Here is a 72,089-nt window from a genome sequence, read left to right as displayed (position 1 = left end):
CACTAAATGAGGGAATAATATGTGTGAGGGTACCCCAGGAGAGTTCCAAATGTGTGTGGGTAGAATATATATCCCACGGGGTAAAATTGAAAAAAGTTTAAAAAAAATTTTTTTTGGACTTAGTCATTTTTCCGGCGTTTATCAGACTTTCAGATAGGGGAAATGTCAGTGAGCATTCCGATTTCAGTTCCAGAGCGAGTCGCCCAATGAGTTCTTGATATTTACTCGTTTTCAGCCAATTTTCTGGATTTTTGAAAATTTCACTTTTTTGTGAAATTATCCACTAAATGAGGGAATAATATGTGTGAGGGTAACCGAGGAGTGTTCCCAATGTGTGTGGGTAGAGTATATATCCCACGGGGTAAAATTGAAAAAAGTTTAAAAAATTTTTTTCTTGGACTAAGTCATTTTTCCGGCGTTTATCAGACTTTCAGATAGGGCAAATGTCAGTGAGCGTTCAGATTTCAGTTCCAGAGCGATTCGGCCAATCAGTCCTTGATATTCAGTCGTTTTCAGCCAATTTTCTGGATTTTTGAAAATTTCACTTTTTTGTGAAAATATCCACTAAATGAGGTAATAATATGTGTGAGGGTACCCCAGGAGAGTTCCAAATGTGTGTGGGTAGAATATATATCCCACGGGGTAAAATTGAAAAAGGTTGAAAAAAAATTTTTTTTGGACTTAGTCATTTTTCCGGCGTTTATCAGACTTTCAGATAGGGCAAATGTCAGAGAGCGTTCCAATTTCAGCTCCAGAGCGATTCGCCCAATGAGTCCTTGATATTTAGTCGTTTTCAGCGAATTTTCTGGATTTTTGAAAATTTCACTTTTTTGTGAAAATATCCACTAAATGAGGAAATAATATGTGTGAGGGTACCCCAGGAGAGTTCCAAATGTGTGTGGGTAGAATATATATCCCACGGGGTAAAATTGAAAAAAGTTTAAAAAAAATTTTTCTTGGACTTAGTCATTTTTCCGGCGTTTATCAGACTTTCAGATAGGGGAAATGTCAGTGAGCATTCCGATTTCAGTTCCAGAGCGATTCGCCCAATGAGTCCTTGATATTCAGTAGTTTTCAGCCAATTTTCTGGATTTTTGAAAATTTCACTTTTTTGTGAAAATATCCACTAAATGAGGTAATAATATGTGTGAGGGTAGCCCAGGAGAGTTCCAAATGTGTGTGGGTAGAATATATATCCCACGGGGTAAAATTGAAAAAGGTTGAAAAAAAATTTTTTTTGGACTTAGTCATTTTTCTGGCGTTTATCAGACTTTCAGATAGGGAAAATGTCAGTGAGCGTTCAGATTTCAGTTCCAGAGCGATTCGCCCTATGAGTCCTTGATATTTACTCGTTTTCAGCCAATTTTCTGGATTTTTGAAAATGTCACTTTTTTGTGAAATTATCCACTAAATGAGGGAATAATATGTGTGAGGGTAACCCAGGAGAGTTCCCAATGTGTGTGGGTAGAGTATATATCCCAAGGGGAAAAAATTGAAAAAAGTTTAAAAAATTTTTTTCTTGGACTAAGTCATTTTTCCGGCGTTTATCAGACTTTCAGATAGGGCAAATGTCAGTGAGAGTTCCGATTTCAGTTCCAGAGCGATTCACCCAATGAGTCCTTGATATTTAGTCGTTTTCAACCAATTTTCTGGATTTTTGAAAATTTCTCATTTTTGTAAAAATATCCACTAAATGAGGGAATAATATGTGTGAGAGTACCCCAGGAGAGTTCCAAATGTGTGTGGGTAGAATATATATCCCACGGGGGTAAAATTGAAAAAAGTTGAAAAAAAATTTTTTTTGGGACTTAGTCATTTTTCTGGCATTTATCAGACTTTCAGATAGGGGAAATGTCAGTGAGAGTTCAGATTTCAGTTCCAGAGCGATTCGGCCAATGAGTCCTTGATATTTAGTCGTTTTCAGCCAATTTTCTGGATTTTTGAAAATTTCACTTTTTTGTGAAAATATCCACTAAATGAGGGAATAATATGTGTGAGGGTACCCCAGGAGAGTTCCAAATGTGTGTGGGTAGAATATATATCACACGGGGGTAAAATTGAAAAAAGTTTAAAAAAATCTTTTTTTGGACTTAGTCATTTTTCCGGCGTTTATCTGACTTTCAGATAGGGGAAATGTCAGTGAGCATTCCGATTTCAGTTCCAGAGCGATTCGCCCAATTGAGTCCTTGATATTTAGTCGCTTTCAGCCAATTTTCTGCATTTTTGAAAATTTCACTTTTTTGTGAAAATATCCACTAAATGAGGGAATAATATGTGTGAGGGTACCCCAGGAGAGTTCCAAATGTGTGTGGGTAGAGTATATATCCCACGGGGGTAAAATTGAAAAAATTTAAAAAAAATTTTTTTTTGGACTTAGTCATTTTTCCGGCGTTTATCAGACTTTCAGATAGGGGAAATGTCAGTTAGCGTTCCGATTTCAGTTCCAGAGCGATTCGCCCAATGAGTCCTTGATATTTAGTCGTTTTCAGCCAATATTTTGGATTTTTGAAAATTTCACTTTGTTATGAAAATATCCACTAATTGAGGGAATAATATGTGTGAGGGTACCCCAGGAGAGTTCCAAATGTGTGTGGGTAGAATATATATCCCACGGGGGTAAAATTGAAAAAAGTTGAAAAATTTTTTTTTTTGGACTTAGTCATTTTTCCGGCGTTTATTAGACTTTCAGATAGGGGAAATGTCAGTGAGCGTTCCGATTTCAGTTCCAGAGCGATTCGCCCAATGAGTCCTTGATATTCAGTCGTTTTCAGCCAATTTTCTGGATTTTTGAAAATTTCACTTTTTTGTGAAAATATCCACTAAATGAGGGAATAATATGTGTGAGGGTACCCCAGGAGAGTTCCAAATGTGTGTGGGTAGAATATATATCACACGGGGGTAAAATTGAAAAAAGTTTAAAAAAAATTTTTTTTGGACTTAGTCATTTTTCCGGCGTTTATCAGACTTTAAGATAGGGCAAATGTCAGTGAGCGTTCCAATTTCAGCTAAATAGCGATTCGCCCAATGAGTCCTTGATATTTAGTCGTTTTCAGCCAATATTTTGGATTTTTGAAAATTTCACATTTTTGTAAAAATATCCACTAAATGAGGTAATAATATGTTTGAGGGTACCCCAGGAGAGTTCCCAATGTGTGTGGGTAGAATATATATTCCACAGGAGTAAAATTGAAAAAAGTAGAAAAATTTTTTTTTTTGGACTTAGTCATTTTTCCTGCGTTTATTAGACTTTCAGATAGGGGAAATGTCAGTGAGCGTTCCGATTTCAGCTCCAGAGCGAATCGCCCAATGAGTCCTTGATATTTAGTCGTTTTCAGCCAATTTTCTGGATTTTTGAAAATTTCACTTTTTTGTGAAAATATCCACTAAATGAGGGAATAATATGTGTGAGGGTACCCCAGGAGAGTTCCAAATGTGTGTGGGTAGAATATATATCACACGGGGGTAAAATTTAAAAAAGTTTAAAAAAATCTTTTTTTGGACTTAGTCATTTTTCCGGCGTTTATCAGACTTTCAGATAGGGCAAATGTCAGAGAGCGTTCCAATTTCAGCTCCAGAGCGAATCGCCCAATGAGTCCTTGATATTTAGTCGTTTTCATCCAATTTTCTGGATTTTTGAAAATTTCACTTTTTTGTGAAAATATCCACTAAATGAGGTAATAATATGTGTGAGGGTACCCCAGGAGAGTTCCAAATGTGTGTGGGTAGAATATATATCCCACGGGGTAAAATTGAAAAAAGTTTAAAAAAAAATTTTCTTGGACTTAGTCATTTTTCCGGCTTTTATCAGACTTTCAGATAGGGGAAATGTCAGTGAGCATTCCGATTTCAGTTCCAGAGCGAGTCGCCCAATGAGTCCTTGATATTTACTCGTTTTCAGCCAATTTTCTGGATTTTTGAAAATTTCACTTTTTTGTGAAATTATCCACTAAATGAGTGAATAATATGTGTGAAGGTAACCGAGGAGTGTTCCCAATGTGTGTGGGTAGAGTATATATCCCACGGGGTAAAATTGAAAAAAGTTTAAAAAAATTTTTTCTTGGACTAAGTCATTTTTCCGGCGTTTATCAGACTTTCAGATAGGGCAAATGTCAGTGAGCGTTCCGATTTCAGTTCCAGAGCGATTCACCCAATGAGTCCTTGATATTTAGTCGTTTTCAACCAATTTTCTGGATTTTTGAAAATTTCACTTTTTTGTGAAAATATCCACTAAATGAGGGAATAATATGTGTGAGGGTACCCCAGGAGAGTTCCAAATGTGTGTGGGTAGAATATATATCCCACGGGGTAAAATTGAAAATAGTTTAAAAAAAAATTTTCTTTGGACTTAGTCATTTTTCCGGCGTTTATCAGATTTTCAGACACGGCAAATGTCAGTGAGCGTTCCGATTTCAGTTCCAGAGCGATTCGCCCAATGAGTCCTTGATATTCAGTCGTTTTCAGCCAATTTTCTGGATTTTTGAAAATTTCACTTTTTTGTGAAAATATCCACTAAATGAGGGAATAATTTGTGTGAGGGTACCCCAGGAGAGTTCCCAATGTGTGTGGGTAGAATATATATTCCACGGGAGTAAAATTGAAAAAAATTGAAAAATTTTTTTTTTTGGACTTAGTCATTTTTCCGGCGTTTATTAGACTTTCAGATAGGGGAAATGTCAGTGAGCGTTCCGATTTCAGTTCCAGAGCGATTCGCCCAATGAGTCCTTGATATTCAGTCGTTTTCAGCCAATTTTCTGGATTTTTGAAAATTTCACTTTTTTGTGAAAATATCCACTAAATGAGGGAATAATATGTGTGAGGGTACCCCAGGAGAGTTCCAAATGTGTGTGGGTAGAATATATATCACACGGGGGTAAAATTGAAAAAAGTTTAAAAATAATTTTTTTTGGACTTAGTCATTTTTCCGGCGTTTATCAGACTTTCAGATAGGGCAAATGTCAGTGAGCGTTCCAATTTCAGCTAAATAGCGATTCGCCCAATGAGTCCTTGATATTTAGTCATTTTCAGCGAATTTTCTGGATTTTTGAAAATTTCACTTTTTTGTGAAAATATCCACTAAATGAGGGAATAATATGTGTGAGGGTACCCCAGGAGAGTTCCAAATGTGTGTGGGTAGAATATATATCACACGGGGGTAAAATTTAAAAAAGTTTAAAAAAATCTTTTTTTGGACTTAGTCATTTTTCCGGCGTTTATCAGACTTTCAGATAGGGCAAATGTCAGAGAGCGTTCCAATTTCAGCTCCAGAGCGAATCGCCCAATGAGTCCTTGATATTTAGTCGTTTTCATCCAATTTTCTGGATTTTTGAAAATTTCACTTTTTTGTGAAAATATCCACTAAATGAGGTAATAATATGTGTGAGGGTACCCCAGGAGAGTTCCAAATGTGTGTGGGTAGAATATATATCCCACGGGGTAAAATTGAAAAAAGTTTAAAAAAAAATTTTCTTGGACTTAGTCATTTTTCCGGCTTTTATCAGACTTTCAGATAGGGGAAATGTCAGTGAGCATTCCGATTTCAGTTCCAGAGCGAGTCGCCCAATGAGTCCTTGATATTTACTCGTTTTCAGCCAATTTTCTGGATTTTTGAAAATTTCACTTTTTTGTGAAATTATCCACTAAATGAGTGAATAATATGTGTGAGGGTAACCGAGGAGTGTTCCCAATGTGTGTGGGTAGAGTATATATCCCACGGGGTAAAATTGAAAAAAGTTTAAAAAAAATTTTTCTTGGACTAAGTCATTTTTCCGGCGTTTATCAGACTTTCAGATAGGGCAAATGTCAGTGAGCGTTCCGATTTCAGTTCCAGAGCGATTCACCCAATGAGTCCTTGATATTTAGTCGTTTTCAACCAATTTTCTGGATTTTTGAAAATTTCACTTTTTTGTGAAAATATCCACTAAATGAGGGAATAATATGTGTGAGGGTACCCCAGGAGAGTTCCAAATGTGTGTGGGTAGAATATATATCCCACGGGGTAAAATTGAAAATAGTTTAAAAAAAAATTTTCTTTGGACTTAGTCATTTTTCCGGCGTTTATCAGATTTTCAGTCACGGCAAATGTCAGTGAGCGTTCCGATTTCAGTTCCAGAGCGATTCGCCCAATGAGTCCTTGATATTCAGTCGTTTTCAGCCAATTTTCTGGATTTTTGAAAATTTCACTTTTTTGTGAAAATATTCACTAAATGAGGGAATAATTTGTGTGAGGGTACCCCAGGAGAGTTCCCAATGTGTGTGGGTAGAATATATATTCCACGGGAGTAAAATTGAAAAAAATTGAAAAATTTTTTTTTTTGGACTTAGTCATTTTTCCGGCGTTTATTAGACTTTCAGATAGGGGAAATGTCAGTGAGCGTTCCGATTTCAGTTCCAGAGCGATTCGCCCAATGAGTCCTTGATATTCAGTCGTTTTCAGCCAATTTTCTGGATTTTTGAAAATTTCACTTTTTTGTGAAAATATCCACTAAATGAGGGAATAATATGTGTGAGGGTACCCCAGGAGAGTTCCAAATGTGTGTGGGTAGAATATATATCACACGGGGGTAAAATTGAAAAAAGTTTAAAAATAATTTTTTTTGGACTTAGTCATTTTTCCGGCGTTTATCAGACTTTCAGATAGGGCAAATGTCAGTGAGCGTTCCAATTTCAGCTAAATAGCGATTCGCCCAATGAGTCCTTGATATTTAGTCATTTTCAGCGAATTTTCTGGATTTTTGAAAATTTCACTTTTTTGTGAAAATATCCACTAAATGAGGAAATAATATGTGTGAGGGTACCCCAGGACAGTTCCCAATGTGTGTGGGTAGAATATATATTCCACGGGAGTAAAATTGAAAAAAGTTGAAAAATTTTTTTTTTTGGACTTAGTCATTTTTCCGGCGTTTATTAGACTTTCAGATAGGGGAAATGTCAGTGAGCGTTCCGATTTCAGCTCCAGAGCGATTCGCCCAATGAGTCCTTGATATTTAGTCGTTTTCATCCAATTTTCTGGATTTTTGAAAATTTCACTTTTTTGTGAAAATATCCACTAAATGAGGGAATAATATGTGTGAGGGTAACCCAGGAGAGTTCCCAATGTGTGTGGGTAGAGTATATATCCCACGGGGTAAAATTGAAAAAAGTTTATAAAAATTTTTTTTTGGACTTAGTCATTTTTCCGGCGTTTATCAGACTTTCAGATAGGGCAAATGTCAGTGAGCGTTCCAATTTCAGCTCCAGAGCGATTCGCCCAATGAGTCGTTTAGTCGTTTTCAGCGAATTTTCTGGATTTTTGAAAATTTCACTTTTTTGTGAAAATATCCACTAAATGAGGGAATAATATGTGTGAGGGTACCCCAGGAGAGTTCCAAATGTGTGTGGGTAGAATATATATCCCATGGGGGTAAAATTGAAAAAATTTAAAAAAAAATTTTTTTTAGACTTAGTCATTTTTCCGGCGTTTATCAGACTTTCAGATAGGGCAAATGTCAGTGAGCGTTCCGATTTCAGCTCCAGAGCAATTCGCCCAATGAGTCCTTGATATTTAGTCGTTTTCAGCCAATATTTTGGATTTTTGAAAATTTCACATTTTTGTAAAAATATCCACTAAATGAGGTAATAATATGTTTGAGGGTACCCCAGGAGAGTTCCCAATGTGTGTGGGTAGAATATATATCCCACGGGGTAAAATTGAAAAAGGTTGAAAAAAAATTTTTTTTGGACTGTCATTTTTCTGGCGTTTATCAGACTTTCAGATAGGGAAAATGTCAGTGAGCGTTCAGATTTCAGTTCCAGAGCGATTCGCCCTATGAGTCCTTGATATTTACTCGTTTTCAGCCAATTTTCTGGATTTTTGAAAATTTCACTTTTTTGTGAAATTATCTACTAAATGAGGGAATAATATGTGTGAGGGTAACCCAGGAGAGTTCCCAATGTGTGTGGGTAGAGTATATATCCCACGGGGTAAAATTGAAAAAAGTTTAAAAATTTTTTTTCTTGGACTAAGTCATTTTTCCGGCGTTTATCAGACTTTCAGATAGGGCAAATGTCAGTGAGAGTTCCGATTTCAGTTCCAGAGCGATTCACCCAATGAGTCCTTGATATTTAGTCGTTTTCAACCAATTTTCTTGATTTTTGAAAATTTCTCATTTTTGTAAAAATATCCACTAAATGAGGGAATAATATGTGTGAGAGTACCCCAGGAGAGTTCCAAATGTGTGTGGGTAGAATATATATCCCACGGGGGTAAAATTGAAAAAAGTTGAAAAAAATTTTTTTTGGGACTTAGTCATTTTTCTGGCGTTTATCAGACTTTCAGATAGGGGAAATGTCAGTGAGAGTTCAGATTTCAGTTCCAGAGCGATTCGGCCAATGAGTCCTTGATATTTAGTCGTTTTCAGCCAATTTTCTGGATTTTTGAAAATTTCACTTTTTTGTGAAAATATCCACTAAATGAGGGAATAATATGTGTGAGGGTACCCCAGGAGAGTTCCAAATGTGTGTGGGTAGAATATATATCACACGGGGGTAAAATTGAAAAAAGTTTAAAAAAATCTTTTTTTGGACTTAGTCATTTTTCCGGCGTTTATCAGACTTTCAGATAGGGCAAATGTCAGAGAGCGTTCCAATTTCAGCTCCAGAGCGATTCGCCCAATGAGTCCTTGATATTTAGTCGTTTTCAGCCAATTTTCTGCATTTTTGAAAATTTCACTTTTTTGTGAAAATATCCACTAAATGAGGGAATAATATGTGTGAGGGTACCCCAGGAGAGTTCCAAATGTGTGTGGGTAGAGTATATATCCCACGGGGGTAAAATTTAAAAAATTTAAAAAAAATTTTTTTTTGGACTTAGTCATTTTTCCGGCGTTTATCAGACTTTCAGATAGGGGAAATGTCAGTGAGCGTTCCGAATTCAGCTCCAGAGCGATTCGCCCAATGAGTCCTTGATATTTAGTCGTTTTCAGCCAATATTTTGGATTTTTGAAAATTTCACTTTTTTATGAAAATATCCACTAATTGAGGGAATAATATGTGTGAGGGTACCCCAGGAGAGTTCCAAATGTGTGTGGGTAGAATATATATCCCACGGGGGTAAAATTGAAAAAAGTTGAAAAAAATTTTTTTTGGGACTTAGTCATTTTTCTGGCGTTTATCTGACTTTCAGATAGGGGAAATGTCAGTGAGCGTTCAGATTTCAGTTCCAGAGCGATTCGGCCAATGAGTCCTTGATATTTAGTCGTTTTCAGCCAATTTTCTGGATTTTTGAAAATTTCACTTTTTTGTGAAAATATCCACTAAATGAGGGAATAATATGTGTGAGGGTACCCCAGGAGAGTTCCAAATGTGTGTGGGTAGAATATATATCCCACGGGGTAAAATTGAAAATAGTTTAAAAAAAAATTTTCTTTGGACTTAGTCATTTTTCCGGCGTTTATCAGACTTTCAGATACGGCAAATGTCAGTGAGCGTTCCGATTTCAGTTCCAGAGCGATTCGCCCAATGAGTCCTTGATATTCATTCGTTTTCAGCCAATTTTCTGGATTTTTGAAAATTTCACTTTTTTGTGAAAATATCCACTAAATGAGGGAATAATTTGTGTGAGGGTACCCCAGGAGAGTTCCCAATGTGTGTGCGTAGAATATATATTCCACGGGAGTAAAATTGAAAAAAGTTGAAAAATTTTTTTTTTTGGACTTAGTCATTTTTCCGGCGTTTATTAGACTTTCAGATAGGGGAAATGTCAGTGAGCGTTCCGATTTCAGCTCCAGAGCGATTCGCCCAATGAGTCCTTGATATTTAGTCGTTTTCATCCAATTTTCTGGATTTTTGAAAATTTCACTTTTTTGTGAAAATATCCACTAAATGAGGGAATAATATGTGTGAGGGTACCCCAGGAGAGTTCCAAATGTGTGTGGGTAGAATATATATCCCACGGGGTAAAATTGAAAAAAGTTTAAAAAAAAATTTTCTTGGACTTAGTCATTTTTCCGGCTTTTATCAGACTTTCAGATAGGGGAAATGTCAGTGAGCATTCCGATTTCAGTTCCAGAGCGAGTCGCCCAATGAGTCCTTGATATTTACTCGTTTTCAGCCAATTTTCTGGATTTTTGAAAATTTCACTTTTTTGTGAAATTATCCACTAAATGAGTGAATAATATGTGTGAAGGTAACCGAGGAGTGTTCCCAATGTGTGTGGGTAGAGTATATATCCCACGGGGTAAAATTGAAAAAAGTTTAAAAAAATTTTTTCTTGGACTAAGTCATTTTTCCGGCGTTTATCAGACTTTCAGATAGGGCAAATGTCAGTGAGCGTTCCGATTTCAGTTCCAGAGCGATTCACCCAATGAGTCCTTGATATTTAGTCGTTTTCAACCAATTTTCTGGATTTTTGAAAATTTCACTTTTTTGTGAAAATATCCACTAAATGAGGGAATAATATGTGTGAGGGTACCCCAGGAGAGTTCCAAATGTGTGTGGGTAGAATATATATCCCACGGGGTAAAATTGAAAATAGTTTAAAAAAAAATTTTCTTTGGACTTAGTCATTTTTCCGGCGTTTATCAGATTTTCAGACACGGCAAATGTCAGTGAGCGTTCCGATTTCAGTTCCAGAGCGATTCGCCCAATGAGTCCTTGATATTCAGTCGTTTTCAGCCAATTTTCTGGATTTTTGAAAATTTCACTTTTTTGTGAAAATATCCACTAAATGAGGGAATAATTTGTGTGAGGGTACCCCAGGAGAGTTCCCAATGTGTGTGGGTAGAATATATATTCCACGGGAGTAAAATTGAAAAAAATTGAAAAATTTTTTTTTTTGGACTTAGTCATTTTTCCGGCGTTTATTAGACTTTCAGATAGGGGAAATGTCAGTGAGCGTTCCGATTTCAGTTCCAGAGCGATTCGCCCAATGAGTCCTTGATATTCAGTCGTTTTCAGCCAATTTTCTGGATTTTTGAAAATTTCACTTTTTTGTGAAAATATCCACTAAATGAGGGAATAATATGTGTGAGGGTACCCCAGGAGAGTTCCAAATGTGTGTGGGTAGAATATATATCACACGGGGGTAAAATTGAAAAAAGTTTAAAAATAATTTTTTTTGGACTTAGTCATTTTTCCGGCGTTTATCAGACTTTCAGATAGGGCAAATGTCAGTGAGCGTTCCAATTTCAGCTAAATAGCGATTCGCCCAATGAGTCCTTGATATTTAGTCATTTTCAGCGAATTTTCTGGATTTTTGAAAATTTCACTTTTTTGTGAAAATATCCACTAAATGAGGGAATAATATGTGTGAGGGTACCCCAGGAGAGTTCCAAATGTGTGTGGGTAGAATATATATCACACGGGGGTAAAATTTAAAAAAGTTTAAAAAAATCTTTTTTTGGACTTAGTCATTTTTCCGGCGTTTATCAGACTTTCAGATAGGGCAAATGTCAGAGAGCGTTCCAATTTCAGCTCCAGAGCGAATCGCCCAATGAGTCCTTGATATTTAGTCGTTTTCATCCAATTTTCTGGATTTTTGAAAATTTCACTTTTTTGTGAAAATATCCACTAAATGAGGTAATAATATGTGTGAGGGTACCCCAGGAGAGTTCCAAATGTGTGTGGGTAGAATATATATCCCACGGGGTAAAATTGAAAAAAGTTTAAAAAAAAATTTTCTTGGACTTAGTCATTTTTCCGGCTTTTATCAGACTTTCAGATAGGGGAAATGTCAGTGAGCATTCCGATTTCAGTTCCAGAGCGAGTCGCCCAATGAGTCCTTGATATTTACTCGTTTTCAGCCAATTTTCTGGATTTTTGAAAATTTCACTTTTTTGTGAAATTATCCACTAAATGAGTGAATAATATGTGTGAGGGTAACCGAGGAGTGTTCCCAATGTGTGTGGGTAGAGTATATATCCCACGGGGTAAAATTGAAAAAAGTTTAAAAAAAATTTTTCTTGGACTAAGTCATTTTTCCGGCGTTTATCAGACTTTCAGATAGGGCAAATGTCAGTGAGCGTTCCGATTTCAGTTCCAGAGCGATTCACCCAATGAGTCCTTGATATTTAGTCGTTTTCAACCAATTTTCTGGATTTTTGAAAATTTCACTTTTTTGTGAAAATATCCACTAAATGAGGGAATAATATGTGTGAGGGTACCCCAGGAGAGTTCCAAATGTGTGTGGGTAGAATATATATCCCACGGGGTAAAATTGAAAATAGTTTAAAAAAAAATTTTCTTTGGACTTAGTCATTTTTCCGGCGTTTATCAGATTTTCAGTCACGGCAAATGTCAGTGAGCGTTCCGATTTCAGTTCCAGAGCGATTCGCCCAATGAGTCCTTGATATTCAGTCGTTTTCAGCCAATTTTCTGGATTTTTGAAAATTTCACTTTTTTGTGAAAATATTCACTAAATGAGGGAATAATTTGTGTGAGGGTACCCCAGGAGAGTTCCCAATGTGTGTGGGTAGAATATATATTCCACGGGAGTAAAATTGAAAAAAATTGAAAAATTTTTTTTTTTGGACTTAGTCATTTTTCCGGCGTTTATTAGACTTTCAGATAGGGGAAATGTCAGTGAGCGTTCCGATTTCAGTTCCAGAGCGATTCGCCCAATGAGTCCTTGATATTCAGTCGTTTTCAGCCAATTTTCTGGATTTTTGAAAATTTCACTTTTTTGTGAAAATATCCACTAAATGAGGGAATAATATGTGTGAGGGTACCCCAGGAGAGTTCCAAATGTGTGTGGGTAGAATATATATCACACGGGGGTAAAATTGAAAAAAGTTTAAAAATAATTTTTTTTGGACTTAGTCATTTTTCCGGCGTTTATCAGACTTTCAGATAGGGCAAATGTCAGTGAGCGTTCCAATTTCAGCTAAATAGCGATTCGCCCAATGAGTCCTTGATATTTAGTCATTTTCAGCGAATTTTCTGGATTTTTGAAAATTTCACTTTTTTGTGAAACTATCCACTAAATGAGGAAATAATATGTGTGAGGGTACCCCAGGACAGTTCCCAATGTGTGTGGGTAGAATATATATTCCACGGGAGTAAAATTGAAAAAAGTTGAAAAATTTTTTTTTTTGGACTTAGTCATTTTTCCGGCGTTTATTAGACTTTCAGATAGGGGAAATGTCAGTGAGCGTTCCGATTTCAGCTCCAGAGCGATTCGCCCAATGAGTCCTTGATATTTAGTCGTTTTCATCCAATTTTCTGGATTTTTGAAAATTTCACTTTTTTGTGAAAATATCCACTAAATGAGGGAATAATATGTGTGAGGGTAACCCAGGAGAGTTCCCAATGTGTGTGGGTAGAGTATATATCCCACGGGGTAAAATTGAAAAAAGTTTAAAAAAATTTTTTTTTGGACTTAGTCATTTTTCCGGCGTTTATCAGACTTTCAGATAGGGCAAATGTCAGTGAGCGTTCCAATTTCAGCTCCAGAGCGATTCGCCCAATGAGTCGTTTAGTCGTTTTCAGCGAATTTTCTGGATTTTTGAAAATTTCACTTTTTTGTGAAAATATCCACTAAATGAGGGAATAATATGTGTGAGGGTACCCCAGGAGAGTTCCAAATGTGTGTGGGTAGAATATATATCCCATGGGGGTAAAATTGAAAAAATTTAAAAAAAAATTTTTTTTGGACTTAGTCATTTTTCCGGCGTTTATCAGACTTTCAGATAGGGCAAATGTCAGTGAGCGTTCCGATTTCAGCTCCAGAGCAATTCGCCCAATGAGTCCTTGATATTTAGTCGTTTTCAGCCAATATTTTGGATTTTTGAAAATTTCACATTTTTGTAAAAATATCCACTAAATGAGGTAATAATATGTTTGAGGGTACCCCAGGAGAGTTCCCAATGTGTGTGGGTAGAATATATATCCCACGGGGTAAAATTGAAAAAGGTTGAAAAAAAATTTTTTTTGGACTGTCATTTTTCTGGCGTTTATCAGACTTTCAGATAGGGAAAATGTCAGTGAGCGTTCAGATTTCAGTTCCAGAGCGATTCGCCCTATGAGTCCTTGATATTTACTCGTTTTCAGCCAATTTTCTGGATTTTTGAAAATTTCACTTTTTTGTGAAATTATCTACTAAATGAGGGAATAATATGTGTGAGGGTAACCCAGGAGAGTTCCCAATGTGTGTGGGTAGAGTATATATCCCACGGGGTAAAATTGAAAAAAGTTTAAAAATTTTTTTTCTTGGACTAAGTCATTTTTCCGGCGTTTATCAGACTTTCAGATAGGGCAAATGTCAGTGAGAGTTCCGATTTCAGTTCCAGAGCGATTCACCCAATGAGTCCTTGATATTTAGTCGTTTTCAACCAATTTTCTTGATTTTTGAAAATTTCTCATTTTTGTAAAAATATCCACTAAATGAGGGAATAATATGTGTGAGAGTACCCCAGGAGAGTTCCAAATGTGTGTGGGTAGAATATATATCCCACGGGGGTAAAATTGAAAAAAGTTGAAAAAAATTTTTTTTGGGACTTAGTCATTTTTCTGGCGTTTATCAGACTTTCAGATAGGGGAAATGTCAGTGAGAGTTCAGATTTCAGTTCCAGAGCGATTCGGCCAATGAGTCCTTGATATTTAGTCGTTTTCAGCCAATTTTCTGGATTTTTGAAAATTTCACTTTTTTGTGAAAATATCCACTAAATGAGGGAATAATATGTGTGAGGGTACCCCAGGAGAGTTCCAAATGTGTGTGGGTAGAATATATATCACACGGGGGTAAAATTGAAAAAAGTTTAAAAAAATCTTTTTTTGGACTTAGTCATTTTTCCGGCGTTTATCAGACTTTCAGATAGGGCAAATGTCAGAGAGCGTTCCAATTTCAGCTCCAGAGCGATTCGCCCAATGAGTCCTTGATATTTAGTCGTTTTCAGCCAATTTTCTGCATTTTTGAAAATTTCACTTTTTTGTGAAAATATCCACTAAATGAGGGAATAATATGTGTGAGGGTACCCCAGGAGAGTTCCAAATGTGTGTGGGTAGAGTATATATCCCACGGGGGTAAAATTTAAAAAATTTAAAAAAATTTTTTTTTTGGACTTAGTCATTTTTCCGGCGTTTATCAGACTTTCAGATAGGGGAAATGTCAGTGAGCGTTCCGAATTCAGCTCCAGAGCGATTCGCCCAATGAGTCCTTGATATTTAGTCGTTTTCAGCCAATATTTTGGATTTTTGAAAATTTCACTTTTTTATGAAAATATCCACTAATTGAGGGAATAATATGTGTGAGGGTACCCCAGGAGAGTTCCAAATGTGTGTGGGTAGAATATATATCCCACGGGGGTAAAATTGAAAAAAGTTGAAAAAAATTTTTTTTGGGACTTAGTCATTTTTCTGGCGTTTATCTGACTTTCAGATAGGGGAAATGTCAGTGAGCGTTCAGATTTCAGTTCCAGAGCGATTCGGCCAATGAGTCCTTGATATTTAGTCGTTTTCAGCCAATTTTCTGGATTTTTGAAAATTTCACTTTTTTGTGAAAATATCCACTAAATGAGGGAATAATATGTGTGAGGGTACCCCAGGAGAGTTCCAAATGTGTGTGGGTAGAATATATATCCCACGGGGTAAAATTGAAAATAGTTTAAAAAAAAATTTTCTTTGGACTTAGTCATTTTTCCGGCGTTTATCAGACTTTCAGATACGGCAAATGTCAGTGAGCGTTCCGATTTCAGTTCCAGAGCGATTCGCCCAATGAGTCCTTGATATTCATTCGTTTTCAGCCAATTTTCTGGATTTTTGAAAATTTCACTTTTTTGTGAAAATATCCACTAAATGAGGGAATAATTTGTGTGAGGGTACCCCAGGAGAGTTCCCAATGTGTGTGCGTAGAATATATATTCCACGGGAGTAAAATTGAAAAAAGTTGAAAAATTTTTTTTTTTGGACTTAGTCATTTTTCCGGCGTTTATTAGACTTTCAGATAGGGGAAATGTCAGTGAGCGTTCCGATTTCAGCTCCAGAGCGATTCGCCCAATGAGTCCTTGATATTTAGTCGTTTTCATCCAATTTTCTGGATTTTTGAAAATTTCACTTTTTTGTGAAAATATCCACTAAATGAGGGAATAATATGTGTGAGGGTACCCCAGGAGAGTTCCAAATGTGTGTGGGTAGAATATATATCCCACGGGGTAAAATTGAAAAAGGTTGAAAAAAAATTTTTTTTGGACTTAGTCATTTTTCTGGCGTTTATCAGACTTTCAGATAGGGAAAATGTCAGTGAGCGTTCCAATTTCAGCTACAGAGCGATTCGCCCAATGAGTCCTTGATATTTACTCGTTTTCAGCCAATTTTCTGGATTTTTGAAAATTTCACTTTTTTGTGAAATTATCTACTAAATGAGGGAATAATATGTGTGAGGGTAACCCAGGAGAGTTCCCAATGTGTGTGGGTAGAGTATATATCCCACGGGGTAAAATTGAAAAAAGTTTAAAAAATTTTTTTCTTGGACTAAGTCATTTTTCCGGCGTTTATCAGACTTTCAGATAGGGCAAATGTCAGTGAGAGTTCCGATTTCAGTTCCAGAGCGATTCACCCAATGAGTCCTTGATATTTAGTCGTTTTCAACCAATTTTCTTGATTTTTGAAAATTTCTCATTTTTGTAAAAATATCCACTAAATGAGGGAATAATATGTGTGAGAGTACCCCAGGAGAGTTCCAAATGTGTGTGGGTAGAATATATATCCCACGGGGGTAAAATTGAAAAAAGTTGAAAAAAAATTTTTTGGGGACTTAGTCATTTTTCTGGCGTTTATCAGACTTTCAGATAGGGGAAATTTCAGTGAGAGTTCAGATTTCAGTTCCAGAGCGATTCGGCCAATGAGTCCTTGATATTTAGTCGTTTTCAGCCAATTTTCTGGATTTTTGAAAATTTCACTTTTTTGTGAAAATATCCACTAAATGAGGGAATAATATGTGTGAGGGTACCCCAGGAGAGTTCCAAATGTGTGTGGGTAGAATATATATCACACGGGGGTAAAATTGAAAAAAGTTTAAAAAAATCTTTTTTTGGACTTAGTCATTTTTCCGGCGTTTATTAGACTTTCAGATAGGGGAAATGTCAGTGAGCGTTCCGATTTCAGCTCCAGAGCGATTCGCCCAATGAGTCCTTGATATTTAGTCGTTTTCATCCAATTTTCTGCATTTTTGAAAATTTCACTTTTTTGTGAAAATATCCACTAAATGAGGGAATAATATGTGTGAGGGTACCCCAGGAGAGTTCCAAATGTGTGTGGGTAGAATATATATCCCACGGGGTAAAATTGAAAAAGGTTGAAAAAAAATTTTTTTTTTACTTAGTCATTTTTCTGGCGTTTATCAGACTTTCAGATAGGGAAAATGTCAGTGAGCGTTCCAATTTCAGCTACAGAGCGATTCGCCCAATGAGTCCTTGATATTTACTCGTTTTCAGCCAATTTTCTGGATTTTTGAAAATTTCACTTTTTTGTGAAATTATCTACTAAATGAGGGAATAATATGTGTGAGGGTAACCCAGGAGAGTTCCCAATGTGTGTGGGTAGAGTATATATCCCACGGGGTAAAATTGAAAAAAGTTTAAAAAATTTTTTTCTTGGACTAAGTCATTTTTCCGGCGTTTATCAGACTTTCAGATAGGGCAAATGTCAGTGAGAGTTCCGATTTCAGTTCCAGAGCGATTCACCCAATGAGTCCTTGATATTTAGTCGTTTTCAACCAATTTTCTTGATTTTTGAAAATTTCTCATTTTTGTAAAAATATCCACTAAATGAGGGAATAATATGTGTGAGAGTACCCCAGGAGAGTTCCAAATGTGTGTGGGTAGAATATATATCCCACGGGGGTAAAATTGAAAAAAGTTGAAAAAAAATTTTTTGGGGACTTAGTCATTTTTCTGGCGTTTATCAGACTTTCAGATAGGGGAAATGTCAGTGAGAGTTCAGATTTCAGTTCCAGAGCGATTCGGCCAATGAGTCCTTGATATTTAGTCGTTTTCAGCCAATTTTCTGGATTTTTGAAAATTTCACTTTTTTGTGAAAATATCCACTAAATGAGGGAATAATATGTGTGAGGGTACCCCAGGAGAGTTCCAAATGTGTGTGGGTAGAATATATATCACACGGGGGTAAAATTGAAAAAAGTTTAAAAAAATCTTTTTTTGGACTTAGTCATTTTTCCGGCGTTTATCAGACTTTCAGATAGGGCAAATGTCAGAGAGCGTTCCAATTTCAGCTCCAGAGCGATTCGCCCAATGAGTCCTTGATATTTAGTCGTTTTCAGCCAATTTTCTGCATTTTTGAAAATTTCACTTTTTTGTGAAAATATCCACTAAATGAGGGAATAATATGTGTGAGGGTACCCCAGGAGAGTTCCAAATGTGTGTGGGTAGAGTATATATCCCACGGGGGTAAAATTGAAAAAATTTAAAAAAATTTTTTTTTTGGACTTAGTCATTTTTCCGGCGTTTATCAGACTTTCAGATAGGGGAAATGTCAGTGAGCGTTCCGAATTCAGCTCCAGAGCGATTCGCCCAATGAGTCCTTGATATTTAGTCGTTTTCAGCGAATTTTCTGGATTTTTGAAAATTTCACTTTTTTGTGAAAATATCCACTAAATGAGGGAATAATATGTGTGAGGGTACCCCAGGAGAGTTCCAAATGTGTGTGGGTAGAATATATATCCCACGGGGGTAAAATTGAAAAAAGTTTAAAAAAAATTTTTTTTGGACTTAGTCATTTTTCTGGCGTTTATCAGACTTTCAGATAGGGGAAATGTCAGTGAGCATTCCGATTTCAGTTCCAGAGCGATTCGCCCAATGAGTCCTTGATATTTACTCGTTTTCAGCCAATTTTCTGGATTTTTGAAAATTTCACTTTTTTGTGAAATTATCCACTAAATGAGGGAATAATATGTGTGAGGGTACCCCAGGAGAGTTCCAAATGTGTGTGGGTAGAATATATATCACACGCGGGTAAAATTGAAAAAAGTTTAAAAAAATTTTTTTTTAGACTTAGTCATTTTTCCGGCGTTTATCAGACTTTCAGATAGGGCAAATGTCAGTGAGCGTTCCAATTTCAGCTCCAGAGCGATTCGCCCAATGAGTCCTTGATATTTAGTCGTTTTCAGCGAATTTTCTGGATTTTTGAAAATTTCACTTTTTTGTGAAAATATCCACTAAATGAGGGAATAATATGTGTGAGGGTACCCCAGGAGAGTTCCAAATGTGTGTGGGTAGAATATATATCCCACGGGGGTAAAATTGAAAAAAGTTTAAAAAATTTTTTTTTTTGGACTTAGTCATTTTTCCGGCGTTTATCAGACTTTCAGATAGGGCAAATGTCAGTGAGCGTTCCGATTTCAGTTCCAGAGTGATTCACCCAATGAGTCCTTGATATTTAGTCGTTTTCAACCAATTTTCTGGATTTTTGAAAATTTCACTTTTTTGTGAAAATATCCACTAAATGATTGAATAATATGTGTGAGGGTACCCCAGGAGAGTTCCAAATGTGTGTGGGTAGAATATATATCCCACGGGGTAAAATTGAAAAAAGTTTAAAAAAAAATTTTCTTGGACTTAGTCATTTTTCCGGCGTTTATCAGACTTTCAGATAGTGGAAATGTCAGTGAGCATTCCGATTTCAGTTCCAGAGCGATTCGCCCAATGAGTCCTTGATATTTAGTCGTTTTCAGCCAATTTTCTGCATTTTTGAAAATTTCACTTTTTTGTGAAAATATCCACTAAATGAGGGAATAATATGTGTGAGGGTACCCCAGGAGAGTTCCAAATGTGTGTGGGTAGAATATATATCCCACGGGGGTAAAATTGAAAAAGTTAAAAAAAATTTTTTTTTTTGACTTAGTCATTTTTCCGGCGTTTATCAGACTTTCAGATAGTGGAAATGTCAGTGAGCATTCCAATTTCAGTTCCAGAGCGATACGCCCAATGAGTCCTTGATATTTAGTCATTTTCAGCCAATTTTCTGCATTTTTGAAAATTTCACTTTTTTGTGAAATTATCCACTAAATGAGGGAATAATATGTGTGAGGGTAACCGAGGAGAGCTCCCAATGTGTGTGGGTAGAGTATATATCCCACGGGGTAAAATTGAAAAAAGTTAAAAAAAATTTTTTCTTGGACTAAGTCATTTTTCCGGCGTTTATCAGACTTTCAGATAGGGCAAATGTCAGTGAGCGTTCCGATTTCAGTTGCAGAGCGATTCATTCAATGAGTCCTTGATATTTAGTCGTTTTCAACCAATTTTCTGGATTTTTGAAAATTTCACATTTTTGTAAAAATATCCACTAAATGAGGTAATAATATGTTTGAGGGTACCCCAGGAGAGTTCCAAATGTGTGTGGGTAGAATATATATCCCACGGGGGTAAAATTGAAAAAAGTTTTAAAAAATTTTTTTTTTGGACTTAGTCATTTTTCCCGCGTTTATCAGACTTTCAGATAGGGCAAATGTCAGTGAGCGTTCTGATTTCAGTTCCAGAGCGATTCACCCAATGAGTCCTTGATATTTAGTCGTTTTCAACCAATTTTCTGGATTTTTGAAAATTTCACTTTTTTGTGAAAATATCCACTAAATGAGGGAATAATATGTGTGAGGGTACCCCAGGAGAGTTCCAAATGTGTGTGGGTAGAATATATATCCCACGGGGGTAAAATTGAAAAAAGTTTAAAAAATTTTTTTTTTTGGACTTAGTCATTTTTCCGGCGTTTATCAGACTTTCAGATAGGGCAAATGTCAGTGAGCGTTCCGATTTCAGTTCCAGAGTGATTCACCCAATGAGTCCTTGATATTTAGTCGTTTTCAACCAATTTTCTGGATTTTTGAAAATTTCACTTTTTTGTGAAAATATCCACTAAATGATTGAATAATATGTGTGAGGGTACCCCAGGAGAGTTCCAAATGTGTGTGGGTAGAATATATATCCCACGGGGTAAAATTGAAAAAAGTTTAAAAAAAATTTTTCTTGGACTTAGTCATTTTTCCGGCGTTTATCAGACTTTCAGATAGTGGAAATGTCAGTGAGCATTCCGATTTCAGTTCCAGAGCGATTCGCCCAATGAGTCCTTGATATTTAGTCGTTTTCAGCCAATTTTCTGCATTTTTGAAAATTTCACTTTTTTGTGAAAATATCCACTAAATGAGGGAATAATTTGTGTGAGGGTACCCCAGGAGAGTTCCCAATGTGTGTGCGTAGAATATATATTCCACGGGAGTAAAATTGAAAAAAGTTGAAAAATTTTTTTTTTTGGACTTAGTCATTTTTCCGGCGTTTATTAGACTTTCAGATAGGGGAAATGTCAGTGAGCGTTCCGATTTCAGCTCCAGAGCGATTCGCCCAATGAGTCCTTGATATTTAGTCGTTTTCATCCAATTTTCTGGATTTTTGAAAATTTCACTTTTTTGTGAAAATATCCACTAAATGAGGGAATAATATGTGTGAGGGTACCCCAGGAGAGTTCCAAATGTGTGTGGGTAGAATATATATCCCACGGGGTAAAATTGAAAAAGGTTGAAAAAAAATTTTTTTTGGACTTAGTCATTTTTCTGGCGTTTATCAGACTTTCAGATAGGGAAAATGTCAGTGAGCGTTCAGATTTCAGTTCCAGAGCGATTCGCCCAATGAGTCCTTGATATTTACTCGTTTTCAGCCAATTTTCTGGATTTTTGAAAATTTCACTTTTTTGTGAAATTATCCACTAAATGAGGGAATAATATGTGTGAGGGTACCCCAGGAGAGTTCCAAATGTGTGTGGGTAGAATATATATCACACGGGGGTAAAATTGAAAAAAGTTTAAAAAAATTTTTTTTTGGACTTAGTCATTTTTCCGGCGTTTATCAGACTTTCAGATAGGGCAAATGTCAGTGAGCGTTCCAATTTCAGCTCCAGAGCGATTCGCCCAATGAGTCCTTGATATTTAGTCGTTTTCAGCGAATTTTCTGGATTTTTGAAAATTTCACTTTTTTGTGAAAATATCCACTAAATGAGGGAATAATATGTGTGAGGGTACCCCAGGAGAGTTCCAAATGTGTGTGGGTAGAATATATATCCCACGGGGGTAAAATTGAAAAAAGTTTAAAAATTTTTTTTTTTTGGACTTAGTCATTTTTCCGGCGTTTATCAGACTTTCAGATAGGGCAAATGTCAGTGAGCGTTCCGATTTCAGTTCCAGAGTGATTCACCCAATGAGTCCTTGATATTTAGTCGTTTTCAACCAATTTTCTGGATTTTTGAAAATTTCACTTTTTTGTGAAAATATCCACTAAATGATTGAATAATATGTGTGAGGGTACCCCAGGAGAGTTCCAAATGTGTGTGGGTAGAATATATATCCCACGGGGTAAAATTGAAAAAAGTTTAAAAAAAAATTTTCTTGGACTTAGTCATTTTTCCGGCGTTTATCAGACTTTCAGATAGTGGAAATGTCAGTGAGCATTCCGATTTCAGTTCCAGAGCGATTCGCCCAATGAGTCCTTGATATTTAGTCGTTTTCAGCCAATTTTCTGCATTTTTGAAAATTTCACTTTTTTGTGAAAATATCCACTAAATGAGGGAATAATATGTGTGAGGGTACCCCAGGAGAGTTCCAAATGTGTGTGGGTAGAATATATATCCCACGGGGGTAAAATTGAAAAAGTTAAAAAAAATTTTTTTTTTTGACTTAGTCATTTTTCCGGCGTTTATCAGACTTTCAGATAGTGGAAATGTCAGTGAGCATTCCAATTTCAGTTCCAGAGCGATACGCCCAATGAGTCCTTGATATTTAGTCATTTTCAGCCAATTTTCTGCATTTTTGAAAATTTCACTTTTTTGTGAAAATATCCACTAAATGAGGGAATAATATGTGTGAGGGTACCTCAGGAGAGTTCCAAATGTGTGCGGGTAGAATATATATCCCACGGGGTAAAATTGAAAAAGGTTGAAAAAAATTTTTTTTGGACTTAGTCATTTTTCTAGCGTTTATCAGACTTTCAGATAGGGAAAATGTCAGTGAGCGTTCAGATTTCAGTTCCAGAGCGATTCGCCCAATGAGTCCTTGATATTTACTCGTTTTCAGCCAATTTTCTGGATTTTTGAAAATTTCACTTTTTTGTGAAATTATCCACTAAATGAGGGAATAATATGTGTGAGGGTAACCGAGGAGAGCTCCCAATGTGTGTGGGTAGAGTATATATCCCACGGGGTAAAATTGAAAAAAGTTAAAAAAAATTTTTTCTTGGACTAAGTCATTTTTCCGGCATTTATCAGACTTTCAGATAGGGCAAATGTCAGTGAGCGTTCCGATTTCAGTTGCAGAGCGATTCATTCAATGAGTCCTTGATATTTAGTCGTTTTCAACCAATTTTCTGGATTTTTGAAAATTTCACATTTTTGTAAAAATATCCACTAAATGAGGTAATAATATGTTTGAGGGTACCCCAGGAGAGTTCCAAATGTGTGTGGGTAGAATATATATCCCACGGGGGTAAAATTGAAAAAAGTTTAAAAAAATTTTTTTTTTGGACTTAGTCATTTTTCCCGCGTTTATCAGACTTTCAGATAGGGCAAATGTCAGTGAGCGTTCTGATTTCAGTTCCAGAGCGATTCACCCAATGAGTCCTTGATATTTAGTCGTTTTCAACCAATTTTCTGGATTTTTGAAAATTTCACTTTTTTGTGAAAATATCCACTAAATGAGGGAATAATATGTGTGAGGGTACCCCAGGAGAGTTCCAAATGTGTGTGGGTAGAATATATATCCCACGGGGGTAAAATTGAAAAAAGTTTAAAAAATTTTTTTTTTTGGACTTAGTCATTTTTCCGGCGTTTATCAGACTTTCAGATAGTGGAAATGTCAGTGAGCATTCCGATTTCAGTTCCAGAGCGATTCGCCCAATGAGTCCTTGATATTTAGTCGTTTTCAGCCAATTTTCTGCATTTTTGAAAATTTCTCTTTTTTGTGAAAATATCCACTAAATGAGGTAATAATATGTTTGAGGGTACCCCAGGAGAGTTCCAAATGTGTGTGGGTAAAATTGAAAAAGTTAAAAAAAATTTTTTTTTTTGACTTAGTCATTTTTCCGGCGTTTATCAGACTTTCAGATAGGGAAAATGTCAGTGAGCGTTCCGATTTCAGTTCCAGAGCGATTCATTCAATGAGTCCTTGATATTTAGTCGTTTTCAACCAATTTTCTGGATTTTTGAAAATTTCACATTTTTGTAAAAATATCCACTAAATGAGGTAATAATATGTTTGAGGGTACCCCAGGAGAGTTCCAAATGTGTGTGGGTAGAATATATATCCCACGGGGGTAAAATTGAAAAAAGTTGAAAAAAAATTTTTTTGGGACTTAGTAATTTTTCTGGCGTTTATCAGACTTTCAGATAGGGCAAATGTCAGTGAGCGTTCCGATTTCAGTTCTTGAGCGATTCGCCCAATGAGTCCTTGATATTCAGTCGTTTTCAGCCAATTTTCTGGATTTTTGAAAATTTCACTTTTTTGTGAAAATATCCACTAAATGAGGGAATAATTTGTGTGAGGGTACCCCAGGACAGTTCCCAATGTGTGTGGGTAGAATATATATTCCACGGGAGTAAAATTGAAAAAATTTGAAAAATTTTTTTTTTTGGACTTAGTCATTTTTCCGGCGTTTATTAGACTTTCAGATAGGGCAAATGTCAGTGAGCGTTCCGATTTCAGTTCCAGAGCGATTCGCCCAATGAGTCCTTGATATTCAGTCGTTTTCACCCAATTTTCTGGATTTTTGAAAATTTCACTTTTTTGTGAAAATATCCACTAAATGAGGGAATAATTTGTGTGAGGGTACCCCAGGAGAGTTCCCAATGTGTGTGGGTAGAATATATATTCCACGGGAGTAAAATTGAAAAAAATTGAAAAATTTTTTTTTTTGGACTTAGTCATTTTTACGGCGTTTATTAGACTTTCAGATAGGGGAAATGTCAGTGAGCGTTCCGATTTCAGCTCCAGAGCGATTCGCCCAACGAGTCCTTGATATTTAGTCGTTTTCATCCAATTTTCTGGATTTTTGAAAATTTCACTTTTTTGTGAAAATATCCACTAAATGAGGTAATCATATGTGTGAGGGTACCCCAGGAGAGTTCCAAATGTGTGTGGGTAGAATATATATCCCACGGGGTAAAATTGAAAAAGGTTGAAAAAAAATTTTTTTTGGACTTAGTCATTTTTCTGGCGTTTATCAGACTTTCAGATAGGGAAAATGTCAGTGAGCGTTCAGATTTCAGTTCCAGAGCGATTCGCCCAATGAGTCCTTGATATTTACTCGTTTTCAGCCAATTTTCTGGATTTTTGAAAATTTCACTTTTTTGTGAAATTATCCACTAAATGAGGGAATAATATGTGTGAGGGTAACCCAGGAGAGTTCCCAATGTGTGTGGGTAGAGTATATATCCCACGGGGTAAAATTGAAAAAATTTGAAAAAATTTTTTTCTTGGATGAAGTCATTTTTCCGGCGTTTATCAGACTTTCAGATAGGGCAAATGTCAGTGAGAGTTCCGATTTCAGTTCCAGAGCGATTCACCCAATGAGTCCTTGATATTTAGTCGTTTTCAACCAATTTTCTGGATTTTTGAAAATTTCACATATTTGTAAAAATATCCACTAAATGAGGGAATAATATGTGTGAGGGTACCCCAGGAGAGTTCCAAATGTGTGTGGGTAGAATATATATCCCAAGGGGGTAAAATTGAAAAAAGTTGAAAAAAATTTTTTTTGGGACTTAGTCATTTTTCTGGCGTTTATCAGACTTTCAGATAGGGGAAATGTCAGTGAGAGTTCAGATTTCAGTTCCAGAGCGATTCGGCCAATGAGTCCTTGATATTTAGTCGTTTTCAGCCAATTTTCTGGATTTTTGAAAATGTCACTTTTTTGTGAAAATATCCACTAAATGAGGGAATAATATGTGTGAGGGTACCCCAGGAGAGTTCCAAATGTGTGTGGGTAGAATATATATCACACGGGGGTAAAATTGAAAAAAGTTAAAAAAAATTTTTTTTTGGACTTAGTCATTTTTCCGGCGTTTATCAGACTTTCAGATAGGGCAAATGTCAGTGAGCATTCCAATTTCAGCTCCAGAGCGATTCGCCCAATGAGTCCTTGATATTTAGTCGTTTTCAGCGAATTTTCTGGATTTTTGAAAATTTCACTTTTTTGTGAAAATATCCACTTAATGAGGAAATAATATGTGTGAGGGTACCCCAGGAGAGTTCCAAATGTGTGTGGGTAGAATATATATCCCACGGGGTAAAATTGAAAAAAGTTTAAAAAAAATTTTTCTTGGACTTAGTCATTTTTCCGTCGTTTATCAGACTTTCAGATAGGGGAAATGTCAGTGAGCATTCTGATTTCAGTTCCAGAGCGATTCGGCCAATGAGTCCTTGATATTTACTCGTTTTCAGCCAATTTTCTGGATTTTTGAAAATTTCACTTTTTTGTGAAATTATCCACTAAATGAGGGAATAATATGTGTGAGGGTAACCCAGGAGAGTTCCCAATGTGTGTGGGTAGAGTATATATCCCACGGGGTAAAATTGAAAAAAGTTTAAAAAAAATTTTTCTTGGACTAAGTCATTTTTCCGGCGTTTATCAGACTTTCAGATAGGGCAAATGTCAGTGAGCGTTCCGATTTCAGTTCCAGAGCGATTCACCCAATGAGTCCTTGATATTTAGTCGTTTTCAACCAATTTTCTGGATTTTTTAAAATTTCACATTTTTGTAAAAATATCCACTAAATGAGGTAATAATATGTTTGAGGGTACCCCAGGAGAGTTCCAAATGTGTGTGGGTAGAATATATATCCCACGGGGGTAAAATTGAAAAAAGTTGAAAAAAAATTTTTTTGGGACTTAGTAATTTTTCTGGCGTTTATCAGACTTTCAGATAGGGCAAATGTCAGGGAGCGTTCCGATTTCAGTTCCAGAGCGATTCGCCCAATGAGTCCTTGATATTCAGTCGTTTTCAGCCAATTTTCTGGATTTTTGAAAATTTCACTTTTTTGTGAAAATATCCACTAAATGAGGGAATAATTTGTGTGAGGGTACCCCAGGACAGTTCCCAATGTGTGTGGGTAGAATATATATTCCACGGGAGTAAAATTGAAAAAAGTAGTAAAATTTTTTTTTTTGGACTCAGTCATTTTTCCGGCGTTTATTAGACTTTCAGATAGGGCAAATGTCAGTGAGCGTTCAGATTTCAGTTCCAGAGCGATTCGGCCAATGAGTCCTTGATATTCAGTCGTTTTCAGCCAATTTTCTGGATTTTTGAAAATTTCACTTTTTTGTGAAAATATCCACTAAATGAGGTAATAATATGTGTGAGGGTACCCCAGGAGAGTTCCAAATGTGTGTGGGTAGAATATATATCCCACAAGGTAAAATTGAAAAAGGTTGAAAAAAAATTTTTTTTGGACTTAGTCATTTTTCTGGCGTTTATCAGACTTTCAGATAGGGAAAATGTCAGTGAGCGTTCAGATTTCAGTTCCAGAGCGATTCGCCCTATGAGTCCTTGATATTTACTCGTTTTCAGCCAATTTTCTGGATTTTTAAAAATTTCACTTTTTTGTGAAATTATCCACTAAATGAGGGAATAATATGTGTGAGGGTAACCCAGGAGAGTTCCCAATGTGTGTGGGTAGAGTATATAGCCCACGGGGTAAAATTGAAAAAAGTTTAAAAAATTTTTTTCTTGGACTAAGTCATTTTTCCGGCGTTTATCAGACTTTCAGATAGGGCAAATGTCAGTGAGAGTTCCGATTTCAGTTCCAGAGCGATTCACCCAATGAGTCCTTGATATTTAGTCGTTTTCAACCAATTTTCTGGATTTTTGAAAATTTCACATTTTTGTAAAAATATCCACTAAATGAGGGAATAATATGTGTGAGGGTACCCCAGGAGAGTTCCAAATGTGTGTGGGTAGAATATATATCCCACGGGGGTAAAATTGAAAAAAGTTGAAAAAAATTTTTTTTGGGACTTAGTCATTTTTCTGGCGTTTATCAGACTTTCAGATAGGGGAAATGTCAGTGAGAGTTCAGATTTCAGTCCCAGAGCGATTCGGCCAATGAGTCCTTGATATTTAGTCGTTTTCAGCCAATTTTCTGGATTTTTGAAAATTTCACTTTTTTGTGAAAATATCCACTAAATGAGGGAATAATATGTGTGAGGGTACCCCAGGAGAGTTCCAAATGTGTGTGGGTAGAATATATATCACACGGGGGTAAAATTGAAAAAAGTTTAAAAAAATTTTTTTTTGGACTTAGTCATTTTTCCGGCGTTTATCAGACTTTCAGATAGGGCAAATGTCAGTGAGCATTCCAATTTCAGCTCCAGAGCGATTCGCCCAATGAGTCCTTGATATTTAGTCGTTTTCAGCGAATTTTCTGGATTTTTGAAAATTTCGCTTTTTTGTGAAAATATCCACTTAATGAGGAAATAATATGTGTGGGGGTACCCCAGGAGAGTTCCAAATGTGTGTGGGTAGAATATATATCCCACGGGGTAAAATTGAAAAAAGTTTAAAAAAAATTTTTCTTGGACTTAGTCATTTTTCCGTCGTTTATCAGACTTTCAGATAGGGGAAATGTCAGTGAGCATTCCGATTTCAGTTCCAGAGCGATTCGCCCAATGAGTCCTTGATATTTAGTCGTTTTCAGCCAATTTTCTGGATTTTTGAAAATTTCACTTTTTTGTGAAAATATCCACTAAATGAGGGAATAATATGTGTGAGGGTACCCCAGGAGAGTTCCAAATGTGTGTGGGTAGAATATATATCCCACAGGGTAAAATTGAAAATAGTTTAAAAAAAAATTTTCTTTGGACTTAGTCATTTTTCCGGCGTTTATCAGACTTTCAGATACGGCAAATGTCAGTGAGCGTTCCGATTTCAGTTCCAGAGCAATTCGCCCAATGAGTCCTTGATATTCAGTCGTTTTCAGCCAATTTTCTGGATTTTTGAAAATTTCACTTTTTTGTGAAATTATCCACTAAATGAGGGAATAATATGTGTGAGGGTAACCCAGGAGAGTTCCCAATGTGTGTGGGTAGAGTATATATCCCACGGGGTAAAATTGAAAAAAGTTTAAAAAAATTTTTTCTTGGACTAAGTCATTTTTCCGGCGTTTATCAGACTTTCAGATAGGGCAAATGTCAGTGAGCGTTCCGATTTCAGTTCCAGAGCGATTCGCCCAATGAGTCCTTGATATTTAGTCGTTTTCAGCGAATTTTCTGGATTTTTGAAAATTTCACTTTTTTGTGAAAATATCCACTAAATGAGGGAATAATATGTGTGAGGGTACCCCAGGAGAGTTCCAAATGTGTGTGGGTAGAATATATATCCCACGGGGTAAAATTGAAAATAGTTTAAAAAAAAATTTTCTTTGGACTTAGTCATTTTTCCGGCGTTTATCAGACTTTCAGATACGGCAAATGTCAGTGAGCGTTCCGATTTCAGTTCCAGAGCAATTCGCCCTATGAGTCCTTGATATTCAGTCGTTTTCAGCCAATTTTCTGGATTTTTGAAAATTTCACTTTTTAGTGAAAATATCCACTAAATGAGGGAATCATTTGTGTGAGGGTACCCCAGGAGAGTTCCCAATGTGTGTGGGTAGGATATATATTCCACGGGAGTAAAATTGCAAAAAGTTGAAAAATTTTTTTTTTTGGACTTAGTCATTTTTCCGGCGTTTATTAGACTTTCAGATAGGGGAAATGTCAGTGAGCATTCCGATTTCAGCTCCAGAGCGATTCGCCCAATGAGTCCTTGATATTTAGTCGTTTTCTTCCAATTTTCTGGATTTTTGAAAATTTCACTTTTTTGTGAAAATATCCACTAAATGAGGGAATAATATGTGTGAGGGTACCCCAGGAGAGTTCCAAATGTGTGTGGGTAGAATATATATCCCACGGGGTAAAATTGAAAAAGGTTGAAAAAAAATTTTTTTTGGACTTAGTCATTTTTCCGGCATTTATCAGACTTTCAGATAGGGAAAATGTCAGTGAGCGTTCAGATTTCAGTTCCAGAGCGATTCGCCCAATGAGTCCTTGATATTTACTCGTTTTCAGCCAATTTTCTGGATTTTTGAAAATTTCACTTTTTTGGGAAATTATCCACTAAATGAGGGAATAATATGTGTGAGGGTAACCCAGGAGAGTTCCCAATGTGTGTGGGTAGAGTATATATCCCACGGGGTAAAATTGAAAAAAGTTTAAAAAAATTTTTTCTTGGACTAAGTCATTTTTCCGGCGTTTATCAGACTTTCAGATAGGGCAAATGTCAGTGAGCGTTCCGATTTCAGTTCCAGAGCGATTCACCCAATGAGTCCTTGATATTTAGTCGTTTTCAACCAATTTTCTGGATTTTTGAAAATTTCACATTTTTGTAAAAATATCCACTAAATGAGGGAATAATATGTGTGAGGGTACCCCAGGAGAGTTCCAAATGTGTGTGGGTAGAATATATATCACACGGGGGTAAAATTGAAAAAAGTTTAAAAAAATTTTTTTTTGGACTTAGTCATTTTTCCGGCGTTTATCAGACTTTCAGATAGGGCAAATGTCAGTGAGCGTTCCAATTTCAGCTCCAGAGCGATTCGCCCAATGAGTCCTTGATATTTAGTCGTTTTCAGCGAATTTTCTGGATTTTTGAAAATTTCACTTTTTTGTGAAAATATCCACTAAATGAGGGAATAATATGTGTGAGGGTACCCCAGGAGAGTTCCAAATGTGTGTGGGTAGACTATATAGCCCATGGGGGTAAAATTGAAAAAATTTTAAAAAATTTTTTTTTTGGACTTAGTCATTTTTCCGGCGTTTATCAGACTTTCAGATAGGGGAAATGTCAGTGAGCGTTCCGATTTCAGTTCCAGAGCGATTCGCCCAATGAGTCCTTGATATTTAGTCGTTTTCAGCCAATATTTTGGATTTTTGAAAATTTCACATTTTTGTAAAAATATCCACTAAATGAGGTAATAATATGTTTGAGGGTACCCCAGGAGAGTTCCCAATGTGTGTGGGTAGAATATATATTCCATGGGAGTAAAATTGAAAAAAGTAGAAACATTTTTTTTTTTGGACTTAGTCATTTTTCCGGCGTTTATTAGACTTTCAGATAGGGGAAATGTCAGTGAGCGTTCCGATTTCAGCTCCAGAGCGAATCGCCCAATGAGTCCTTGATATTTAGTCGTTTTCATCCAATTTTCTGGATTTTTGAAAATTTCACTTTTTTGTGAAAATATCCACTAAATGAGGTAATAATATGTGTGAGGGTACCCCAGGAGAGTTCCAAATGTGTGTGGGTAGAATATATATCCCACGGGGTAAAATTGAAAAAAGTTTAAAAATTTTTTTTCTTGGACTTAGTCATTTTTCCGGCGTTTATCAGACTTTCAGAGAGGGCAAATGTCAGTGAGCGTTCCAATTTCAGCTCCAGAGCGATTCGCCCAATGAGTCCTTGATATTTAGTCGTTTTCAGCGAATTTTCTGGATTTTTGAAAATTTCACTTTTTTGTGAAAATATCCACTAAATGAGGGAATAATATGTGTGAGGGTACCCCAGGAGAGTTCCAAATGTGTGTGGGTAGAATATATATCCCATGGGGGTAAAATTGAAAAAAGTTTAAAAAAAATTTTTTTGGGACTTAGTCATTTTTCTGGCGTTTATCAGACTTTCAGATAGGGGAAATGTCAGTGAGCGTTCCGATTTCAGTTCCAGAGCGATTCGCCCAATGAGTCCTTGATATTTAGTCGTTTTCAGCCAATATTTTGGATTTTTGAAAATTTCACTTTTTTGTGAAAATATCCACTAATTGAGGGAATAATATGTGTGAGGGTACCCCAGGAGAGTTCCAAATGTGTGTGGGTAGAATATATATCCCACGGGGTAAAATTGAAAATAGTTTAAAAAAAAATTTTCTTGGACTTAGTCATTTTTCCGGCGTTTATTAGACTTTCAGACAGGGGAAATGTCAGTGAGCGTTCCGATTTCAGCTCCATAGCGATTCGCCCAATGAGTCCTTGATATTTAGTCGTTTTCAGCCAATTTTCTGGATTTTTGAAAATTTCACTTTTTTGTGAAAATATCCATAAATGAGGTAATAATATGTGTGAGGGTACCCCAGGAGAGTTCCCAATTTGTGTGGGTAGAATATATATCCCACGGGGGTAAAATTGAAAGAAGTTTAAAAAATTTTTTTCTTGGACTTAGTCATTTTTCCGGTGTTTATCAGACTTTCAGATAGGGGAAATGTCAGTGAGCGTTCAGATTTCAGTTCCAGAGCGATTCGGCCAATGAGTCCTTGATATTTAGTCGTTTTCAGCCAATTTTCTGGATTTTTGAAAATTTCACTTTTTTGTGAAAATATCCACTAAATGAGGGAATAATATGTGTGAGGGTACCCCAGGAGAGTTCCAAATGTGTGTGGGTAGAATATATATCACACGGGGGTAAAATTGAAAAAAGTTTAAAAAAATTTTTTTTTGGACTTAGTCATTTTTCCGGCGTTTATCAGACTTTCAGATAGGGCAAATGTCAGTGAGCGTTCCAATTTCAGCTCCAGAGCGATTCGCCCAATGAGTCCTTGATATTTAGTCGTTTTCAGCGAATTTTCTGGATTTTTGAAAATTTCACTTTTTTGTGAAAATATCCACTAAATGAGGAAATAATATGTGTGAGGGTACCCCAGGAGAGTTCCAAATGTGTGTGGGTAGAATATATATCCCACGGGGTAAAATTGAAAAAGGTTGAAAAAAAATTTTTTTTGGACTTAGTCATTTTTCTGGCGTTTATCAGACTTTCAGATAGGGAAAATGTCAGTGAGCGTTCAGATTTCAGTTCCAGAGCGATTCGCCCAATGAGTCCTTGATATTTACTCGTTTTCAGCCAATTTTCTGGATTTTTGAAAATTTCACTTTTTTGTGAAATTATCCACTAAATGAGGGAATAATATGTGTGAGGGTAACCCAGGAGAGTTCCCAATGTGTGTGGGTAGAGTATATATCCCACGGGATAAAATTGAAAAAAGTTTAAAAAATTTTTTTCTTGGACTAAGTCATTTTTCCGGCGTTTATCAGACTTTCAGATAGGGCAAATGTCAGTGAGCGTTCCGATTTCAGTTCCAGAGCGATTCGCCCAATGAGTCCTTGATATTCAGTCGTTTTCAGCCAATATTTTGGATTTTTGAAAATTTCTCTTTTTTGTGAAAATATCCACTAAATGAGGGAATAATTTGTGTGAGGGTACCCCAGGAGAGTTCCCAATGTGTGTGGGTAGAATATATATTCCACGGGAGTAAAATTGAAAAAAGTTGAAAAATTTTTTTTTTTGGACTTAGTCATTTTTCTGGCGTTTATTAGACTTTCAGATAGGGGAAATGTCAGTGAGCATTCCGATTTCAGCTCCAGAGCGATTCGCCCAATGAGTCCTTGATATTTAGTCGTTTTCATCCAATTTTCTGGATTTTTGAAAATTTCACTTTTTTGTGAAAATATCCACTAAATGAGGTAATAATATGTGTGAGGGTACCCCAGGAGAGTTCCAAATGTGTGTGGGTAGAATATATATCCCACGGGGGTAAAATTGAAAAAAGTTTAAAAAAAATTTTTTTTGGACTTAGTCATTTTTCTGGCGTTTATCAGACTTTCAGATAGGGGAAATGTCAGTGAGCGTTCAGATTTCAGTTCCAGAGCGATTCGCCCAATGAGCACTTGATATTTAGTCGTTTTCAGCCAATATTTTGGATTTTTGAAAATTTCACTTTTTTGTGAAAATATCCACTAAATGAGGGAATAATTTGTGTGAGGGTACCCCAGGAGAGTTCCCAATGTGTGTGGGTAGAATATATATTCCACGGGAGTAAAATTGAAAAAAGTTTAAAAAAAATTTTTCTTGGACTTAGTCATTTTTCCGGCGTTTATTAGACTTTCAGACAGGGGAAATGTCAGTGAGCGTTCCGATTTCAGCTCCATAGCGATTCGCCCAATGAGTCCTTGATATTTAGTCGTTTTCAGCCAATTTTCTGGATTTTTGAAAATTTCACTTTTTTGTGAAAATATCCATAAATGAGGTAATAATATGTGTGAGGGTACCCCAGGAGAGTTCCAAATGTGTGTGGGTAGAATATATATCCCACGGGGTAAAATTGAAAAAGGTTGAAAAAAAATTTTTTTTGGACTTAGTCATTTTTCTGGCGTTTATCAGACTTTCAGATAGGGAAAATGTCAGTGAGTGTTCAGATTTCAGTTCCAGAGCGATTCACCCAATGAGTCCTTGATATTTAGTCGTTTTCAACCAATTTTCTGGATTTTTGAAAATTTCACATTTTTGTAAAAATATCCACTAAATGAGGTAATAATATGTTTGAGGGTACCCCAGGAGAGTTCCCAATGTGTGTGGGTAGAATATATATCCCACGGGGGTAAAATTGAAAGAAGTTTAAAAATTTTTTTTCTTGGACTTAGTCATTTTTCCGGTGTTTATCAGACTTTCAGATAGGGGAAATGTCAGTGAGCGTTCAGATTTCAGTTCCAGAGCGATTCGGCCAATGAGTCCTTGATATTTAGTCGTTTTCAGCCAATTTTCTGGATTTTTGAAAATTTCACTTTTTTGTGAAAATATCCACTAAATGAGGGAATAATATGTGTGAGGGTACCCCAGGAGAGTTCCAAATGTGTGTGGGTAGAATATATATCACACGGGGGTAAAATTGAAAAAAGTTTAAAAAAAATTTTTTTTGGACTTAGTCATTTTTCCGGCGTTTATCAGACTTTCAGATAGGGCAAATGTCAGTGAGCGTTCCAATTTCAGCTCCAGAGCGATTCGCCCAATGAGTCCTTGATATTTAGTCGTTTTCAGCGAATTTTCTGGATTTTTGAAAATTTCACTTTTTTGTGAAAATATCCACTAAATGAGGAAATAATATGTGTGAGGGTACCCCAGGAGAGTTCCAAATGTGTGTGGGTAGAATATATATCCCACGGGGTAAAATTGAAAAAGGTTGAAAAAAATTTTTTTTTGGACTTAGTCATTTTTCTGGCGTTTATCAGACTTTCAGATAGGGAAAATGTCAGTGAGCGTTCAGATTTCAGTTCCAGAGCGATTCGCCCAATGAGTCCTTGATATTTACTCGTTTTCAGCCAATTTTCTGGATTTTTGAAAATTTCACTTTTTTGTGAAATTATCCACTAAATGAGGGAATAATATGTGTGAGGGTAACCCAGGAGAGTTCCCAATGTGTGTGGGTAGAGTATATATCCCACGGGATAAAATTGAAAAAAGTTTAAAAAAAATTTTTCTTGGACTAAGTCATTTTTCCGGCGTTTATCAGACTTTCAGATAGGGCAAATGTCAGTGAGCGTTCCGATTTCAGTTCCAGAGCGATTCGCCCAATGAGTCCTTGATATTCAGTCGTTTTCAGCCAATATTTTGGATTTTTGAAAATTTCTCTTTTTTGTGAAAATATCCACTAAATGAGGGAATAATTTGTGTGAGGGTACCCCAGGAGAGTTCCCAATGTGTGTGGGTAGAATATATATTCCACGGGAGTAAAATTGAAAAAAGTTGAAAAATTTTTTTTTTTGGACTTAGTCATTTTTCTGGCGTTTATTAGACTTTCAGATAGGGGAAATGTCAGTGAGCATTCCGATTTCAGCTCCAGAGCGATTCGCCCAATGAGTCCTTGATATTTAGTCGTTTTCATCCAATTTTCTGGATTTTTGAAAATTTCACTTTTTTGTGAAAATATCCACTAAATGAGGTAATAATATGTGTGAGGGTACCCCAGGAGAGTTCCAAATGTGTGTGGGTAGAATATATATCCCACGGGGGTAAAATTGAAAAAAGTTTAAAAAAAATTTTTTTTGGACTTAGTCATTTTTCTGGCGTTTATCAGACTTTCAGATATGGGAAATGTCAGTGAGCGTTCAGATTTCAGTTCCAGAGCGATTCGCCCAATGAGCACTTGATATTTAGTCGTTTTCAGCCAATATTTTGGATTTTTGAAAATTTCACTTTTTTGTGAAAATATCCACTAAATGAGGGAATAATTTGTGTGAGGGTACCCCAGGAGAGTTCCCAATGTGTGTGGGTAGAATATATATCCCACGGGGGTAAAATTGAAAAAAGTTTAAAAAACTTTTTTCTTGGACTTAGTCATTTTTCCGGCGTTTATCAGACTTTCAGATAGGGCAAATGTCAGTGAGCGTTCCGATTTCAGTTCCAGAGCGATTCACCCAATGAGTCCTTGATATTTAGTCGTTTTCAACCAATTTTCTGGATTTTTGAAAATTTCTCATTTTTGTAAAAATATCCACTAAATGAGGGAATAATATGTGTGAGGGTACCCCAGGAGAGTTCCAAATGTGTGTGGGTAGAAAATATATCCCACAGGGTAAAAGTGAAAAAAGTTTAAAAAAAATGTTTCTTGGACTTAGTCATTTTTCCGGCGTTTATCAGACTTTCAGATAGGGGAAATGTCAGTGAGCGTTCCGATGTCAGCTCCACAGCGATTCGCCCAATGAGTCCTTGATATTTAGTCGTTTTCAGCGAATTTTCTGGATTTTTGAAAATTTCACTTTTTTGTGAAAATATCCACTAAATGAGGGAATAATATGTGTGAGGGTACCCCAGGAGAGTTCCAAATGTGTGTGGGTAGAATAAATATCCCACGGGGTAAAATTGAAAATAGTTTAAAAAAATTTTTTCTTTGGACTTAGTCATTTTTCCGCCGTTTATCAGACTTTCAGATAGGGGAAATGTCAGTGAGCGTTCCGATTTCAGCTCAGGAGCGATTCGCCCAATGAGTCCTTGATATTTAGTCGTTTGCAGCCAATTTTCTGGATTTTTGAAAATTTCACTTTTATGTGAAAATATCCCCTAATTGAGGGAATAATACGTGTGAGGGTACCCCAGGAGAGTTCCCAATGTGTGTGGGTAGAATATATATTCCACGGGAGTAAAATTGAAAAAAGTTGAAAAATTTTTTTTTTTGGACTTAGTCATTTTTCCGGCGTTTATCAGACTTTCAGATAGGGGAAATGTCAGTGAGCGTTCTGATTTCAGCTCCAGAGCGATTCGCCCAATGAGTCCTTGATATTCAGTCGTTTTCAGCCAATTTTCTGGATTTTTGAAAATTTCACTTTTTTGTGAAAATATCCACTAATTGAGGGAATAATATGTGTGAGGGTACCCCAGGAGAGTTCCAAATGTGTGTGGGTAGAATATATATCCCACTGGGGTAAAATTGAAAAAAGTTGAAAAAAAATTTTTTTGGGACTTAGTCATTTTTCTGGCGTTTATCAGACTTTCAGATAGGGCAAATGTCAGTGAGCGTTCCGATTTCAGTTCCAGAGCGAATCGCCCAATGAGTCCTTGATATTCAGTCGTTTTCAGCCAATTTTCTGCATTTTTGAAAATTTCACTTTTTTGTGAAAATATCCACTAAATGAGGGAATAATTTGTGTGAGGGTACCCCAGGAGAGTTCCCAATGTGTGTGGGTAGAATATATATTCCACGGGAGTAAAATTGAAAAAAGTTGAAAAATTTTTTTTTTTGGACTTAGTCATTTTTCTGGCGTTTATTAGACTTTCAGATAGGGCAAATGTCAGTGAGCGTTCCAATTTCAGCTCCAGAGCGATTCGCCCAATGAGTCCTTGATATTTAGTCGTTTTCAGCGAATTTTCTGGATTTTTGAAAATTTCACTTTTTTGTGAAAATATCCACTAAATGAGGAAATAATATGTGTGAGGGTACCCCAGGAGAGTTCCAAATGTGTGTGGGTAGAATATATATCCCACAGGGTAAAAGTGAAAAAAGTTTAAAAAAAATGTTTCTTGGACTTAGTCATTTTTCCGGCGTTTATCAGACTTTCAGATAGGGGAAATGTCAGTGAGCGTTCCGATGTCAGCTCCACAGCGATTCGCCCAATGAGTCCTTGATATTTAGTCGTTTTCAGCGAATTTTCTGGATTTTTGAAAATTTCACTTTTTTGTGAAAATATCCACTAAATGAGGGAATAATATGTGTGAGGGTACACCAGGAGAGTTCCAAATGTGTGTGGGTAGAATATATATCCCACGGGGGTAAAATTTAAAAAAGTTTTAAAAAAATTTTTTTTGGACTTAGTCATTTTTCTGGCGTTTATCAGACTTTCAGATAGGGGAAATGTCAGTGAGCGTTCCGATTTCAGTTCCAGAGCGATTCGCCCAATGAGTCCTTGATATTTAGTCATTTTCAAACAATTTTCTGGATTTTTGAAAATTTCACTTTTTTGTGAAAATATCCACTAAATGAGGGAATAATATGTGTGAGGGTACCCCAGGAGAGTTCCAAATGTGTGTGGGTAGAATAAATATCCCACGGGGTAAAATTGAAAATAGTTTAAAAAAAATTTTTCTTTGGACTTAGTCATTTTTCCGCCGTTTATCAGACTTTCAGATAGGGGAAATGTCAGTGAGCGTTCCGATTTCAGCTCAGGAGCGATTCGCCCAATGAGTCCTTGATATTTAGTCGTTTTCAGCCAATTTTCTGGATTTTTGAAAATTTCACTTTTTTGTGAAAATATCCACTAAATGAGGGAATAATATGTGTGAGGGTACCCCAGGAGAGTTCCAAATGTGTGTGGGTAGAATATATATTCCACGGGGGTAAAATTGAAAAAAGTTGAAAAATTTTTTTTTTTGTACTTAGTCATTTTTCCGGCGTTTATCAGACTTTCAAATAGGGGAAATGTCAGTGAGCATTCCGATTTCAGCTCCAGAGCTATTCGCCCAATGAGTCCTTGATATTTAGTCGTTTTCAACCAATTTTCTGGATTTTTGAAAATTTCACTTTTTTGTGAAAATATCCACTAAATGAGGGAATAATATGTGTGAGGGTACCCCAGGAGAGTTCCAAATGTGTGTGGGTAGAATATATATCACACGGGGTAAAATTGAAAAAAGTTTAAAAAAATTTTTTTTGGGACTTAGTCATTTCTCCAGCGTTTATCAGACTATCAGATAGGGGAAATGTCAGTGAGCGTTCCGATTTCAGTTCCAGAGCGAGTCGCCCAATGAGTCCTTGATATTTAGTCGTTTTCAGCCAATATTTTGGATTTTTGAAAATTTCACTTTTTTGTGAAAATATCCACTAATTGAGGGAATAATATGTGTGAGGGTACCCCAGGAGAGTTCCAAATGTGTGTGGGTAGAATATATATCCCACGGGGGTAAAATTGAAAAAAGTTGAAAAAAAATTTTTTGGGGACTTAGTCATTTTTCTGGCGTTTATCTGACTTTCAGATAGGGGAAATGTCAGTGAGCGTTCAGATTTCAGTTCCAGAGCGATTCGGCCAATGAGTCCTTGATATTTAGTCGTTTTCAGCCAATTTTCTGGATTTTTGAAAATTTCACTTTTTGTGAAAATATTCACTAATTGAGGGAATAATATGTGTGAGGGTACCCCAGGAGAGTTCCAAATGTGTGTGGGTAGAATATATATCCCACGGGGTAAAATTGAAAATAGTTTAAAAAAAAATTTTCTTTGGACTTAGTCATTTTTCCGGCGTTTATCAGACTTTCAGATAGGGCAAATGTCAGTGAGCGTTCCGATTTCAGTTCCAGAGCGATTCGCCCAATGAGTCCTTGATATTCAGTCGTTTTCAGCCAATTTTCTGCATTTTTGAAAATTTCACTTTTTTGTGAAAATATCCACTAAATGAGGGAATAATTTGTGTGAGGGTACCCCAGGAGAGTTCCCAATGTGTGTGGGTAGAATATATATTCCACGGGAGTAAAATTGAAAAAAGTTGAAAAATTTTTTTTTTTGGACTTAGTCATTTTTCTGGCGTTTATTAGACTTTCAGATAGGGGAAATGTCAGTGAGCATTCCGATTTCAGCTCCAGAGCGATTCGCCCAATGAGTCCTTGATATTTAGTCGTTTTCATTCAATTTTCTGGATTTTTGAAAATTTCACTTTTTTGTGAAAATATCCACTAAATGAGGTAATAATATGTGTGAGGGTACCCCAGGAGAGTTCCAAATGTGTGTGGGTAGAATATATATCCCACGGGGGTAAAATTGAAAAAAGTTTAAAAAAAATTTTTTTTGGACTTAGTCATTTTTCTGGCGTTTATCAGACTTTCAGATAGGGGAAATGTCAGTGAGCGTTCAGATTTCAGTTCCAGAGCGATTCGCCCAATGAGCACTTGATATTTAGTCGTTTTCAGCCAATATTTTGGATTTTTGAAAATGTCACTTTTTTTGTGAAAATATCCACTAAATGAGGGAATAATTTGTGTGAGGGTACCCCAGGAGAGTTCCCAATGTGTGTGGGTAGAATATATATCCCACGGGGGTAAAATTGAAAAAAGTTTAAAAAACTTTTTTCTTGGACTTAGTCATTTTTCCGGCGTTTATCAGACTTTCAGATAGGGCAAATGTCAGTGAGCGTTCCGATTTCAGTTCCAGAGCGATTCACCCAATGAGTCCTTGATATTTAGTCGTTTTCAACCAATTTTCTGGATTTTTGAAAATTTCTCATTTTTGTAAAAATATCCACTAAATGAGGGAATAATATGTGTGAGGGTACCCCAGGAGAGTTCCAAATGTGTGTGGGTAGAATATATATCCCACGGGGGTAAAATTGAAAAAAGTTTTAAAAAAATTTTTTTGGGACTTAGTCATTTTTCTGGCGTTTATCAGACTTTCAGATAGGGGAAATGTCAGTGAGCGTTCAGATTTCAGTTCCAGAGCGATTCGCCCAATGAGTCCTTGATATTTAGTCGTTTTCAGCCAATATTTTGCTTTTTTGAAAATTTCACTTTTTTGTGAAAATATCCACTAATTGAGGGAATAATATGTGTGAGGGTACCCCAGGAGAGTTCCAAATGTGTGTGGGTAGAATATATATCCCACGGGGGTAAAATTGAAAAAAGTTGAAAAAAAATTTTTTGGGGACTTAGTCATTTTTCTGGCGCTTATCTGACTTTCAGATAGGGGAAATGTCAGTGAGCGTTCAGATTTCAGTTCCAGAGCGATTCGGCCAATGAGTCCTTGATATTTAGTCGTTTTCAGCCAGTTTTCTGGATTTTTGAAAATTTCACTTTTTTGTGAAAATATCCACTAAATGAGGTAATAATATGTGTGAGGGTACCCCAGGAGAGTTCCAAATGTGTGTGGGTAGAATATATATCCCACAGGGAAAAATTGAAAAAAGTTTAAAAAAAATTTTTCTTGGACTTAGTCATTTTTCCGGCGTTTATCAGACTTTCAGATAGGGGAAATGTCAGTGAGCATTCCGATTTCAGTTCCAGAGCGATTCGCCCAATGAGTCCTTGATATTTAGTCGTTTTCAGCCAATTTTCTGCATTTTTGAAAATTTCACTTTTTTGTGAAAATATCCACTAAATGAGGGAATAATATGTGTGAGGGTACCCCAGGAGAGTTCCAAATGTGTGTGGGTAGAGTATATATCCCACGGGGGTAAATTTGAAAAAAGTTTAAAAAAAATTTTTTTTGGACTTAGTCATTTTTTTGGCGTTTATCAGACTTTCAGATAGGGGAAATGTCAGTGAGTGTTCCGATTTCAGTTCCAGAGCGATTCGCCCAATGAGTCCTTGATATTTAGTCGTTTTCAGCCAATATTTTGGATTTTTGAAAATTTCACTTTTTTGTGAAAATATCCACTAATTGAGGGAATAATATGTGTGAGGGTACACCAGGAGAGTTCCAAATGTGTGTGGGTAGAATATATATCCCACGGGGGTAAAATTGAAAAAAGTTTTAAAAAAATTTTTTTTGGACTTAGTCATTTTTCTGGCGTTTATCAGACTTTCAGATAGGGGAAATGTCAGTGAGCGTTCCGATTTCAGTTCCAGAGCGATTCGCCCAATGAGTCCTTGATATTTAGTCATTTTCAAACAATTTTCTGGATTTTTGAAAATTTCACTTTTTTGTGAAAATATCCACTAAATGAGGGAATAATATGTGTGAGGGTACCCCAGGAGAGTTCCAAATGTGTGTGGGTAGAATAAATATCCCACGGGGTAAAATTGAAAATAGTTTAAAAAAAATTTTTCTTTGGACTTAGTCATTTTTCCGCCGTTTATCAGACTTTCAGATAGGGGAAATGTCAGTGAGCGTTCCGATTTCAGCTCAGGAGCGATTCGCCCAATGAGTCCTTGATATTTAGTCGTTTTCAGCCAATTTTCTGGATTTTTGAAAATTTCACTTTTTTGTGAAAATATCCACTAAATGAGGGAATAATATGTCTGAGGGTACCCCAGGAGAGTTCCAAATGTGTGTGGGTAGAATAAATATCCCACGGGGGTAAAATTGAAAAAAGTTGAAAAAAAATTTTTTGGGGACTTAGTCATTTTTCTGGCGTTTATCTGACTTTCAGATAGGGGAAATGTCAGTGAGCGTTCAGATTTCAGCTCCAGAGCGATTCGGCCAATGAGTCCTTGATATTTAGTCGTTTTCAGCCAGTTTTCTGGATTTTTGAAAATTTCACTTTTTTGTGAAAATATCCACTAAATGAGGTAATAATATGTGTGAGGGTACCCCAGGAGAGTTCCAAATGTGTGTGGGTAGAATATATATCCCACAGGGAAAAATTGAAAAAAGTTTAAAAAAAATTTTTCTTGGACTTAGTCATTTTTCCGGCGTTTATCAGACTTTCAGATAGGGGAAATGTCAGTGAGCATTCCGATTTCAGTTCCAGAGCGATTCGCCCAATGAGTCCTTGATATTTAGTCGTTTTCAGCCAATTTTCTGCATTTTTGAAAATTTCACTTTTTTGTGAAAATATCCACTAAATGAGGGAATAATATGTGTGAGGGTACCCCAGGAGAGTTCCAAATGTGTGTGGGTAGAGTATATATCCCACGGGGGTAAATATGAAAAAAGTTTAAAAAAAATTTTTTTTGGACTTAGTCATTTTTCTGGCGTTTATCAGACTTTCAGATAGGGGAAATGTCAGTGAGCGTTCAGATTTCAGTTCCAGAGCGATTCGGCCAATGAGTCCTTGATATTTAGTCGTTTTCAGCCAATTTTCTGGATTTTTGAAAATTTCACTTTTTTGTGAAAATATCCACTAATTGAGGGAATAATATGTGTGAGGGTACCCCAGGAGAGTTCCAAATGTGTGTGGGTAGAATATATATCCCACGGGGTAAAATTGAAAATAGTTTAAAAAAAAATTTTCTTTGGACTTAGTCATTTTTCCGGCGTTTATCAGACTTTCAGATAGGGCAAATGTCTGTGAGCGTTCCGATTTCAGTTCCAGAGCGATTCGCCCAATGACTCCTTGATATTCAGTCGTTTTCAGCCAATTTTCTGCATTTTTGAAAATTTCACTTTTTTGTGAAAATATCCACTAAATGAGGGAATAATTTGTGTGAGGGTACCCCAGGAGAGTTCCCAATGTGTGTGGGTAGAATATATATTCCACGGGAGTAAAATTGAAAAAAGTTGAAAAATTTTTTTTTTTGGACTTAGTCATTTTTCTGGCGTTTATTAGACTTTCAGATAGGGGAAATGTCAGTGAGCATTCCGATTTCAGCTCCAGAGCGATTCGCCCAATGAGTCCTTGATATTTAGTCGTTTTCATCCAATTTTCTGGATTTTTGAAAATTTCACTTTTTTGTGAAAATATCCACTAAATGAGGTAATAATATGTGTGAGGGTACCCCAGGAGAGTTCCAAATGTGTGTGGGTAGAATATATATCCCACGGGGGTAAAATTGAAAAAAGTTTAAAAAAAATTTTTTTTGGACTTAGTCATTTTTCTGGCGTTTATCAGACTTTCAGATAGGGGAAATGTCAGTGAGCGTTCAGATTTCAGTTCCAGAGCGATTCGCCCAATGAGCACTTGATATTTAGTCGTTTTCAGCCAATATTTTGGATTTTTGAAAATTTCACTTTTTTGTGAAAATATCCACTAAATGAGGGAATAATTTGTGTGAGGGTACCCCAGGAGAGTTCCCAATGTGTGTGGGTAGAATATATATCCCACGGGGGTAAAATTGAAAAAAGTTTAAAAAACTTTTTTCTTGGACTTAGTCATTTTTCCGGCGTTTATCAGACTTTCAGATAGGGCAAATGTCAGTGAGCGTTCCAATTTCAGCTCCAGAGCGATTCGCCCAATGAGTCCTTGATATTTAGTCGTTTTCAGCCAATATTTTGGATTTTTGAAAATTTCACTTTTTTGTGAAAATATCCACTAATTGAGGGAATAATATGTGTGAGGGTACCCCCGGAGAGTTCCAAATGTGTGTGGGTAGAATAAATATCCCACGGGGGTAAAATTGAAAAAAGTTGAAAAAAAATTTTTTGGGGACTTAGTCATTTTTCTGGCGTTTATCTGACTTTCAGATAGGGGAAATGTCAGTGAGCGTTCAGATTTCAGCTCCAGAGCGATTCGGCCAATGAGTCCTTGATATTTAGTCGTTTTCAGCCAGTTTTCTGGATTTTTGAAAATTTCACTTTTTTGTGAAAATATCCACTAAATGAGGTAATAATATGTGTGAGGGTACCCCAGGAGAGTTCCAAATGTGTGTGGGTAGAATATATATCCCACAGGGAAAAATTGAAAAAAGTTTAAAAAAAATTTTTCTTGGACTTAGTCATTTTTCCGGCGTTTATCAGACTTTCAGATAGGGGAAATGTCAGTGAGCATTCCGATTTCAGTTCCAGAGCGATTCGCCCAATGAGTCCTTGATATTTAGTCGTTTTCAGCCAATTTTCTGCATTTTTGAAAATTTCACTTTTTTGTGAAAATATCCACTAAATGAGGGAATAATATGTGTGAGGGTACCCCAGGAGAGTTCCAAATGTGTGTGGGTAGAGTATATATCCCACGGGGGTAAATTTGAAAAAAGTTTAAAAAAATTTTTTTTTGGACTTAGTCATTTTTTTGGCGTTTATCAGACTTTCAGATAGGGGAAATGTCAGTGAGTGTTCCGATTTCAGTTCCAGAGCGATTCGCCCAATGAGTCCTTGATATTTAGTCGTTTTCAGCCAATATTTTGGATTTTTGAAAATTTCATTTTTTTGTGAAAATATCCACTAATTGAGGGAATAATATGTGTGAGGGTACCCCAGGAGAGTTCCAAATGTGTGTGGGTAGAATATATATCCCACTGGGGTAAAATTGAAAAAAGTTGAAAAAAAATTTTTTTGGGACTTAGTCATTTTTCTGGCGTTTATCAGACTTTCAGATAGGGGAAATGTCAGTGAGCGTTCAGATTTCAGTTCCAGAGCGATTCGGCCAATGAGTCCTTGATATTTAGTCGTTTTCAGCCAATTTTCTGGATTTTTGAAAATTTCACTTTTTTGTGAAAATATCCACTAATTGAGGGAATAATATGTGTGAGGGTACCCCAGGAGAGTTCCAAATGTGTGTGGGTAGAATATATATCCCACGGGGTAAAATTGAAAATAGTTTAAAAAAAAATTTTCTTTGGACTTAGTCATTTTTCCGGCGTTTATCAGACTTTCAGATTGGGCAAATGTCAGTGAGCGTTCCGATTTCAGTTCCAGAGCGATTCGCCCAATGAGTCCTTGATATTCAGTCGTTTTCAGCCAATTTTCTGCATTTTTGAAAATTTCACTTTTTTGTGAAAATATCCACTAAATGAGGGAATAATTTGTGTGAGGGTACCCCAGGAGAGTTCCCAATGTGTGTGGGTAGAATATATATTCCACGGGAGTAAAATTGAAAAAAGTTGAAAAATTTTTTTTTTTGGACTTAGTCATTTTTCTGGCGTTTATTAGACTTTCAGATAGGGGAAATGTCAGTGAGCATTCCGATTTCAGCTCCAGAGCGATTCGCCCAATGAGTCCTTGATATTTAGTCGTTTTCATCCAATTTTCTGGATTTTTGAAAATTTCACTTTTTTGTGAAAATATCCACTAAATGAGGTAATAATATGTGTGAGGGTACCCCAGGAGAGTTCCCAATGTGTGTGGGTAGAATATATATCCCACGGGGGTAAAATTGAAAAAAGTTTAAAAAACTTTTTTCTTGGACTTAGTCATTTTTCCGGCGTTTATCAGACTTTCAGATAGGGCAAATGTCAGTGAGCGTTCCGATTTCAGTTCCAGAGCGATTCACCCAATGAGTCCTTGATATTTAGTCGTTTTCAACCAATTTTCTGGATTTTTGAAAATTTCTCATTTTTGTAAAAATATCCACTAAATGAGGGAATAATATGTGTGAGGGTACCCCAGGAGAGTTCCAAATGTGTGTGGGTAGAATATATATCCCACGGGGGTAAAATTGAAAAAAGTTTTAAAAAAATTTTTTTGGGACTTAGTCATTTTTCTGGCGTTTATCAGACTTTCAGATAGGGGAAATGTCAGTGAGCGTTCAGATTTCAGTTCCAGAGCGATTCGGCCAATGAGTCCTTGATATTTAGTCGTTTTCAGCCAATTTTCTGGATTTTTGAAAATTTCACTTTTTTGTGAAAATATCCACTAAATGAGGGAATAATATGTCTGAGGGTACCCCAGGAGAGTTCCAAATGTGTGTGGGTAGAATAAATATCCCACGGGGGTAAAATTGAAAAAAGTTGAAAAAAAATTTTTTGGGGACTTAGTCATTTTTCTGGCGTTTATCTGACTTTCAGATAGGGGAAATGTCAGTGAGCGTTCAGATTTCAGCTCCAGAGCGATTCGGCCAATGAGTCCTTGATATTTAGTCGTTTTCAGCCAGTTTTCTGGATTTTTGAAAATTTCACTTTTTTGTGAAAATATCCACTAAATGAGGTAATAATATGTGTGAGGGTACCCCAGGAGAGTTCCAAATGTGTTTGGGTAGAATATATATCCCACAGGGAAAAATTGAAAAAAGTTTAAAAAAAATTTTTCTTGGACTTAGTCATTTTTCCGGCGTTTATCAGACTTTCAGATAGGGGAAATGTCAGTGAGCATTCCGATTTCAGTTCCAGAGCGATTCGCCCAATGAGTCCTTGATATTTAGTCGTTTTCAGCCAATTTTCTGCATTTTTGAAAATTTCACTTTTTTGTGAAAATATCCACTAAATGAGGGAATAATATGTGTGAGGGTACCCCAGGAGAGTTCCAAATGTGTGTGGGTAGAGTATATATCCCACGGGGGTAAATTTGAAAAAAGTTTAAAAAAAATTTTTTTTGGACTTAGTCATTTTTTTGGCGTTTATCAGACTTTCAGATAGGGGAAATGTCAGTGAGTGTTCCGATTTCAGTTCCAGAGCGATTCGCCCAATGAGTCCTTGATATTTAGTCGTTTTCAGCCAATATTTTGGATTTTTGAAAATTTCATTTTTTGTGTGAAAATATCCACTAATTGAGGGAATAATATGTGTGAGGGTACCCCAGGAGAGTTCCAAATGTGTGTGGGTAGAATATATATCCCACTGGGGTAAAATTGAAAAAAGTTGAAAAAAAATTTTTTTGGGACTTAGTCATTTTTCTGGCGTTTATCAGACTTTCAGATAGGGGAAATGTCAGTGAGCGTTCAGATTTCAGTTCCAGAGCGATTCGGCCAATGAGTCCTTGATATTTAGTCGTTTTCAGCCAATTTTCTGGATTTTTGAAAATTTCACTTTTTTGTGAAAATATCCACTAATTGAGGGAATAATATGTGTGAGGGTACCCCAGGAGAGTTCCAAATGTGTGTGGGTAGAATATATATCCCACGGGGTAAAATTGAAAATAGTTTAAAAAAAAATTTTCTTTGGACTTAGTCATTTTTCCGGCGTTTATCAGACTTTCAGATAGGGCAAATGTCAGTGAGCGTTCCGATTTCAGTTCCAGAGCGATTCGCCCAATGAGTCCTTGATATTCAGTCGTTTTCAGCCAATTTTCTGCATTTTTGAAAATTTCACTTTTTTGTGAAAATATCCACTAAATGAGGGAATAATTTGTGTGAGGGTACCCCAGGAGAGTTCCCAATGTGTGTGGGTAGAATATATATTCCACGGGAGTAAAATTGAAAAAAGTTGAAAAATTTTTTTTTTTGGACTTAGTCATTTTTCTGGCGTTTATTAGACTTTCAGATAGGGGAAATGTCAGTGAGCATTCCGATTTCAGCTCCAGAGCGATTCGCCCAATGAGTCCTTGATATTTAGTCGTTTTCATCCAATTTTCTGGATTTTTGAAAATTTCACTTTTTTGTGAAAATATCCACTAAATGAGGTAATAATATGTGTGAGGGTACCCCAGGAGAGTTCCAAATGTGTTTGGGTAGAATATATATCCCACAGGGAAAAATTGAAAAAAGTTTAAAAAAAATTTTTCTTGGACTTAGTCATTTTTCCGGCGTTTATCAGACTTTCAGATAGGGGAAATGTCAGTGAGCATTCCGATTTCAGTTCCAGAGCGATTCGCCCAATGAGTCCTTGATATTTAGTCGTTTTCAGCCAATTTTCTGCATTTTTGAAAATTTCACTTTTTTGTGAAAATATCCACTAAATGAGGGAATAATATGTGTGAGGGTACCCCAGGAGAGTTCCAAATGTGTGTGGGTAGAGTATATATCCCACGGGGGTAAATTTGAAAAAAGTTTAAAAAAAATTTTTTTTGGACTTAGTCATTTTTTTGGCGTTTATCAGACTTTCAGATAGGGGAAATGTCAGTGAGTGTTCCGATTTCAGTTCCAGAGCGATTCGCCCAATGAGTCCTTGATATTTAGTCGTTTTCAGCCAATATTTTGGATTTTTGAAAATTTCATTTTTTGTGTGAAAATATCCACTAATTGAGGGAATAATATGTGTGAGGGTACCCCAGGAGAGTTCCAAATGTGTGTGGGTAGAATATATATCCCACTGGGGTAAAATTGAAAAAAGTTGAAAAAAAATTTTTTTGGGACTTAGTCATTTTTCTGGCGTTTATCAGACTTTCAGATAGGGGAAATGTCAGTGAGCGTTCAGATTTCAGTTCCAGAGCGATTCGGCCAATGAGTCCTTGATATTTAGTCGTTTTCAGCCAATTTTCTGGATTTTTGAAAATTTCACTTTTTTGTGAAAATATCCACTAATTGAGGGAATAATATGTGTGAGGGTACCCCAGGAGAGTTCCAAATGTGTGTGGGTAGAATATATATCCCACGGGGTAAAATTGAAAATAGTTTAAAAAAAAATTTTCTTTGGACTTAGTCATTTTTCCGGCGTTTATCAGACTTTCAGATAGGGCAAATGTCAGTGAGCGTTCCGATTTCAGTTCCAGAGCGATTCGCCCAATGAGTCCTTGATATTCAGTCGTTTTCAGCCAATTTTCTGCATTTTTGAAAATTTCACTTTTTTGTGAAAATATCCACTAAATGAGGGAATAATTTGTGTGAGGGTACCCCAGGAGAGTTCCCAATGTGTGTGGGTAGAATATATATTCCACGGGAGTAAAATTGAAAAAAGTTGAAAAATTTTTTTTTTTGGACTTAGTCATTTTTCTGGCGTTTATTAGACTTTCAGATAGGGGAAATGTCAGTGAGCATTCCGATTTCAGCTCCAGAGCGATTCGCCCAATGAGTCCTTGATATTTAGTCGTTTTCATCCAATTTTCTGGATTTTTGAAAATTTCACTTTTTTGTGAAAATATCCACTAAATGAGGTAATAATATGTGTGAGGGTACCCCAGGAGAGTTCCAAATGTGTTTGGGTAGAATATATATCCCACAGGGAAAAATTGAAAAAAGTTTAAAAAAAATTTTTCTTGGACTTAGTCATTTTTCCGGCGTTTATCAGACTTTCAGATAGGGGAAATGTCAGTGAGCATTCCGATTTCAGTTCCAGAGCGATTCGCCCAATGAGTCCTTGATATTTAGTCGTTTTCAGCCAATTTTCTGCATTTTTGAAAATTTCACTTTTTTGTGAAAATATCCACTAAATGAGGGAATAATATGTGTGAGGGTACCCCAGGAGAGTTCCAAATGTGTGTGGGTAGAGTATATATCCCACGGGGGTAAATTTGAAAAAAGTTTAAAAAAAATTTTTTTTGGACTTAGTCATTTTTTTGGCGTTTATCAGACTTTCAGATAGGGGAAATGTCAGTGAGTGTTCCGATTTCAGTTCCAGAGCGATTCGCCCAATGAGTCCTTGATATTTAGTCGTTTTCAGCCAATATTTTGGATTTTTGAAAATTTCATTTTTTGTGTGAAAATATCCACTAATTGAGGGAATAATATGTGTGAGGGTACCCCAGGAGAGTTCCAAATGTGTGTGGGTAGAATATATATCCCACTGGGGTAAAATTGAAAAAAGTTGAAAAAAAATTTTTTTGGGACTTAGTCATTTTTCTGGCGTTTATCAGACTTTCAGATAGGGGAAATGTCAGTGAGCGTTCAGATTTCAGTTCCAGAGCGATTCGGCCAATGAGTCCTTGATATTTAGTCGTTTTCAGCCAATTTTCTGGATTTTTGAAAATTTCACTTTTTTGTGAAAATATCCACTAATTGAGGGAATAATATGTGTGAGGGTACCCCAGGAGAGTTCCAAATGTGTGTGGGTAGAATATATATCCCACGGGGTAAAATTGAAAATAGTTTAAAAAAAAATTTTCTTTGGACTTAGTCATTTTTCCGGCGTTTATCAGACTTTCAGATAGGGCAAATGTCAGTGAGCGTTCCGATTTCAGTTCCAGAGCGATTCGCCCAATGAGTCCTTGATATTCAGTCGTTTTCAGCCAATTTTCTGCATTTTTGAAAATTTCACTTTTTTGTGAAAATATCCACTAAATGAGGGAATAATTTGTGTGAGGGTACCCCAGGAGAGTTCCCAATGTGTGTGGGTAGAATATATATTCCACGGGAGTAAAATTGAAAAAAGTTGAAAAATTTTTTTTTTTGGACTTAGTCATTTTTCTGGCGTTTATTAGACTTTCAGATAGGGGAAATGTCAGTGAGCATTCCGATTTCAGCTCCAGAGCGATTCGCCCAATGAGTCCTTGATATTTAGTCGTTTTCATCCAATTTTCTGGATTTTTGAAAATTTCACTTTTTTGTGAAAATATCCACTAAATGAGGTAATAATATGTGTGAGGGTACCCCAGGAGAGTTCCAAATGTGTGTGGGTAGAATATATATCCCACGGGGGTAAAATTGAAAAAAGTTTAAAAAAAATTTTTTTTGGACTTAGTCATTTTTCTGGCGTTTATCAGACTTTCAGATAGGGGAAATGTCAGTGAGCGTTCAGATTTCAGTTCCAGAGCGATTCGCCCAATGAGCACTTGATATTTAGTCGTTTTCAGCCAATATTTTGGATTTTTGAAAATTTCACTTTTTTGTGAAAATATCCACTAAATGAGGGAATAATTTGTGTGAGGGTACCCCAGGAGAGTTCCCAATGTGTGTGGGTAGAATATATATCCCACGGGGGTAAAATTGAAAAAAGTTTAAAAAACTTTTTTCTTGGACTTAGTCATTTTTCCGGCGTTTATCAGACTTTCAGATAGGGGAAATGTCAGTGAGCGTTCCGATTTCAGTTCCAGAGCGATTCACCCAATGAGTCCTTGATATTTAGTCGTTTTCAACCAATTTTCTGGATTTTTGAAAATTTCTCATTTTTGTAAAAATATCCACTAAATGAGGGAATAATATGTGTGAGGGTACCCCAGGAGAGTTCCAAATGTGTGTGGGTAGAATATATATCCCACGGGGGTAAAATTGAAAAAAGTTTTAAAAAAATTTTTTTGGGACTTAGTCATTTTTCTGGCGTTTATCAGACTTTCAGATAGGGGAAATGTCAGTGAGCGTTCAGATTTCAGTTCCAGAGCGATTCGGCCAATGAGTCCTTGATATTTAGTCGTTTTCAGCCAATTTTCTGGATTTTTGAAAATTTCACTTTTTTGTGAAAATATCCACTAAATGAGGGAATAATATGTCTGAGGGTACCCCAGGAGAGTTACAAATGTGTGTGGGTAGAATATATATCACACGGGGGTAAAATTGAAAAAAGTTTAAAAAAATTTTTTTTTGGACTTAGTCATTTTTCCGGCGTTTATCAGACTTTCAGATAGGGCAAATGTCAGTGAGCGTTCCAATTTCAGCTCCAGAGCGATTCGCCCAATGAGTCCTTGATATTTAGTCGTTTTCAGCCAATATTTTGGATTTTTGAAAATTTCACTTTTTTGTGAAAATATCCACTAATTGAGGGAATAATATGTGTGAGGGTACCCCCGGAGAGTTCCAAATGTGTGTGGGTAGAATAAATATCCCACGGGGGTAAAATTGAAAAAAGTTGAAAAAAAATTTTTTGGGGACTTAGTCATTTTTCTGGCGTTTATCTGACTTTCAGATAGGGGAAATGTCAGTGAGCGTTCAGATTTCAGCTCCAGAGCGATTCGGCCAATGATTCCTTGATATTTAGTCGTTTTCAGCCAGTTTTCTGGATTTTTGAAAATTTCACTTTTTTGTGAAAATATCCACTAAATGAGGTAATAATATGTGTGAGGGTACCCCAGGAGAGTTCCAAATGTGTGTGGGTAGAATATATATCCCACAGGGAAAAATTGAAAAAAGTTTAAAAAAATTTTTTCTTGGACTTAGTCATTTTTCCGGCGTTTATCAGACTTTCAGATAGGGGAAATGTCAGTGAGCATTCCGATTTCAGTTCCAGAGCGATTCGCCCAATGAGTCCTTGATATTTAGTCGTTTTCAGCCAATTTTCTGCATTTTTGAAAATTTCACTTTTTTGTGAAAATATCCACTAAATGAGGGAATAATATGTGTGAGGGTACCCCAGGAGAGTTCCAAATGTGTGTGGGTAGAGTATATATCCCACGGGGGTAAATTTGAAAAAAGTTTAAAAAAATTTTTTTTTGGACTTAGTCATTTTTTTGGCGTTTATCAGACTTTCAGATAGGGGAAATGTCAGTGAGTGTTCCGATTTCAGTTCCAGAGCGATTCGCCCAATGAGTCCTTGATATTTAGTCGTTTTCAGCCAATATTTTGGATTTTTGAAAATTTCATTTTTTTGTGAAAATATCCACTAATTGAGGGAATAATATGTGTGAGGGTACCCCAGGAGAGTTCCAAATGTGTGTGGGTAGAATATATATCCCACTGGGGTAAAATTGAAAAAAGTTGAAAAAAAATTTTTTTGGGACTTAGTCATTTTTCTGGCGTTTATCAGACTTTCAGATTGGGCAAATGTCAGTGAGCGTTCCGATTTCAGTTCCAGAGCGATTCGCCCAATGAGCACTTGATATTTAGTCGTTTTCAGCCAATATTTTGGATTTTTGAAAATTTCACTTTTTTGTGAAAATATCCACTAAATGAGGGAATAATTTGTGTGAGGGTACCCCAGGAGAGTTCCCAATGTGTGTGGGTAGAATATATATCCCACGGGGGTAAAATTGAAAAAAGTTTAAAAAACTTTTTTCTTGGACTTAGTCATTTTTCCGGCGTTTATCAGACTTTCAGATAGGGCAAATGTCAGTGAGCGTTCCGATTTCAGTTCCAGAGCGATTCGGCCAATGAGTCCTTGATATTTAGTCGTTTTCAGACAATTTTCTGGATTTTTGAAAATTTCACTTTTTTGTGAAAATATCCACTAAATGAGGGAATAATATGTCTGAGGGTACCCCAGGAGAGTTCCAAATGTGTGTGGGTAGAATATATATCACACGGGGGTAAAATTGAAAAAAGTTTAAAAAAAATGTTTCTTGGACTTAGTCATTTTTCCGGCGTTTATCAGACTTTCAGATAGGGGAAATGTCAGTGAGCGTTCCGATGTCAGCTCCAGAGCGATTTGCCCAATGAGTCCTTGATATTTAGTCGTTTTCAGCGAATTTTCTGGATTTTTGAAAATTTCACTTTTTTGTGAAAATATCCACTAAATGAGGGAATAATATGTGTGAGGGTACACCAGGAGAGTTCCAAATGTGTGTGCGTAGAATATATATCCCACGGGGGTAAAATTGAAAAAAGTTTTAAAAAAATTTTTTTTGGACTTAGTCATTTTTCTGGCGTTTATCAGACTTTCAGATAGGGGAAATGTCAGTGAGCGTTCCGATTTCAGTTCCAGAGCGATTCGCCCAATGAGTCCTTGATATTTAGTCATTTTCAAACAATTTTCTGGATTTTTGAAAATTTCACTTTTTTGTGAAAATATCCACTAAATGAGGGAATAATATGTGTGAGGGTACCCCAGGAGAGTTCCAAATGTGTGTGGGTAGAATAAATATCCCACGGGGTAAAATTGAAAATAGTTTAAAAAAAATTTTTCTTTGGACTTAGTCATTTTTCCGCCGTTTATCAGACTTTCAGATAGGGGAAATGTCAGTGAGCGTTCCGATTTCAGCTCCAGAGCTATTCGCCCAATGAGTCCTTGATATTTAGTCGTTTTCAACCAATTTTCTGGATTTTTGAAAATGTCACTTTTTTTGTGAAAATATCCACTAAATGAGGGAATAATATGTGTGAGGGTAACCCAGGAGAGTTCCCAATGTGTGTGGGTAGAGTATATATCCCACGGGGTAAAATTGAAAAAAGTTTAAAAAAAATTTTTTCTTGGACTAATTCATTTTTCATGCGTTTATCAGACTTTCAGATAGGGGAAATGTCAGTGAGCGTTCCGATTTCAGTTCCAGAGCGATTCGCCCAATGAGTCCTTGATATTCAGGCGTTTTCAGCCAATTTTCTGGATTTTTGAAAATTTCACTTTTTTGTGAAAATATCCACTAAATGAGGGAATAAAATGTGTGGGGGTACCCCAGGAGAGTTAAAAATGTGTGTGGGTAGAATATATATCCCACGGGGTAAAATTGAAAATAGTTTAAAAAAAATTTTTCTTTGGACTTAGTCATTTTTCCGGCGTTTATCAGACTTTCAGATAGGGGAAATGTCAGTGAGCGTTCCGATTTCAGCTCCAGAGCGGTTCGCCCAATGAGTCCTTGATATTTAGTCGTTTTCAGCCAATTTTCTGGATTTTTGAAAATTTCACTTTTTTGTGAAAATATCCACTAAATGAGGGAATAATATGTGTGAGGGTACCCCAGGAGAGTTCCAAATGTGTGTGGGTAGAATATATATCACACGGGGTAAAATTGAAAAAAGTTGAAATAAATTTTTTTTGGGACTTAGTCATTTCTCCAGCGTTTATCAGACTATCAGATAGGGGAAATGTCAGTGAGCGTTCCGATTTCAGTTCCAGAGCGATTCGCCCAATGAGTCCTTGATATTTAGTCGTTTTCAGCCAATATTTTGGATTTTTGAAAATTTCACTTTTTTGTGAAAATATCCACTAATTGAGGGAATAATATGTGTGAGGGTACCCCAGGAGAGTTCCAAATGTGTGTGGGTAGAATATATATCCCACGGGGGTAAAATTGAAAAAAGTTGAAAAAAAACTTTTTGGGGACTTAGTCATTTTTCTGGCGTTTATCTGACTTTCAGATAGGGGAAATGTCAGTGAGCGTTCAGATTTCAGTTCCAGAGCGATTCGGCCAATGAGTCCTTGATATTTAGTCGTTTTCAGCCAGTTTTCTGGATTTTTGAAAATTTCACTTTTTTGTGAAAATATCCACTAAATGAGGTAATAATATGTGTGAGGGTACCCCAGGAGAGTTCCAAATGTGTGTGGGTAGAATATATATCCCACAGGGAAAAATTGAAAAAAGTTTAAAAAAAATTTTTCTTGGACTTAGTCATTTTTCCGGCGTTTATCAGACTTTCAGATAGGGGAAATGTCAGTGAGCATTCCGATTTCAGTTCCAGAGCGATTCGCCCAATGAGTCCTTGATATTTAGTCGTTTTCAGCCAATTTTCTGCATTTTTGAAAATTTCACTTTTTTGTGAAAATATCCACTAAATGAGGGAATAATATGTGTGAGGGTACCCCAGGAGAGTTCCAAATGTGTGTGGGTAGAGTATATATCCCACGGGGGTAAATTTGAAAAAAGTTTAAAAAAAATTTTTTTTGGACTTAGTCATTTTTTTGGCGTTTATCAGACTTTCAGATAGGGGAAATGTCAGTGAGCGTTCCGATTTCAGTTCCGAAGCGATTCGCCCAATGAGTCCTTGATATTTAGTCGTTTTCAGCCAATATTTTGGATTTTTGAAAATTTCACTTTTTTGTGAAAATATCCACTAATTGAGGGAATAATATGTGTGAGGGTACCCCAGGAGAGTTCCAAATGTGTGTGGGTAGAATATATATCCCACGGGGGTAAAATTGAAAAAAGTTGAAAAAAAATTTTTTTGGGACTTAGTCATTTTTCTGGCGTTTATCTGACTTTCAGATAGGGCAAATGTCAGTGAGCGTTCCGATTTCAGTTCCAGAGCGATTCGCCCAATGAGTCCTTGATATTTAGTCGTTTTCAGCCAATTTTCTGGATTTTTGAAAATGTCACTTTTTTTGTGAAAATATCCACTAAATGAGGGAATAATATGTGTGAGGGTAACCCAGGAGAGTTCCCAATGTGTGTGGGTAGAGTATATATCCCACGGGGTAAAATTGAAAAAAGTTTAAAAAAAAATTTTTCTTGGACTAATTCATTTTTCATGCGTTTATCAGACTTTCAGATAGGGGAAATGTCAGTGAGCGTTCCGATTTCAGTTCCAGAGCGATTCGCCCAATGAGTCCTTGATATTCAGGCGTTTTCAGCCAATTTTCTGGATTTTTGAAAATTTCACTTTTTTGTGAAAATATCCACTAAATGAGGGAATAAAATGTGTGGGGGTACCCCAGGAGAGTTAAAAATGTGTGTGGGTAGAATATATATCCCACGGGGTAAAATTGAAAATAGTTTAAAAAAAATTTTTCTTTGGACTTAGTCATTTTTCCGCCGTTTATCAGACTTTCAGATAGGGGAAATGTCAGTGAGCGTTCCGATTTCAGCTCCAGAGCGGTTCGCCCAATGAGTCCTTGATATTTAGTCGTTTTCAGCCAATTTTCTGGATTTTTGAAAATTTCACTTTTTTGTGAAAATATCCACTAAATGAGGGAATAATATGTGTGAGGGTACCCCAGGAGAGTTCCAAATGTGTGTGGGTAGAATATATATTCCACGGGGGTAAAATTGAAAAAAGTAGAAAAATTTTTTTTTTTGGACTTAGTCATTTTTCCGGCGCTTATCAGACTTTCAGATAGGGGAAATGTCAGTGAGCGTTCCGATTTCAGCTCCAGAGCGATTCGCCCAATAAGTCCTTGATATTTAGTCGTTTTCAACCAATTTTCTGGATTTTTGAAAATTTCACTTTTTTGTGAAAATATCCACTAAATGAGGGAATAATATGTGTGAGGGTACCCCAGGAGAGTTCCAAATGTGTGTGGGTAGAATATAAATCCCACGGGGTAAAATTGAAAAGAGTTCAAAAAAAAATTTTTTTTGGACTTAGTCATTTTTCCGGCATTTATCAGACTTTCAGATAGGGCAAATGTCAGTGAGCGTTCCGATATCAGTTCCAGAGCGATTCGCCCAATGAGTGCTAGATATTTAGTCGTTTTCAGCCAATTTTCTGGATTTTTGAAAATGTCACTTTTTTATGAAAATATCCACTAAATGAGGGAATAATATGTGTGAGGGTAACCCAGGAGAGTTCCCAATGTGTGTGGGTAGAGTATATATCCCACGGGGTAAAATTGAAAAAAGTTGAAAAAATTTTTTTTTGGGACTTAGTGATTTCTCCAGTGTTTATCAGACTATCAGATAGGGGAAATGTCAGTGAGCATTCCGATTTCAGTTCCAGAGCGATTCGCCCAATGAGTCCTTGATATTTAGTCGTTTTCAGCCAATTTTCTTTATTTTTGAAAATTTCACTTTTTTTGTGAAAATATCCACTAAATGAGGGAATAATATGTGTGAGGGTACCCCAGGAGCGTTCCAAATGTGTGTGGGTAGAATATATATTCCACGGGGGTAAAATTGAAAAAAGTTGAAAAAATTTTTTTTTGGGACTTAGTCATTTTTCCCAGCGTTTATCAGACTATCAGATAGGGGAAATGTCAGTGAGCATTCCGATTTCAGTTCCAGAGCGATTCGCCCAATGAGTCCTGGATATTTAGTCGTTTTCAGCCAATTTTCAGGATTTTTGAAAATGTCACTTTTTTATGAAAATATCCACTAAATGAGGGAATAATATGTGTGAGGGTAACCCAGGAGAGTTCCCAATGTGTGTGGGTAGAGTATATATCCCACGGGGTAAAATTGAAAAAAGTTTTAAAAAATTTTTTTCTTGGACTAATTCATTTTTCATGCGTTTATCAGACTTTCAGATAGGGTAAATGTCAGTGAGCGTTCCGATTTCATTTCCAGAGCGATTCGCCCAATGAGTCCTTGATATTTAGTCGTTTTCAGCCAATTTTTTGGATTTTTGAAAATTTCACTTTTTTGTGAAAATATCCACTAATTGAGGGAATAATATGTGTGAGGGTACCCCAGGAGAGTTCCAAATGTGTGTGGGTAGAATATATCCCACGGGGGTAAAATTGAAAAAAGTTGAAAAAAATTTTTTTTGGGACTTAGTCATTTTTCTGGCGTTTATCTGACTTTCAGATAGGGGAAGTGTCAGTGAGCGTTCAGATTTCAGTTCCAGAGCGATTCGGCCAATGAGTCCTTGATATTTAGTCATTTTCAACCAATTTTCTGGATTTTTGAAAATTTCACTTTTTTGTGAAAATATCCACTAAATGAGGGAATAATATGTGTGAGGGTACCCCAGGAGAATTCCAAATGTGTGTGGATAGAATATATATTCCACGGGAGTAAAATTGAAAAGAGTTGAAAAAATTTTTTTTTTGGACTTAGTCATTTTTCCGTCGTTTATCAGACATTCAGATAGGGGAAATGTCAGTGAGCGTTCCGATTTCAGCTCCAGAGCGATTCGCCCAATGAGTCCTTGATATTTAGTCATTTTCAACCAATTTTCTGGATTTTTGAAAATTTCACTTTTTTTGTGAAAATATCCACTAAATGAGGGAATAATATGTGTGAGGGTACCCCAGGAGAGTTCCAAATGTGTGTGGGTAGAATATATATTCCACGGGGGTAAAATTGAAAAAAGTTGAAAAACTTTTTTTTTTGGACTTAGTCATTTTTCCGGCGTTTATCAGACTTTCAGATAGGGGAAATGTCAGTGAGCATTCCGATTTCAGTTCCAGAGCGATTCGCCCAATGAGTCCTTGATATTTAGTCGTTTTCACCCAATTTTCTGGATTTTTGAAAATTTCACATTTTTTGTGAAAATATCCACTAAATGAGGGAATAATATGTGTGAGGGTACCCCAGGAGAGTTCCAAATGTGTGTGGGTAGAATATATATTCCACGGGGGTAAAATTGAAAAAAGTTGAAAAAATTTTTTTTTGGGACTTAGTCATTTCTCCAGCGTTTATCAGACTATCAGATAGGGGAAATGTCAGTGAGCATTCCGATTTCAGTTCCAGAGCGATTCGCCCAATGAGTCCTGGATATTTAGTCGTTTTCAGCCAATTTTCAGGATTTTTGAAAATGTCACTTTTTTATGAAAATATCCACTAAATGAGTGAATAATATGTGTGAGGGTAACCCAGGAGAGTTCCCAATGTGTGTGGGTAGAGTATATATCCCACGGGGTAAAATTGAAAAAAGTTTTAAAAAATTTTTTGATTGGACTAATTCATTTTTCATGCGTTTATCAGACTTTCAGATAGGGTAAATGTCAGTGAGCGTTCCGATTTCATTTCCAGAGCGATTCGCCCAATGAGTCCTTGATATTTAGTCGTTTTCAGCCAATTTTTTGGATTTTTGAAAATTTCACTTTTTTGTGAAAATATCCACTAATTGAGGGAATAATATGTGTGAGGGTACCCCAGGAGAGTTCCAAATGTGTGTGGGTAGAATATATCCCACGGGGGTAAAATTGAAAAAAGTTGAAAAAAATTTTTTTTGGGACTTAGTCATTTTTCTGGCGTTTATCTGACTTTCAGATAGGGGAAGTGTCAGTGAGCGTTCAGATTTCAGTTCCAGAGCGATTCGGCCAATGAGTCCTTGATATTTAGTCATTTTCAACCAATTTTCTGGATTTTTGAAAATTTCACTTTTTTTGTGAAAATATCCACTAAATGAGGGAATAATATGTGTGAGGGTACCCCAGGAGAGTTCCAAATGTGTGTGGGTAGAATATATATTCCACGGGGGTAAAATTGAAAAAAGTTGAAAAACTTTTTTTTTTGGACTTAGTCATTTTTCCGGCGTTTATCAGACTTTCAGATAGGGGAAATGTCAGTGAGCATTCCGATTTCAGTTCCAGAGCGATTCGCCCAATGAGTCCTTGATATTTAGTCGTTTTCACCCAATTTTCTGGATTTTTGAAAATTTCACTTTTTTTGTGAAAATATCCACTAAATGAGGGAATAATATGTGTGAGGGTACCCCAGGAGAGTTCCAAATGTGTGTGGGTAGAATATATATTCCACGGGGGTAAAATTTAAAAAAGTTGAAAAAATTTTTTTTTGGGACTTAGTCATTTCTCCAGCGTTTATCAGACTATCAGATAGGGGAAATGTCAGTGAGCATTCCGATTTCAGTTCCAGAGCGATTCGCCCAATGAGTCCTTGATATTTAGTCGTTTTCAGCCAATTTTCTTTATTTTTGAAAATTTCACATTTTTTGTGAAAATATCCACTAAATGAGGGAATAATATGTGTGAGGGTACCCCAGGAGCGTTCCAAATGTGTGTGGGTAGAATATATATTCCACGGGGGTAAAATTGAAAAAAGTTGAAAAATTTTTTTTTTGGGACTTAGTCATTTTTTCCAGCGTTTATCAGACTATCAGATAGGGGAAATGTTAGTGAGCATTCCGATTTCAGTTCCAGAGCGATTCGCCCAATGAGTCCTTGATATTTAGTCATTTTCAGCCAATATTTTGGATTTTTGAAAATTTCACTTTTTTGTGAAAATATCCACTAAATGAGGGAATAATATGTGTGAGGGTACCCCAGGATAGTTCCAAATGTGTGTGGGTAGAATATAAATCCCACGGGGTAAAATTGAAAAAAGTTGAAAAAAAAATTTTTTTTGGACTTAGTCATTTTTCCGGCATTTATCAAACTTTCAGATAGGGCAAATGTCAGTGTGCGTTCCGATATCAGTTCCAGAGCGATTCGCCCAATGAGTGCTAGATATTTAGTCGTTTTCAGCCAATTTTCTGGATTTTTGAAAATGTCACTTTTTTATGAAAATATCCACTAAATGAGGGAATAATATGTGTGAGGGTAACCCAGGAGAGTTCCCAATGTGTGTGGGTAGAGTATATATCCCACGGGGTAAAATTGAAAAAAGTTTAAAAAAAAATTTTTCTTGGACTAATTCATTTTTCATGCGTTTATCAGACTTTCAGATAGGGGAAATGTCAGTGAGCGTTCCGATTTCAGTTCCAGAGCGATTCGCCCAATGAGTCCTTGATATTCAGGCGTTTTCAGCCAATTTTCTGGATTTTTGAAAATTTCACTTTTTTGTGAAAATATCCACTAAATGAGGGAATAAAATGTGTGGGGGTACCCCAGGAGAGTTAAAAATGTGTGTGGGTAGAATATATCCCACGGGGGTAAAATTGAAAAAAGTTGAAAAAAAATTTTTTCTTGGACTAAGTCATTTTTCCGGCGTTTATCAGACTTTCAGATAGGGGAAATGTCAGTGAGCGTTCCGATTTCAGTTCCAGAGCCATTTGCCCAATGAGTCCTTGATATTTAGTCGTTTTCAGCCAATTTTCTTGATTTTTGAAAATTTCACTTTTTTGTGAAAATATCCACTAAATGAGGGAATAATATGTGTGAGGGTACCCCAGGAGAGTTCCAAACGTGTGTGGATAGAATATATATCCCACGGGGTAAAATTGAAAATAGTTTAAAAAAAATTTTTCTTTGGACTTAGTCATTTTTCCGGCGTTTATCAGACTTTCAGATAGGGGAAATGTCAGTGAGCGTTCCGATTTCAGCGCCAGAGCGATTCGCCCAATGAGTCCTTGATATTTAGTCGTTTTCAGCCAATTTTCTGGATTTTTGAAAATTTCACTTTTTTGTGAAAATATCCACTAAATGAGGGAATAATATGTGTGAGGGTACCCCAGGAGAGTTCCAAATGTGTGTGGGTAGAATATATATCCCACGGGGGTAAAATTGAAAAAAGTTGAAAAAAAATTTTTTTGGGACTTTGTCATTTTTCTGGCGTTTATCTGACTTTCAGATAGGGGAAATGTCAGTGAGCGTTCAGATTTCAGTTCCAGAGCGATTCGGCCAATGAGTCCTTGATATTTAGTCGTTTTCAGCCAATTTTCTGGATTTTTGAAAATTTCACTTTTTTGTGAAAATATCCACTAAATGAGGGAATAATATGTGTGAGGGTACCCCAGGAGAGTTCCAAATGTGTGTGGTTAGAATATATATGACACGGGGGTAAAATTGAAAAAAGTTTAAAAAAATTTTTTTTTTGGACTTAGTCATTTTTCCGGCGTTTATCAGACTTTCAGATAGGGCAAATGTCAGTGAGCGTTCCGATTTCAGTTCCAGAGCGATTCGCCCAATGAGTCCTTGATATTCAGGCGTTTTCAGCCAATTTTCTGGATTTTTGAAAATTTCACTTTTTTGTGAAAATATCCACTAAATGAGGGAATAATATGTGTGAGGGTACCCCAGGAGAATTCCAAATGTGTGTGGATAGAATATATATTCCACGGGAGTAAAATTGAAAAGAGTTGAAAAAATTTTTTTTTTTGGACTTAGTCATTTTTCCGGCGTTTATCAGACTTTCAGATAGGGGAAATGTCAGTGAGTGTTCCGATTTCAGTTCCAGAGCGATTCGCCCAATGAGTCCTTGATATTTAGTCGTTTTCACCCAATTTTCTGGATTTTTGAAAATTTCACTTTTTTTGTGAAAATATCCACTAAATGAGGGAATAATATGTGTGAGGGTACCCCAGGAGAGTTCCAAATGTGTGTGGGTAGAATATAAATCCCACGGGGGTAAAATTGAAAAAAGTTGAAAAAATTTTTTTCTTGGACTAAGTCATTTTTCCAGCGTTTATCAGACTTTCAGATAGGGGAAATGTCAGTGAGCGTTCAGATTTCAGTTCCAGAGCGATTTGCCCAATGAGTCCTTGATATTTACTGGTTTTCAGTCAATTTTCTGGATTTTTGAAAATTTAACTTTTTTGTGAAAATATCCACTAAATGAGGGAATAATATGTGTGAGGGTAACCCAGGAGAGTTCCCAATGTGTGTGGGTAGAGTATATATCCCACGGGGTAAAATTGAAAGAAGTTGAAAAAATTTTTTTCTTGGACTGTCATTTTTCCGGCGTTTATCAGACTTTCAGATAGGGGAAATGTCAGTGAACGTTCCGATTTCAGTTCCAGAGCGATTCTCCCAATGAGTTCTTGATATTTAGTCGTTTTCAGCCAATATTTTGGATTTTTGAAAATTTCACTTTTTTGTGAAAATATCCACTAAATGAGGGAATAATATGTGTGAGGGAACCCCAGGAGAGTTCCAAATGTGTGTGGGTAGAATATATATCCCACGGGGGTAAAATTGAAAAAAATTGAAAAAAAATTTTTTTTGGACTTAGTCATTTTTCCGGCGTTTATCAGACTTTCAGATAGGGGAAATGTGAGTGAGCGTTCCGATTTCAGTTTCAGAGCGATTCGCCCAATGAGTCCTTGATATTTAGTCGTTTTCAGCCAATTTTCTGGATTTTTGAAAATTTCACTTTTTTGTGAAAATATCCACTAAATGAGGGAATAATATGTGTGAGGGTACCCCAGGAGAGTTCCAAATGTGTGTGGGTAGAATATACATCCCACAGGGGTAAAATTGAAAAAAGTTTAAAAATTTTTTTTTTTGGGGACTTAGTCATTTTTCTGGCGTTTATCAGACTTTCTGATAGGGGACATGTCAGTGAGCATTCCGATTTCAGTTCCAGAGCGATTCGCCCAATGAGTGCTTGATATTTAGTCGTTTTCAGCCAACTTTCTGGATTTTTGAAAATTTCACTTTTTTGTGAAAATATCCACAAAATGAGGGAATAATATGTGTGAGGGTAACCCAGGAGAGTTCCCAATGTGTGTGGGTAGAGTATATATCCCACGGGGTAAAATTGAAAGAAGTTGAAAAAAAGTTTTTCTTGGACTAAGTCATTTTTCCGGCGTTTCTCAGACTTTCAGATAGGGGAAATGTCAGTGAACGTTCCGATTTCAGTTCCAGAGCGATTCGCCCAATGAGTCCTTGATATTTAGTCGTTTTCAGCCAATATTTTGGATTTTTGAAAATTTCACTTTTTTGTGAAAATATCCACTAAATGAGGGAATAATATGTGTGAGGGTTCCCCAGGAGAGTTCCAAATGTGTGTGGGTAGAATATATATCCCACGGGGTAAAATTGAAAAAGGTTGAAAAAAATTTTTTTTTGGACTTAGTCATTTTTCTGGCGTTTATCAGACTTTCAGATAGGGGAAATGTCAGTGAGCGTTCAGATTTCAGTTCCAGAGCGATTCGCCAAATGAGTCATTGATATTTACTCGTTTTCAGCCAATTTTCTGGATTTTTGAAAATTTCACTTTTTTGTGAAAATATCCACTAAATGAGGGAACAATATGTGTGAGGGTACCCCAGGAGAGTTCCAAATGTGTGTGTTTAGAATATATATCCCACGGGGTAAAATTGAAAAAAGTTTAAAAAAATTTTTTTTTGGACTTTGTAATTTTTCCGGCGTTTATCAGACTTTCAGATAGGAGAAATGTCAGTGAGCATTCCGATTTCAGTTCCAGAGCGATTCGCCCAATGAGTCCTTGATATTTAGTAGTTTTCAGCCAATTTTCTGGATTTCTGAAAATTTCACTTTTTTGTGAAAATATCCACTTAATGAGGGAATAATATATGTGAGGGTACCCCAGGAGAGTTCCAAATGTGTGTGGGTAGAATATATATCCCACGGGGTAAAATTGAAAAAAGTTTAAAAAAAAAATTTCTTGGACTTAGTCATTTTTCCGGCGTTTATCAGACTTTCAGATAGGGGAAATGTCAGTGAGCGTTCCGATTTCAGTTCCAGAGCGATTCGCCCAATGAGTCCTTGATATTTAGTCGTTTTCAGCTAATTTTCTGGATTTTTGAAAATTTCACTTTTTTGTGAAAATATCCACTAAATGAGGGAATAATATGTGTGAGGGTACCCCAGGAGAGTTCCAAATATGTGTGTTTAGAATATATATCCCACGGGGTAAAATTGTAAAAAGTTTAAGAAAATTTTTTCTTGGACTTAGTCATTTTTCCGGCGTTTATCAGACTTTCAGATAGGGGAAATGTCAGTGAGCATTCCCATTTCAGTTCCAGAGCGATTCGCCAAATGATTCCTTGATATTTATTCGTTTTCAGCCAATATTTTGGATTTTTGAAAATTTCACTTTTTTGTGAAAATATCCACTAAATGAGGAAATAATATGTGTGAGGGTACCCCAGGAGAGTTCCAAATGTGTGTGGGTAGAATATATATCCCACGGGTGTAAAATTGAAAAAAGTTGAAAAAAATTTTTTTTTGGACTTAGTCATTTTTCCGGCGTTTATCAGACTTTCAGATAGGGGAAATGTCAGTGAGCGTTCCGATTTCAGTTCCAGAGCGATTTGCCCAATGAGTCCTTGATATTTAGTCGTTTTCAGCCAATTTTCTGTATTTTTGAAAATTTCACTTTTTTGTGAAAATATCCACTAAATGAGGGAATAATATGTGTGAGGGCACTCCATGAGAGTTCCAAATGTGTGTGTTTAGAATATATATCCCATGGGGTAAAATTGAAAAAAGTTTAAAAAATTTTTTTCTTGGACTTAGTCATTTTTCCGGCGTTTATCAGACTTTCAGATAGGGGAAATGTCAGTGAGCATTCCCATTTCAGTTCCAGAGTGATTCGCCCAATGATTCCTTGATATTTAGTCGTTTTCAGCCAATATTTTGGATTTTTGAAAATTTCACTTTTTTGTGAAAATATCCACTAAATGAGGGAATAATATGTGTAAGGGTACCCCAGGAGAGTTCCAAATGTGTGTGTTTAGAATATATATCCCACGGGGTAAAATTGAAAAAAGTTAAAAAAAAATTTTTCTTGGACTTAGTCATTTTTCCGGCGTTTATCAGACTTTCAGATAGGGGAAATGTCAGTGAGCATTCCCATTTCAGTTCCAGAGCGATTCGCCCAATGATTCCTTGATATTTAGTCGTTTTCAGCCAATATTTTGGATTTTTGAAAATTTCACTTTTTTGTGAAAATATCCACTAAATGAGGGAATAATATGTGTGAGGGTACCCCAGGAGAGTTCCAAATGTGTGTGGGTAGAATATATATACCACGGGGGTAAAATTGAAAAAAGTTGAAAATTTTTTTTTTTGGGACTTAGTTATTTTTCCGACGATTATCAGACTTTCAGATAGGGGAAATGTCAGTGAGCGTTCCGATTTCAGTTCCAGAGCGATTCGCCCAATGAGTCCTTGATATTTAGTCGTTTTCAGCCAATTTTCTGGATTTTTGAAAATTTCACTTTTTTGTGAAAATATCCACTAAATGAGGGAATAATATGTGTGAGGGTACCCCAGGAGAGTTCCAAATATGTGTGTTTAGAATATATATCCCACGGGGTAAAATTGTAAAAAGTTTAAGAAAATTTTTTCTTGGACTTAGTCATTTTTCCGGCGTTTATCAGACTTTCAGTTAGGGGAAATGTCAGTGAGCGTTCCGATTTCAGTTCCAGAGCAATTCGCCCAATGAGTCCTTGATATTTAGTCGTTTTCAGCCAATTTTCTGGATTTTTGAAAATTTCACTTTTTTGTGAAAATATCCACTAAATGAGGGAATAATATGTGTGAGGGTACTCCATGAGAGTTCCAAATGTGTGTGTTTAGAATATATATAACACGGGGTAAAATTGAAAAAAGTTTAAAAAAAATTTTTCTTGGACTTAGTCATTTTTCCGGCATTTATCAGACTTTCAGATAGGGGAAATGTCAGTGAGCATTCCCATTTCAGTTCCAGAGCGATTCGCCCAATGATTCCTTGATATTTAGTCGTTTTCAGCCAATATTTTGGATTTTGGAAAATTTCACTTTTTTGTGAAAATATCCACTAAATGAGGGAATAATATGTGTGAGGGTACCCCAGGAGAGTTCCAAATGTGTGTGGGTAGAATATATATCCCACGGGTGTAAAATTGAAAAAAGTTGAAAAAAATTTTTTTTTGGACTTAGTCATTTTTCCGGCGTTTATCAGACTTTCAGATAGGGGAAATGTCAGTGAGCGTTCCGATTTCAGTTCCAGAGCGATTTGCCCAATGAGTCCTTGATATTTAGTCGTTTTCAGCCAATTTTCTGTATTTTTGAAAATTTCACTTTTTTGTGAAAATATCCACTAAATGAGGGAATAATATGTGTGAGGGCACTCCATGAGAGTTCCAAATGTGTGTGTTTAGAATATATATCCCATGGGGTAAAATTGAAAAAAGTTTAAAAAATTTTTTTCTTGGACTTAGTCATTTTTCCGGCGTTTATCAGACTTTCAGATAGGGGAAATGTCAGTGAGCGTTCCGATTTCAGTTCCAGAGCGATTCGCCCAATGAGTCCTTGATATTTAGTCGTTTTCAGCCAATTTTCTGGATTTTTGAAAATTTCACTTTTTTGTGAAAATATCCACTAAATGAGGGAATAATATGTGTGAGGGTACTCCATGAGAGTTCCAAATGTGTGTGTTTAGAATATATATCCCACGGGGTAAAATTGAAAAAAGTTTAAAAATTTTTTTTCTTGGACTTAGTCATTTTTCCGGCGTTTATCAGACTTTCAGATAGGGGAAATGTCAGTGAGCATTCCCATTTCAGTTCCAGAGTGATTCGCCCAATGATTCCTTGATATTTAGTCGTTTTCAGCCAATATTTTGGATTTTTGAAAATTTCACTTTTTTGTGAAAATATCCACTAAATGAGGGAATAATATGTGTGAGGGTACCCCAGGAGAGTTCCAAATGTGTGTGTTTAGAATATATATCCCACGGGGTAAAATTGAAAAAAGTTAAAAAAAAATTTTTCTTGGACTTAGTCATTTTTCCGGCGTTTATCAGACTTTCAGATAGGGGAAATGTCAGTGAGCATTCCCATTTCAGTTCCAGAGCGATTCGCCCAATGATTCCTTGATATTTAGTCGTTTTCAGCCAATATTTTGGATTTTTGAAAATTTCACTTTTTTGTGAAAATATCCACTAAATGAGGGAATAATATGTGTGAGGGTACCCCAGGAGAGTTCCAAATGTGTGTGGGTAGAATATATATACCACGGGGGTAAAATTGAAAAAAGTTGAAAATTTTTTTTTTTGGGACTTAGTTATTTTTCCGACGATTATCAGACTTTCAGATAGGGGAAATGTCAGTGAGCGTTCCGATTTCAGTTCCAGAGCGATTCGCCCAATGAGTCCTTGATATTTAGTCGTTTTCAGCCAATTTTCTGGATTTTTGAAAATTTCACTTTTTTGTGAAAATATCCACTAAATGAGGGAATAATATGTGTGAGGGTACCCCAGGAGAGTTCCAAATATGTGTGTTTAGAATATATATCCCACGGGGTAAAATTGTAAAAAGTTTAAGAAAATTTTTTCTTGGACTTAGTCATTTTTCCGGCGTTTATCAGACTTTCAGTTAGGGGAAATGTCAGTGAGCGTTCCGATTTCAGTTCCAGAGCGATTCGCCCAATGAGTCCTTGATATTTAGTCGTTTTCAGCCAATTTTCTGGATTTTTGAAAATTTCACTTTTTTGTGAAAATATCCACTAAATGAGGGAATAATATGTGTGAGGGTACTCCATGAGAGTTCCAAATGTGTGTGTTTAGAATATATATCCCACGGGGTAAAATTGAAAAAAGTTTAAAAAAAATTTTTCTTGGACTTAGTCATTTTTCCGGCATTTATCAGACTTTCAGATAGGGGAAATGTCAGTGAGCATTCCCATTTCAGTTCCAGAGCGATTCGCCCAATGATTCCTTGATATTTAGTCGTTTTCAGCCAATATTTTGGATTTTTGAAAATTTCACTTTTTTGTGAAAATATCCACTAAATGAGGGAATAATATGTGTGAGGGTACCCCAGGAGAGTTCCAAATGTGTGTGGGTAGAATATATATCCCACGGGTGTAAAATTGAAAAAAGTTGAAAAAAATTTTTTTTTGGACTTAGTCATTTTTCCGGCGTTTATCAGACTTTCAGATAGGGGAAATGTCAGTGAGCGTTCCGATTTCAGTTCCAGAGCGATTCGCCCAATGAGTCCTTGATATTTAGTCGTTTTCAGCCAATTTTCTGGATTTTTGAAAATTTCACTTTTTTGTGAAAATATTCACTAAATGAGGGAATAATATGTGTGAGGGTACCCCAGGAGAGTTCCAAATGTGTGTGTTTAGAATATATATCGCACGGGGTAAAATTGAAAAAAGTTTAAAAAATTTTTTTCTTAGACTTAGTCATTTTTCCGGCGTTTATCAGACTTTCAGATAGGGGAAATGTCAGTGAGCATTCCGATTTCAGTTCCAGAGCGATTCGCCCAATGAGTCCTTGATATTTAGTCGTTTTCAGCCAATATTTTGGATTTTTGAAAATTTCACTTTTTTGTGAAAATATCCACTAAATGAGGGAATAATATGTGTGAGGGTACCCCAGGAGAGTTCCAAATATGTGTGTTTAGAATATATATCCCACGGGGTAAAATTGTAAAAAGTTTAAGAAAATTTTTTCTTGGACTTAGTCATTTTTCCGGCGTTTATCAGACTTTCAGATAGGGGAAATGTCAGTGAGCGTTCCGATTTCAGTTCCAGAGCGATTCGCCCAATGAGTCCTTGATATTTAGTGGTTTTCAGCCAATTTTCTGGATTTTTGAAAATTTCACTTTTTTGTGAAAATATCCACTAAATGAGGGAATAATATGTGTGAGGGCACTCCATGAGAGTTCCAAATGTGTGTGTTTAGAATATATATCCCATGGGGTAAAATTGAAAAAAGTTTAAAAAATTTTTTTCTTGGACTTAGTCATTTTTCCGGCGTTTATCAGACTTTCAGATAGGGGAAATGTCAGTGAGCATTCCCATTTCAGTTCCAGAGCGATTCGCCCAATGATTCCTTGATATTTAGTCGTTTTCAGCCAATATTTTGGATTTTTGAAAATTTCACTTTTTTGTGAAAATATCCACTAAATGAGGGAATAATATGTGTGAGGGTACCCCAGGAGAGTTCCAAATGTGTGTGGGTAGAATATATATACCACGGGGGTAAAATTGAAAAAAGTTGAAAATTTTTTTTTTTGGGACTTAGTTATTTTTCCGACGATTATCAGACTTTCAGATAGGGGAAATGTCAGTGAGCGTTCCGATTTCAGTTCCAGAGCGATTCGCCCAATGAGTCCTTGATATTTAGTCATTTTCAGCCAATTTTCTGGATTTTTGAAAATTTCACTTTTTTGTGAAAATATCCACTAAATGAGGGAATAATATGTGTGAGGGTACCCCAGGAGAGTTCCAAATATGTGTGTTTAGAATATATATCCCACGGGGTAAAATTGTAAAAAGTTTAAGAAAATTTTTTCTTGGACTTAGTCATTTTTCCGGCGTTTATCAGACTTTCAGTTAGGGGAAATGTCAGTGAGCGTTCCGATTTCAGTTCCAGAGCGATTCGCCCAATGAGTCCTTGATATTTAGTCGTTTTCAGCCAATTTTCTGGATTTTTGAAAATTTCACTTTTTTGTGAAAATATCCACTAAATGAGGGAATAATATGTGTGAGGGTACTCCATGAGAGTTCCAAATGTGTGTGTTTAGAATATATATCCCACGGGGTAAAATTGAAAAAAGTTTAAAAAAATTTTTTCTTGGACTTAGTCATTTTTCCGGCATTTATCAGACTTTCAGATAGGGGAAATGTCAGTGAGCATTCCCATTTCAGTTCCAGAGCGATTCTCCCATTGAGTCCTTGATATTTAGTCGTTTTCAGCTAATATTTTGGATTTTTGAAAATTTCACTTTTTTGTGAAAATATCCACTAAATGAGGGAATAATATGTGGGAGGGTACCCCAGGAGAGTTCCAAATGTGTGTGTTTAGAATATATATCCCACGGGGTAAAATTGAAAAAAGTTTTAAAAAAAAATTTCTTGGACTTAGTCATTTTTCCGGCGTTTATCAGACTTTCAGATAGGGGAAATGTCAGTGAGCATTCCGATTTCAGTTCCAGAGCGATTCGCCCAATGAGTCCTTGATATTTAGGCGTTTTCAGCCAATATTTTGGATTTTTGAAAATTTCACGTTTTTGTGAAAATATCCACTAAATGAGGGAATAATATGTGTGAGGGTACCCCAGGAGAGTTCCAAATGTGTGTGTTTAGAATATATATCCCACGGGGTAAAATTGAAAAAAGTTTAAAAAATTTTTTTCTTAGACTTAGTCATTTTTCCGGCGTTTATCAGACTTTCAGATAGGGGAAATGTCAGTGAGCATTCCGATTTCAGTTCCAGAGCGATTCGCCCAATGAGTCCTTGATATTTAGTCGTTTTCAGCCAATATTTTGGATTTTTGAAAATTTCACTTTTTTGTGAAAATATCCACTAAATGAGGGAATAATATGTGTGAGGGTACCCCAGGAGAGTTCCAAATATGTGTGTTTAGAATATATATCCCACGGGGTAAAATTGTAAAAAGTTTAAGAAAATTTTTTTCTTGGACTTAGTCATTTTTCCGGCGTTTATCAGACTTTCAGATAGGGGAAATGTCAGTGAGCGTTCCGATTTCAGTTCCAGAGCGATTCGCCCAATGAGTCCTTGATATTTAGTCGTTTTCAGCCAATTTTCTGGATTTTTGAAAATTTCACTTTTTTGTGAAAATATCCACTAAATGAGGGAATAATATGTGTGAGGGTACTCCATGAGAGTTCCAAATGTGTGTGTTTAGAATATATATCCCACGGGGTAAAATTGAAAAAAGTTTAAAAATTTTTTTTCTTGGACTTAGTCATTTTTCCGGCGTTTATCAGACTTTCAGATAGGGGAAATGTCAGTGAGCATTCCCATTTCAGTTCCAGAGCGATTCGCCCAATGATTCCTTGATATTTAGTCGTTTTCAGCCAATATTTTGGATTTTTGAAAATTTCACTTTTTTTGTGAAAATATCC

The sequence above is a fragment of the Phyllobates terribilis genome, unplaced genomic scaffold, assembly GCF_046119375.1.
Source record: "Phyllobates terribilis strain yellow unplaced genomic scaffold, ASM4611937v1 Scaffold_2__4_contigs__length_985480577, whole genome shotgun sequence".
Lineage (NCBI taxonomy): Eukaryota > Metazoa > Chordata > Amphibia > Anura > Dendrobatidae > Phyllobates > Phyllobates terribilis.
Note: the sequence above shows the minus strand (reverse complement) of the source record.